General features: G+C 32.5%; 1 protein-coding gene and 1 long non-coding RNA gene across 3 annotated transcripts; both read right to left on the bottom strand.

Moving 5' to 3' along the window:
- Positions 1-15,658: 15,658 nt before the first annotated feature.
- Positions 15,659-57,778, bottom strand: LOC127709691 (uncharacterized). Of its 2 annotated transcripts, XM_052215321.1 has the most exons (6): positions 57,755-57,778; positions 27,090-27,168; positions 20,782-20,916; positions 20,161-20,283; positions 19,102-19,218; positions 15,659-16,247 (listed from the first exon to the last, which is right to left on the bottom strand). In XM_052215321.1, exons 1-6 carry the CDS (start codon positions 57,770-57,772, stop codon positions 16,162-16,164), a joined length of 558 nt encoding a protein of 185 aa, XP_052071281.1. In that variant the 5' UTR covers positions 57,773-57,778; the 3' UTR covers positions 15,659-16,161. The 2 variants fall into 2 exon arrangements, with proteins under 2 accessions (XP_052071281.1, XP_052071283.1); XM_052215323.1 differs by lacking the exon at positions 19,102-19,218.
- Positions 50,769-53,713, bottom strand: LOC127709692 (uncharacterized). Its single transcript, XR_007985713.1, has 3 exons — positions 53,304-53,713; positions 51,744-51,904; positions 50,769-50,890 (listed from the first exon to the last, which is right to left on the bottom strand). It is a non-coding gene; the product is annotated as an uncharacterized LOC127709692 (long non-coding RNA).
- Positions 57,779-72,089: the final 14,311 nt, after the last annotated feature.

The raw sequence follows: 72,089 nt of genomic DNA, 5'->3' as shown, positions 1-72,089 counted from the left end.
AAGAACACATTTCTAACGTTTCACAATGACGAATAAAAAATGCAATGGTAAACACACACATTTTCGATTTAATTGTATAACATTTATTTAGTAGTCGATAATTTTTCCAGAAGTACTTGTTGAACAAATATTATTAACTGACACTGTACGAAAAAAATAGTTGCACGTTTTTCTTAAGCGTCAATCATTTTAATTATCCTTGGTCGGTGTGTTTAATCCGAAACCACTAACTTAAACACTATTATATGATCTAAAGAAGTCTCAGGTATTATATTAGAATGAAATTGTTTATTTCTCGAGCAGATGAGTAAAAGTGTATAGTTTTACACGTATGAATTTAGTTATGACGTAATAGTTATACACCGAGGGATAGGTGTGTCTGGATAAGAAACCCCGACGGCCGGAGGCCGGAGGGGTTTCTTATCCAGACACGCCGTATCCCGAGGTGTATAACTAACTTACACCCGATGCTAAACCCTATATTTGTTAACATTGATTATTAAATGAAAAAGAACGGATAGCATATTTATTGACAATATCAAACCATGATTTATAAGAAAAAAATTGTTTTTTTTAGATGAAGCCCTACTAGAACCCTTACTTTGACTATCTTCTTTCAAACTTTGAAAAGTGAGTAGATTTCACAAATGTCAAAGTTGCTGCTTTGCATATTCCCGTTAAATCCATTTGCTAATATGGATCAGCAGGTCAAGGTTGACCGTTTCGTGTATTCTTATTACAAAAAAAAAACATCATGCTCCTTGTATGCAGTTGTCAATATGGACGGGTATAAGACGGACGACATTTTGGGCCAAGCGTTGTATTTGGTAGAAGAGACTAAAGATAAAGGCAATATTATAATCCAAAGAACTTACCTGTTTCAGTTTAATGAAGGTAATCATAAATATATTTCATATGTTACGGTTTTATAAAAAAAAAGACCCCTCCTCTTCTCAAGAATAAACAAACATTCATATTCGGACATACTGATGGATAAGTGTGTCTGGATTAGAAACCCGACGACCGGACACGCTCAACATACAAAAATACAGATTGAATATTAAGAACTCCCTTTGTGGGGGCAATCCAGGGGGAGTGGGAGGGTCCGGGAGTTAGAATCGTTTTTTTAAAAGGGGTTCCAACCAAGAATAAAAGGGGGGGGGGGGTTCCAACTATATGTCCCCATTCAAATGCATTGATCGTCCAAAAAAGGGAGGTTCTAAACCACTGACCCCCCCCCCCCTTTTGGATCCGCCACTGTATGACTGGGATCAAAAATTTTAGCTTCAAGCAAAGGAGTATTTGAAGGGGTTCTTTTTTTTTTATTCAAAACAGATGCTTAATATTTTTTTCGCAATTGGAATGTCCTATAATATGTTTTTTTAATATTTCTTGAAACAACTTGTAGTGAACCCTATTAGTAATTTCTTATGTTCATGCTATTTAAAAATAATCAATTTCTATTGTTATGAATAACAATGGACTGTGTTTTCGGGATGTAGAAGTAGGGGTTTCCAGAAACCCCGCTCGTCACACCCTGTGGTCAAAAATCCATTGTTATTCGTAACAATAGATCTATTCAATTTACACTTGTTTCAGAAATAGAAACTATGAAGTATAACAATAGAACTGGGGTGTTATAGCATATCACTGTCGGACTCGAGACAAACAGGTATTCTAGTACGTGGCGTATTTAACTGTTTAAGCTAAACGAAATTTTAATTTTCCAGGTAAATTAAACAAACGAAAAAAGGTAATGTGAATTTTTAAAAGTTCGAGACGGAATTGGTTCAATTAAATTTGCTTAACGTACCGTGGCAAATATTTCATGCATATTCTCGACGAAATTACATTTTTGATAGGACGATTCCTTTGTATAAATTAATGTGTGCGTACAATATCCAGTGGCATTTATCAAGCATGTTCAGTTCGCCGAAAAAATCAAACAAAAAATTTGGTTCGTATGTTAATTTAGTTCGGTTTAAGTGTCGACAAAGATGGTGGGTTAAACATTTAACTGATACTTAACAAAGAGGTTTGCAGGCCTGTTTGGAAAAAAGGATTGCATGCAACTTGTACGACATTCCCCAAACCAAATTCTTATAATCGAGCTTCAATTTTAAAAGTTCCATATTAATATTTAAAGCCTTTTCCCATGTTAACAACTTTTTGCACCGGTAATAAATATAACAACTTTAACAGTATGGGTTTACTAATTGTTGGAAGCCTAACGGTAACCTTCAGTTGTTAAAGTATATGATGGAGAGTTGTCTCATTGGCAATCATACCTCGTCCTCTTATTTTCATATTTAACAGATCTAACTTTCAACAAGTATAAACTGATGACGGAATAAGCTCTAGAATTTTAACATTTTCACGATCGTTTTTTTTTTATTTAATAAAAACATTGTTTTTTTTTTAGATAAATACTGTTTCATTAGTCGGTAATTGTAAAAATGTTTTCAATCTAAAAGATAAGATATATCGATTGCAATAATGTAAATAATGAATACTTTCTGTTCCTTTTGACATTGGTCCCTTTATTGGCTATTAAATAACTACCAGCTTTCTCGCTTTATTAATAGCAAAATAACTTAGATGAAGCTCGTTTTCATATCACAGTCACTTTTTTGTTTTATCTCTAGAGCTACTGCATGTGTACAAATAAAAAAAAATATTACTAATTAAAAACCAATTGTTCAGAGAACAATTGAAGGTCTTTCCACAAAAAAAACATGTATTGTAATATGAAAATAGTAAAATTCGTTTTAAAATGTCATTTCCAGCTTCAAATGATAGCTTATTGTACACTGATTCCAAAAAAGTATGGTTTCTATACAATACTTTTCAAATAAGGGAGATATTTTGTTACTTCCGGTTTGAAAATGTTACTTCCGGTATTATTCAAACGTTGAGTTGACACTGATACCAAAAATATCTGGTTCTATAAACTTTTACATTAATTAAGAACAAAAAAAAGCTACTTCCGGTTTACACAAGGTCACTTCCGGTTGGCTTTTCTAAGGTTAAATGGCTTGAAACCTAATGCAAAAAATCCCATGGATTTATCATGTATACATATGAGGTAAAAGCAAAGGTCAAAATCTAGAACGTCAATTTAACCTATAACCTTGAGCTCAATTTCAAGGTCATCAACCAAGGACCTAAAATCAAAATAACCTAGGACTTAATTATATTTGGTTCATGAGTTATATCACCATATGCATATTTTCAAATAAAAGAGGGGAGAAAACTCTAATTACATGTAAGCGTACCCTTTAAACCGATATGTATGTGTTACGACATGTCGCAACTAACAATAAAGTAAAAATATGTTGTCGATATCTTATATCGTGTTTGAAAAGAGGTGAAAATAAGCCAAAATCCAAGTTTAAAAATGACCTTGACCTTTGACCTTGACCCTATTATCTTTTTTTTGGACCAAGGACCTCAAATCAAAAGACCCTAGGTCCCTATCACTTATGGTTTACCAATAACAATTACATTTTACTTATTTTAAATACAGAAGGGGAAATAACTCTCATATGGAGTTTCAGGACCGCTTTGGTCAAAATTATTCTTAAGATCCTGAGGATATAACGAACAAATTGGAGACATAAATTTGCCATAATCTTTTACGGTTGCGAAGGAGATGCGTACACAAGAAAAACAGTGTTTGGGGAGATAACTCTTACAATAAAAAATATTCGGCTAAATAGGGTCAGTTTCAAAATCGCAATAACTGTTCGATATCATACACAAAAAATCTAAGCGACATCTTGCGAAACAAAAAAGCACCGTCAGAAAAAAGTGGCGGAAGAAGAAAAAAAAAATAATAATTAAAAACCAATTGTTCAGAAACCAATTGTTCAGAGAACAATTGAAGGTCTTTCCACAAAAAACATGTATTTTAATATGAAAATAGTAAAATTCGTTTTAGAATGTCATTTTCAGCTTCAAATGATAGCTTATTGTACGCTGATTCCAAAAATATATGGTTTCTATATAATATTTTTTAAATAAGGGAGATAATTTGTTACTTCCGGTTTGAAAAATGTTACTTCCAGTATTATTCAAACGTTTAATTGACACTGATACCAAAAATATCTGGTTCTATAAACTTTTACATTAATTAAGTACAAAAAAAGCTACTTTCGGTTTACACAAGGTCACTTCCGGTTGGCTTTTCTAAGGTTAAATGGCTTGAAACCTAATGCAAAAAGTCCCATGGATTTATCATGTATACATATGAGGTAAAAGCAAAGGTCAAAATCTAGAACGTCAATTTAACCAATGACCTTGAGCTCAATTTCAAGGTCATCAACCAAGGACCTAAAATCAAAAGACCCTAGATCTTTATTATATTTGGTTCATGAGTTATATCACCATATGCATATTTTTAAATAAAAGAGGGGAGAAAACTCTAATTTGATGTAAGCGTACCCTTTAAACCAAAATGTATGTGTTATGACATGTCGCAACTAACAATTAAGTAAAAATATGTTGTCGATATCTTATAATGTGTTTGAAAAGAGGTGAAAATAAACCAAAATCCAAGTTTAGAAATGACCTTGACCTTTGACCTTGACCCTATTTTCTTTTTTTTTTGGACCAAGGACCTCAAATCAAAAGACCCTAGGTCCATATCACTTATGATTTACCAATTACAATTACATTTTACTTATTTTAAACACAGAAGGGGAAATAACTCTCATATGGAGTTTCTGGACCGCTTCGGTCAAATTGTTCTTAAGATCCTGAGGATATCACGAGCAAATTGGTGAAATAATGCCATTTCCAGGGTCAAATGATATCTTATTGTATGCTGATTTCAAAAATATATGGTTTTTATACACTTTTGTTTGACATAAGGGATATAATTTGTTACTTCCGGTTAAAAAATGTCACTTCCGGTATTTTTTGATAGTTTACTTGACACTGATTCCAAAAAATATATGGTTCTATATACTTTTACATTAAAAAAGTACAAAAAATAGCTACTTCCGGTTTACACAAGGTCATTTCCAGTTGGATTGTTCAAGGTCATATGGCTTGCAAGCTAATTCAAAAACTCCTATGGCTTTAGCATGTATAAATATGAATTTTAGGCAAAGGTCAAAATCTAGAACATCAAATTCAACTTTTACCTTGACCTCAAAATCAAGGTCACAAACCAAGGACCTCAAATCAAAATACCTTAGGTCTTAATTTGATATGGTTAACGAGTTATATCACCATACACATAATTTTACATATAAAATGGGAAATAACTGCCATTTTATGTCTACGTACACTTTCAACTAAAATATATGTGTTACGACATGTCGCAACTAACAATTTAGTAAAGATATGTTGTCGTTATCTTATAAGGTTTTTGAAAAGAAGTGAAAATAAGCCATAATCAAAATTAAGAATGTGACCTTGACCTTTGACCTTGACCTAATTTTCTTTTTTTTTGGATCAAGGACCTCAAATCAAAATACCCTAGGGCTCTATCACTTATGGTTTACCAGTTAGAAATGCATATCACTTAAATCAAATGCATAAGGGGAAATAACTCTGATATGGAGTCTCCGGAACGCTTTGGTGAAAACCAAACTCAACATCCTGAAGATATAGCGAGCAATTTGGTAAAACAAATTTGTCGTAATTTTTTACGGTTGCGAAGAAGAAGCAAACACAAGAAAAACAGTGTTCGGGGAGATAGCTCTTACAAAGAAAAGTATTCGGTTAAGCAGGGTCAGTTTTGAAAGCGCATAAACTGTTCAATATCATATACCAAATATCAAATTGACATCTTGCGAAACAACCAAACAGTGAAAGAAAGAAAAATTAGGCGGAAGAAAAAAAAAAATTAAAAACTAATTGTTCAGAGAACAATTGAAGGTCTTTACACCCATAAAGATCTTTTTTGATATGAAAATATTAAAATTTGGTTTAAAATGTCATTTCCAGCGTCAAATGATAGCTTATTATACGCGGATTCCAAGAATATATGGTTTCTATACATTTTTTTTTAAATATGGGAGACATTTGTCACTTCCGGTTTGAAAAATGTTACTTCCGGTATAATTTGAATGTTTACTTGACACTGATTCCCAAAATATATGGTTCTATATACTTTTATATTAAATAAGTACAAAAAATAGCTACTTCCGGTTTACACAAGGTCACTTCCGTTGGATTTTCCAAGGTCAAACGGCTTGCAACCTAATGCAAAAAGTCCCATGGCTTTATCATGTATACATATGAGGTAAAAGCAAAGGTCAAAATCTAGAACGTCAAATTTACCTATGACCTTGAGCTCAATTTCAAGGTCAATAACCAAGGACCTCAAATCAAAAGACCCTAGGTCTTAATTATATATGGTTAATGAGCTATATCACCATACCCGTATTTTTAAATACAAGAGGGGAGAAAACTCTAATTTAATGTCAGCGCACCCTTTAAACCAAAATGTATGTGTTACGACATGTCGCAACTAACAATTTAGTAATAATATGTTGTCGATATCTTATACGGTTTTTGAAAAGTAGTGAAAATAAGCTAAAATCAAAATTTAGAATATGACCTTGACCTTTGACCTTGAACTAATTTTCTTTTTTTTTGGACCAAGGACCTCAAATAAAAAGACCCTAAGTCTCTATCACTTATGATTTACCAGTTAGAAATGCATATCACTTATATCAAATGCATAAGGGGAAATAACTCTCATATGGAGTCTCCGGACTGCTTCGGTGAAAACCAAACTCAATATCCTGAAGATATAACGAGCAATTTGTCGTAATCTTTTACGATTGCGAAGAAGTAGCAAACACAAGAAAAACAGTGTTCGGGGAGATAACTCTTACAAAGAAAAGTATTCGGTTAAGCAGGGTCAGATTTGAAAGCTCATAAACTGTTCAATATCATATACCAAATATCAAATCGACATCTTGTGAAATAACCAAACAGCGAAAGAAAAAAAAATTAGGCGGAAGAAAAAAAATTAAAAATATAAATCAATTGTTTTAAAAACAATTGTTAGACAGTCTTTCCCCTCCAAAACATGAATAATTGATTTTTTGATTGATTGATTGGTTGGTTGGTTGGTTGGTTAATATACTAATTAAACCCATTAATTGGTTGGTTGGCTGATATACTAATTAAACCCATGGGATAGGGTCTCTTTAAACAAGCGAAAAAGAAAACAAATGCGATCTTGGACCCCGTATTAAACAGATTTAATGATTAGTTGATTGGTTGGTTGATTGATTGGTTGATTGATTGATTGATTGATTGATTGATTGATTGATTGATTGATTGAAAGTCTGCATGGCACTCTCCCTCTCTTAGCGAGGCCTAGAACTTAAAGTCGATATTCTGACCGACGACGTGGCTGCGTACTTATACATCTTGCACTCCCAAACAGACAGCCTAAGGATATCCTAAAGAATAAAAGTCCTGACATCTTCTTTTATTTAAAATTTACTCTTATTTTCTATTGGAACTCGTACTTCGTGGTTTCTTTTACGTGCTGTGTTTGCATTTTGTTTGAACTTGTATGAAAAAACTGAGTAACATTTTGTCTTGGAAGTTTCACATTCTATATTTGGATATGGCATGTTTTATTCTAATTTTAGGTCCGCGCGCGCGAGGGTGTTTTGAAGTCGCGTGACGTTCAAATATATATGTCTGGAGTTTCTTTTCAGGGGAGACCGTTGAACAGAGCACATGTGTATTGATCGGAGAAACACGATCACTATTGGTTTTATTATTTACAGGTCATTGATGACGGATCATGCATGCATCTTACGTACACATGTTTACGGGAGCACAGATTTGTATTTTAATGCATGATTAAAAAAATTGATTGTAGGATCTCAGCAATATTTACGATTTTTCTACGTCATGGAATTTTATTTCTCAATCAAGCGGACCGCGTCTAACGGGAACATGAATTGGAGCCAATTTTTGCAGGAATGAATTTCTATTTAAGAAGTTTGTACATCAGAAGGATTGCATTTTTACAATAAAATGTACAGGACTAAACTTCAAGGCGAAATGAGATTCCTCAAAGTAGAAAAAAAAAGGGGTTGGGGGGTTGGAGAATGGTGGAACTTGGTTGATAAATTAAGATAAGATGCATGTATACATCATGATAGCTGCAAAGTTTGAGGCTATAATTAGTTCATTTTGTTCATTTTACTATTTCAGTGGCATGGAACACCTAAAACAATGACGCGTACCATTTTGACAAAAACTTTCCAGTTATATCATGTCGCGACTAACATTTTGGTCAAATTTTTTTTATACGGCTTACGGTTTACGTGTTACAAAAACATAACGACACATTTATTTGGTAAAGGCAGATAACTCCTTTAAGATCCCACTGTATCGCTTCGATCCAAATTAGGCAAAAATTCCTGAGGATGTAACAAACAATTTAGAAAAAGAATTTTGTCGATATTTTTTTTTGTTACGAAGGAGATGCACACAGATCATAAACAGTGAATAGGGAGATAACTCTTGCAAAGAAAATGGTTCGGCTTAGCAGGGTGAAATTTAAAAGCACATAAACTATACGATACAATATGAGAAATATCTAAGCGACATATTGCGAAATTTGAACAATTGAAGGTCTTTCCACATCAATTTTCTAAATAATTGATAGGAAGCTACTTCTGGTTTACTCTAAGTTATTAATAGCGTCAAAGTATAGATTTCTTCATACTGATTCAATAAATAAATGGTTTCTATATACTTTTGCCTGCAATAAGGGAGATAATTGCCAACTTCCGTTTTAGAAAATGTCACTTCCGGTCTCATATGATGGCTTTATTCACACTGATTCCAAAAATATATAGTTTGTATATACTTATGCCTGTAATGAGGAAAATAATTTGCTACTTCTGGTTTAGAAAATGTCACTTCCGGTCTCATATGATAGCTTTATTCACACTGATTCCAAAAATATATAGTTTGTATATACTTATGCCTGTAATAAGGAAGATAATATGCTACTTCCGGTTTATAAAATGTTACTTCCGGTCTCAAAAGATAGGTTAACCTATGGTCATTCAAAAAATATATGGTTTCTAGGTACTTTTCCATGAAATAAGTGCAAAAAATACTACTTCCGGTTCACTCAAGGTCACTTCCGGTTGACATTTTTCAATGTCATAGGTCAACCAACAGTTTGCAAAAGACCCTATGGCTTTATCATGTAACAAGTTGGAGTAATAATCAATTAACCTTAAATTGAATCATTTCAGGGACAATAACTCCTATAAGATGTCATTGGATTGTTTCAGACCAAATGTATCATATCTTAATCACAATTAGGCAAACATTTTGCACTTGTTCTTTAATTTGTATCTTTAAAAGTGACAGAGGAGATCAAATAACAAGGAAAAGTCAAAATTTAGAATATGACCTTGACCTTTGACCTTGGCCTCAATTTCATTTAAATGGACCAAGGAACTCAAATCAATATACCTTAGGTCTCTATCACTTACCATTCATGCTATACATTTATATATCCCTTATGTCAAATACAGAAGGGGAAATAACTCTCATATGGAGTTTACGTACCGCCTCGGTCAAAATTGGACAAAACATCCTGAGGATATAACGAGCAATTTGGTAAAATAAATTTGTCGCTTTCTTTTACGGTTACGGAGGAGATGCAGTAACAAGGAAAACAGTGTTCGGGGAGATAACTCCTACAAAGAAAATTGTTCGGCTTAGAATGGGTGAAAATAAAAAGCGCATAAACTGTATGATATTATATAAGAAATATCTGATTGACATCTTGCGAAACAAAAATTTTAAGTGAGAACAAAATTAGGCGGAAGAAAATAATAATAATATTAATAATAATAATAATAATAATAATAATAATAATAATCAGAACAAATACAATAGGTCTTTCCACAGAAAAGTGGAGAGACCTAATAATAATAATAATAATCAGAACAAATACAATAGGTCTTTCCACAGAAAAGTGGAAAGACCTAATAATCAGAACAAAATCAATAGGTCTTTCCACGGAAAAGTGGAATGACCTAATAATCAGAACAAAATCAATAGGTCTTTCACGGAAAAGTGGAAAGACCTAATAATCAGAAGAAAAACAATAGGTCTTTCCACAGAAAAGTAGAAAGACCTAATAATCAGAAGAAAACCAATAGGTCTTTCCACAGAAAAGTGGAAAGACCTAATAATCAGAAGAAAACCAATAGGTCTTTCCACAGAAAAGTGGAAAGACCTAATAATCAGAAGAAAACCATTAGGTCTTTCCACAGAAAAGTGGAAAGACCTAATAATAATCAGAAGAAAACCAATAGGTCTTTCCACAGAAATTACTTTTTCGCTGCATTTAAAAAATATGGCATCATAAACTATAAATTACTTAGTTTACACATGTATTTTTCATTATTGCCTTTTAATTGTGAATATTTGTTAGAGGTACAGTACTTATCTGACTCAAATCGATAACGCTCGGAACGGATTAACGATAGATAAACGGGGATGCCGTTCTGCTTGAGTGATTTACCTTACAAAAAGGCGGACACTCTAAAGTTTAAAAGGACTTAACATCATTTTGATTTCGTTTAACGGGGGCGTGGCTACTTAGTTTGACGCAGCTTAACCACATCTTAAACTAACTTGAATGACCGCAACATGCGCAAGGGAATCTATTTGACTGGTATTAAAATACTTTGATATGGATTGAAATGCATTGAAAATAATTTTTAATTTTTGTCAATCTTTAATGTTCAATAATCTTTTTTAGATACCGTTAATACCTTTTTGGCCGATCAAGCTAAATTCGGGTTACTAGTGATTATTGTGATGATGTATTCAATGCAAAAAATGCCACAGTATCAGGTTTGCAATAAAACAAAGTCACATTGATAATTTCAGTAGTAATATTCCTTCACAAAAGTTTTGCAATCGCATTAATTCGATCTTGCCCTTTTACCAGTAATCAGTAATTTTAAATAATAAATGAACGTATTCATTTCTGAATTGCAACCTAAACATCGTATAGGTCAACCAATTCGTGATGGTGACCGTAAACGTATGTGGTGTCGATTTCAGTAGTTCTTCCTCATAACTATGTTTGAGCAGTTTTTGTACGCGTACACACATGTTAATGAATTTTGTATAAAGATCTGAAGTGATACCATATGCTCTTGAAGAATAAGCATATTGTTTGAGTTTTTTTTTCTCGTGTCAAAATCAATCATGATCATGAAAAAGTAAACCTTCTGTGCTGTGTATGCAGCATTCGGAAGTGATGCAAATACTTTGCCTCTCATGAAAATCATTACTCAAGGACTAAAATCGTCAAATTATGAATGTTTTTTTTTTATATATATGAAGTGAGTTCTTATACCTAAGTTCACAAATCATGCACAAGATATTGTTCCTGTAGGGTCTTTTTTTTTCTGATTTTAATTAATTTACTACTAGTATTACGAGAAAGAAGATCATCGGGTATATATGGCTAGCTTAAACTTACGATTGGGCTGATTAAACCTGTTTATATTATTATATTTTCCAAAAGGAACGGAAGGGAAATCAAATGAAAACAGTCGACGTGTGCACCACTAATTTTTTCAGCACATGAAATACATAGCAACATCATTGTTTAAATCAAAGTGGTATTATAGTAATATGTTAATACTTATCAATGACCGAGTGTTTAAAAGACTAAACGATTATGAGTACTGTCTGCTTTCAATAGCTAGAACAAATTTATCTTATTTTAGGTCCTCAATGCTCTTCAACTTTATACTTGTTTGTCTTTCTAACTATTTTGATCTGTGCGTCACTGATGAGTCTTATGTAGACAAAACGCGCGTATGGCGTATCAAATTATAAGCCTAGTACCTTTCATAACTATTCAGCATAATCTCTATTACGTTCTGTAAATATGGTGTTAAAATAACCAAGCTAGTAAGTATACCTTTTCTGCTACTGTAAACAGAAAAATTCCACATTTGCTAAACGGCAAGATACTACTTCTAGACCATATGCAATTGTTTTTTTCCAGATATTCTCATTTAAGACTCATTTTGAAATTAAATTACAACTTTCCAAATAGTATTTCAATTTAATGAGTACCGTTCAATCTATTCATGGAAGGAAACTAATACAAAGAGATCAGAAAGTTTTGTAAGACTTTCAACGTTGAAAGAGGTAAGAGCTAACAGCATATGGTCCAAGCATCCTGGCGTGATACAGGCACACACTATGGTGAAGTTAGACTAGCTTGGCGTGCAATTCATCCTCCCACACATACATTATCACCACTTATGGCTTACTAGACCAGTAGTCGGAAAACTAAAACATGCAATTTAAAACATGCACAGTGCAGCTACCAATAGGATGACCACCAACTTGAGCAATGTAATGAAAAACGTAAGTGGGGGGAAAGGGGGGGGGGGGGGGGGGGGTGGGTGGTTGGAAAGTTGTTTTTAAATGTGCTTTCTACACCAATAACCTAGTTTGTGAAGTTATAGGTATTAGTCAGAAACTGCAAAAAACCAAAAGATCTTGAACATTCCTTTTAACATTTTTCATGAGGTCTCATCCTAAAATTAAACTGAAATTTATAGTATTTGTGAGAGGCCAGTTTATATTTTGAAACCGTAAGAAAATCAGAAAAAGAATAAAATTTATCAATAAGTAAGAAAAGTGATTACATTACAATATCAGTTTGGTTGAGAAATACCTTCTTCCATCAGTTGAATGAAAAACAGTTATATTACAGAAAGATACTTTAATCGACCGACTGTAAAAACAAAATAATTTTTTTTTTGAAAATCAAGGAGCCTGTTACCTTGTTGCTTTTGTGTAAATGCAAGTTATGTTCAAAAGTCACCTTCGTCATTGTATTTGTCTTTTATGATTATTTTCCTCTGTAATTGTCCACTGATACATTACAGTGCTATCTCTCATTAATTCGGCAAATGCCTTACGATGGATCTTTATTGAAAGACCTGAAAGATGCTTTTCTTTTTCAATGTTACAGCAACCAAGGTACATAACGCCAAAGCCTGAACAATTTGAAGTCACAAAATAATTGTATACTTCAGAATATATTTGAACGGTACTAGTAAGACTCACTGTCAAACAATTCAAATTACGTCTGCAACAATTCTTATAATGACCCTTCCGTTTATGAAACATTCAGTCGAAATGAGGATGTTACATCCAATGATCCGTGTACGGGCGGTTACGCGCTATCTGGACGCTAACGTAACGATCCCTTGCTACAACATTTTGAAGAGTTAGTAGGTTACAAGTTGCATGGTAAAATTTTCCTTTACCAAAGTCCCCTCAATTTTTAGTTGAAAATCCAAATTCCCTGTCCTACATCTCGGACGAACTGCCCTTCAGACCCTACCTATTATATTAATTGTTGATTTGTTTCCATCCTAAAACTAAACGAAATAATTGCCTATGGATGTTTAGCGATCAACATTTGTTATACATCTTAATATGACATGGATTTAAAAAATTGTTCTCCTTAATATGCATGCAATACTTGTTGCTGGTCGTTCAACATCCATTATAATTATGATTTATCAACCTATTGTGTTTTTTCTAAATTCAACATATGCAATTAGAGGACTTAATACCACATATCGTGAGTCACAATTTGTAAGTTTTCAGAATGACATGATTGCTAAAATTTAATGAAACACTGAAATTCGTTACCTTTTGATTAAAAGAGATTGAGGTATGCGTCAATAATGAGACAGCAATACAATATAGTCTTGCTTTAGTAACATTGAGAATAAACAGCGAAGCCGGAGTAGCAATGTTGATCCCTTATTCTATACATGCATTTAACATGTTTAATGTGTCTTCCTTTTTTCTATATAAAAACGTAGACTCAATTTTATCCATTACAGTTGATAAGTGTTATAATTATAGCAAGTGACTAAATATCCAAGGCACAGCGGAGTGGAAAAACAAAAATGAAGTCTTATTCTATGTTTTCTCCTTTAAAATGGATATCCTTTACAGAAAGAATAAAATACTAACAATCAATTATAATGTATAAAATTGTAAATGGACTAACACCTGATTACTTAGCAATGTTAAATAATAATGATGTTCAACAATACAACTTACGATATGTCTCTCATAACGATTACTTGTTCCAAGACCATATACTAAATTTTTATAAAAAAATCTTTTCAACCAAGATCCTAATCATTTCGATTATCATGATTAAGTGAAAGTTTTGTAGAAAACTAATTTATAAATATGACGAAATCAATGATTATTCATGTCAACACAGAAGTGCTGACTACTTGACTGGTGATGAAGTTGGCTCATTATCACTACTTTCCATGCAATATTGTTTAATAACACCATGGAGAGGATCCTTTTGTATATAATAATTGGAGGAACAAAAAGAGAGATGTGACTTTTTTTATTTTTCATTTTAACTACATCATATAGAAAAAGACGAAGCTTTTTGTTTTGTTAGTTGCAATGAACTCATGCCTTGTTGCCTTTTTAATTTCTGTTACAAGAGGTCCACTGTCACATTAAAAAAGGCTTACGGGTGGGGATGTTGGAATTGCAATAATGTGTTCATTTGTGTCTCCTAAACTATATGGGCTTGGTGTTTCACATTACGTACAACATAAGGATTGTTTCAGATAACTATAATTTAAAACATTATGTAATTCAAACAGAATGCCTTACGTGTTAAAGCATCCAACACCTTAGTGTTTTTTTCTGTATATTTTTGTTTTAACGCTAAGTTAAGACTTGTTTTAGCACACCAAAACAATATGACTTATGATCATTTTTTTGTTTAATAATTTAAAGGTTCATATTTTATAGTTGGCAATAATCATAACAATCAATATTTGAGAACAAAACTGTTTATTATATGATTAAGTTACGTTAACTGATGTATTTATCAAGTCGAACTACAGTTTCAACCTTCATTAAAATGTGTTGCGTAACTTAGTCAAGTTGAATACAGTTTCAACTGTCCCTCAATTTGTGAAAATATGGCAGTACCTACCAACTCATCATTATTTAGAATTACGAATAAATATCAAATTAATACGCAAAAAAAACAAGATAACAAAACATTAATCTATTAATCATTAAGATAAATTCATTTGTTATTTCCTGCATTAAAATGTATATTCTATGAATGATTCGTAACATGAGTTATAGAGCGTTCCTGGTGAAGCTAAACCCAGGCACTTCGGAAGCAACAAATTGATGTTATATAGTGTAATAATAAAATGACAAAGTGATAATTTCAAAGGAGTAAGCCCGGTAAGACCCCTTTTTGGTCCCAAAATATAAAATTTTAAAAAATTTGCTAAAATGTAAACTTTTACCTTTTTATTGGAAAGACGAATACTTTTATTACATAAATATGGGCTGTTTTTTACACTACACATGCATCAGGTACTAACATCATTAATTCATTCAAAATTACTGAACTCTTCAAAATTTTAGAATTCGTGTCAATTTTAGACGTTTTTTGTTTAAAATGGAAGTGGCCGCATTTGTGCTCAGTCTTAATATTTAGATATATATTGTGTTTGATGATGATACTTAACATATATAAAGATTGAGACTGAACACGAATGCGGCCACTTCCATTTTAGACAAATCCATCTGAAAAGTGACGTTTTGTGTCATATTTGAAGGAATTTAGGTGTCTTTAATGACCAAATCTGTTCAAATCTTTTACATCAACTAATTGAATTGACTGAAGAAGACATTTAAGTGTTTGAAAAATGTCAAAAATCTTTCATCAGATAAACTTCAAATTTTAGGCCAAAATACGCCCTTATCGGACCTTCTTTCATCTTTCTGGTCTCTCCCAAATTGATAAAATGGCAATTGGTCTCCTGTTGTTCTCTTGCTCTTTTTGATGGCAGAAACCAATTTTTATGTTTCTAAACTTGATTGAATTTTAATGGTGACCGGTATATTATGTCATTTTAATTATATTTATGAAGATGCTGCAGCTTACCTTTGTTTGACCGAATGTTATATTTGTTTTACATATATGTACCGTATTCGTTTTTCAGTTAAAAATGAATCATCCTATGAGTCTTAACACATGTAAAAAAACTAATTATAAGTGTTCACACAGGTTGTGTTATTCAGGACTAAAAACTATTTTAAAACTTCGAAGTACGCCAGCATAAAGCACATTATGATGGTTGACATCTCCGCTATAGCCATGGTTACTGCAGCATTACCTGATAATATAAAATGGGATATACAACAAAATGCATATATGAGAAACGTTTTTGTTACTTCACTTTTTGACCGCATAGAAATAAAATGCAACCATATCTACCTAACAATGAATTTTAAACTGTATTTATATTTTCTTTAATTGAGCTTTTGATACATTGAAACAATACTCCAGTGAAATTAGAAAAACACTCACTAGTTGTATTTGCATATACAATGCTAATCAATTTAATGTAAAACACATTTATTACATTTGAAGCACATTTAATGCTTAAATTAGATAATTTAACCAAAGTACTGACGCACTGTATACTCGAAGGATTGAGAGCAATCATGGCTAAAGTATTATCATAATTTAGATTATCATCTCATCGTACAATTTCTATAAGTAACTTTCAGTGTAAATTTTCTTAGGTCCAGTGTCAAATATTTCGTGCATATTTACGATTTAAGCTAGGTTCTTTTGGCACAATGGATCTACAAAGATCTCTGAAAGGTAAGGCGTAACATTTTACCTTGCAACATGACACTCAATGGCAAAAAAAATTATAACATGGGTTTCTTAACATGGAAAATTCCAAATATATGACATTGAACTTTATGTATGTCACCAAATTTGGTATACCTGGATTTTGACGTGCAGATGGGTATATTTCAATACTTAAATCATCCTTGCTGGCGTCTCCCTATGCTTTGGTTCTTTAGTTGAGAGGAAATATAACGAACGAAGAAAGAGGTCAAATTCGTCAATGATATGTTAAAAGTTGAAAATTAAATATTGGGAATTCAATTGATACTTGCCACATAAGAATAGAAAACTGGGTAACTTTTAAAAATTTCAAGAACCATACACAGAACCAAAGTAGTTTATAGGTGGGCAATAAAATATAAGAGTTAGGACGACAGCATTTCTACAAAGTGTAAGTAATTATATCGTGTCTTTACAAGAAAACAAAATGTTAGCATTGTGTCAGTTGTTATCTATTCGTTTGATGTGTTTGAGCTTTTGATTTTGCCATTTGCTTCGGGACTTTCCGTTTAGAATTTTCCTTGGAGTTCGGTATTTTTGTTATTTTACTTTTTTCACTTCCAATGACCGTAACTAACTCTGAAAACAGAAATAGCTTTTAACAAGTGTGTTATACAAAATAAGGCTTAATGCAAAACAACCATTCGACGAAGTTTGAGATATTATTTCATATCGTTTGCAAGAACATTTGGCAAATCTTTGTATCGTGAAGGGCAAAACAGTACCAGAATAGTTGGGATCCTAAAATTTGAGGAAGACAAATCTGTGGCTTATGATGATAATTTCACTTCCAAGCTTAAAAAAATTGCTTAATTCTATTAAATTGAAACAAATTGTAAAATTTTGTATTTTCAACTTGAGAACAATTAATTGTTTAGGACCCTCAAATTAAACTATGAGAATTACGGCAATAAATCATCACAGTAAAGTTAAATAAGTTGTTTTGTTTCATTCAAAGAATGATCAGAAACAGAGTTAGTTACGGTCATTGGAAGTGAAAAAAGTAAAATAACAAAAATACCGAACTCCAAGGAAAATTCTAAACGGAAAGTCCCGAAGCAAAATCAAAACATATTTTATATGATGTACGGAATGTTACTCAATATTTTGCCACTATGATAGCATTTGGTGGATATGAAACTTTGTTAAAAAAAAATTTAGGGTTTATATTGAAAATCTGATGAGTGACTCTGTATTAGATGTAAGACTAACGTTTCTACGTAATTATACATGATTGACTATCATTTTGTGATTGGTTTTCATTTATTGTTTTGGTTTGAGCGTTCCTGAAAAAGACAAATCCAGAACATTGGTTGTCATTAAATGCTGTCTATCATAATTGTTTTTAGTTTATGTTACAGCATTAATAAAGTTTTTTTTTGTCACCATGGAGCCTTTAATCACATGATATAGTTTACGATTTTGGTTTTGCTCATCGTTCATAATTGTATGGTGAACTGTGATTGATCACATCTTTGTCCTTTTGGTAATTTTTTGGGTAGTTGTCCCTCTGGCAATCATCCAAATATTGTGTAGTAATATATTCTACAGTTTTACAGTTATCTATTTCCTGAAGCAAAAGATTTAAACACTAGTCGTTTGGAATCTCCTGTGTGCCTTCATAGATTAATTTACAACGGGTATTGTACAGTAACATTATTGTTCTCAAATCTTTAACTGGGTTAAAAGTATTCGCCGACTAACATTTTAAATTTATTAAAGAGTTATCTTTTTTTCTTTTCTGACTTTTTAATTGGTCCATTTCTGTCTTATTCACATGTGTACTATGTTAATTCGTATTAATTCTTCTCGAACTCTGAATGAAATTAAAAGTGTTATCATACGACACTGAATGGCCAACACAGCGATTAAAAAAAAATGTTTTTATTATAATTTCCTGCCAGATCAATTTGGGAAATGATATATTTATGGTTGTCTTTCTTAAATTCATATTATCTCAGCGACCTGAGCTGATTATTCGATAGGGCATCAACATATTGATGAAGGGTTATTTTGCCTTTATGATTTCAACTGTCTTAACTTGTAGTGTTTCAGTCTATTTGCCATTTACTCCAACATGCAATTATATTTTCTAGTGGAAAGGTTGCAATATGTACTAAACACATGAAAACAATTCTCATTCCATTACATCAGGAAGATTATAGCCATATTGTATGGGAATTGCAAATTATATGTCGTAGTATTTAAATGCAATCCTATATAAAATTTCATTTGTGTTTAAAACATATTTTTCCTCGTTTGCATTGTTGTCACTGATATTATATACAGAGAGATCTGTACTTGATATAGACATAAAGTTTACTTACATCCTGTTTTCGTGGTCTTGAATCCTTTATAACAAGCGCATGTGGTTACATTACAAAATGCATGAGCTACACACGAAGTATTCTTTGGATTACCGCATGCATTGTTTGGGGCAATTCCTATAATGGAATTTAAGAAAACATAGTTTCATTGAGTTAACTCAATTATATAGTATTTAAAATCATATTTAAAAAGTAACCTTTTTTTTTTTTTAAAGTTATTCATTTTAAAGTATCATATCATGTAATATATTATATTACTTTCATTGTCATGTTTTGATGGACAGTTATTCGATTTCATGTTCCGCTATTTTCCCTTTTCCCACAAAGTGCTCTATCAGGATCGAGTAATTATATTCTACTGAACAGACGGTCAATAGTATGAAGATGCCTGTGATAATTGTAAATATTGAGACAACCCTTTTCCTAAAATGTTACATATCGTCCTAGGTATACGTTTTTCCGAACAAGTCGTATACCCGCATGGTTACAAGTCTTTCAGAAATCCGGTGTTTTTGTACACATATCTGAACAAGAGATATTCTTATTGATCACGAACCGTGTTGTTGTCATAAAATTAATTAAAATGTAATGATGTCTGAACCATTTTTTGTTGATTTTATTCCTGACCGTGTGCGATTTAAAAATAAATCTCCAAATGTGAAAACACTGAAATAGAGGAAAATGTTTTCCACGGAGCTGTGCAAAAATTTACTAATTCATAAGCGAATTAATTACAACGATAACATGGCAAAAATCATATTATTTTACACTTTACACTTCTTTCAATTGAGTGGCCAGAAGATGACAGTAAAAATATTGTATGTTTTTGAGACTTGTTGGATTTGCTAATTGTTGAAAATTGTACGGTGACCTATAGCTGTTAACAACTTTGTCCTTTTTGTCTCTGGTAGAAAGTTGTCTCATTGTCAATATAACCACATCTCCTTATTTTTGTTATATATTAGTGCTGATTCTATTATATTTAAAGAGTCATTTGTCAAATTTCAACTAAAGCAGTGTTTTGATTCAACTTTGGTAAGATGTGAAATTTACACCTACGTGGTTTACAGCTGTTGGTGCTGTCCTTGTAATGGGAAGTTTTGCATTTACAAGTACTGGTGCATGTAGCGTTAACATCACTGAACTCCTCATTTTCCGTACATTGGACACCCAGAGCTTTTTCTGTAACAAATTATGGAAAGCAATTTATATCACAAGTATCTATAATTAGTCAGTGATCCGAGCTGTGATCTAAAGCATGTTAGTATTGCACATTATGAGTTTGTATGTTTTTAAGGATGAACAATGTTGTCTTATGAATTTTTATTAATTGTGCTACTTATTGTTTGTGTAATTCTCTCTATTCAATATGTATATAAACATTTTTTTAAAACCTCACCTCAAAGATGATTTAACTTTTATTTATTATTGTCCCTAGCTGTTGTGGTTGAAAAAAATGCCTAACGGTTGAACACAAAACTTCATTTTGGTTCCCAGGCGGATATCTTCTGATACTTGTTTGTTATTGCAGCAAAAACACTGTTTCATCACTAATTTTCCCAGGTGAACATTTATTACATGTAGCGTATTACATGTAGCGTATTAATTAAATGTGTTAATCATTGTTTAACTGTTAGTCTAATAAACTTTTAAAAGTATTTTATGCTTGCATATACTTACTTGCTTGGCATGTATTATTTTCAGTTTGTGGGTAGAATGTCGATACGCACTGACATGTCTTATTCTTGCATTCTGAATTTGTAACATTTGTTGTACAGTTGGTGTTAATAGTACATGCTCCTCCTAAACGAACTCCTATTTGAAATACACAAATGAATACATTCATTAACTAGAACAGCGTTTACATGCAAAAATTTACACTTGTTTGCTTATATGTATGTAGAATAACATGTAATTGTAAAAAGTACATATGTGAACGCAAATTCACACGCATGTAAATTTACAATAAGGGTAAAATTACAAACCGGAACCATTAATGCTAAATTCTACGTGTACATTTGCCAATTGTTTGTGCATATGTACGCAAGATATATATATATATATATATAAATAAAACTGGCTTGATTTATATCCAAGCTAAAAGGAGCGCCGTGCGTCTATCCGTCTGTGAATCATCGTGGATTCCGGCCAAATAATCAAATATCTTTATCGGATTGCAACCTTTCATGTATACATATACAATGCATGTATATAATCATGAGAACATACTAAAGGAAAGTGTCTATTGCGGTTGACGAATGAGATCAAAGTAACTTAGATATAATGCAATCAATTCATGAAAGGAATTACCGGACTACAACTCTTGAATTGTACTTGGGTTTTAAAACCAAACTTCACTTATTGAAGAGAAATTGAATGTCGAAATACGCATCTAGTGCAGTAAATTTGGTACTGTTAATGTTATTAAATATATGATCAGTGGACGATCTTTATCCATTTTGAGATTACAGTGTTTGCTAGCAGGGTCATAATTGGGAGACAATAATACAAGGTGGATCAGGAGGATGTTTTACAAATTGTATATTCATTTTCATCTGATGCTACGCATTATTTCCAAAAATATCCTCTACCACCCCCCCTCCTTTCCCTCGAAAAACCCCCCCCCCCCCCCCCACCCCCCACGCTTTACCCTTGAGAAATTAAATGGTTTGGCCATCAAGTCATTTTATTTATATGAATAGCTTTAATTCAATAATTATGTAAAGTTACACATACAAATACGTAAATAAGATGTTTAAGTGTACTATATCAAGTTGACTGGTTTTCCTTCTGTTTGATGAATGTTATTTTTCCCGTCACTTTTTCATACTTGTTTCATTATATGATAAATCTCAAATATTTTTCAACTCAAATTATTCAAGGGAAAATCAATTTACTTTTTAACAAGGGCGGAATGATCAGAAATTGACCATATATGAAGGTTTAGGACAAACTAGCCGACAAGTCCTTGAACAGACTTGTATGGTGATACTAGCCGACAAGTCCTTGAACAGACTTGTATGGTGATTTTGGTTTGATCTGAAATACAACTATCTTGTCATATAATATTACAATCAAGCGAGTTATTCTTAAAATTATTTGATTCCAGTATTTTTATAGACATTTAGCAGAGTAATTTAATAAAGTATGGAGCACAAATTTGAGGTGTTAGCATCAAAATCAGGAAAATAAGTAATAGTAAAAGTTCAATGATAAGTTAATATTGACATTAAAAAGTAAAATAACAAAAATACCGAACTCCGAGAAAAATTCAAATCGGAAAGTCCATAATCAAAAGGCAAAATCAAAAGCTCAAAACACATCAGACGAATGGATAACAACCGTCATATTCCTGACTTGGTACAGGCATTTTCTAATATAGAAAATGATGGATTAAACCTGGTTATATAGCTAGCTAAACCTCTCAGTTGTATGACAGTCGCTTAAAATTCCATTATATTGACAACAAGATGTGAACAAAACAAACAGACATAATAGGTTAAAATGTCAAAAATAGGGGTGTAGCAGTCAATATTGTGTTATAATCTTAATCACTTTAAAAATAAACAAATATGTCAACAAAGAAAAACAAAAAGGCATATAGACGAAGCACATTAGCAAAAACGAAAGACAAGAATACAAAACATTACGATAGCACAATAACACAATGACGGGATGTATAAGTACCTAGCCACGTCAAATGGATATTACCAAAAATATACTAAACAGTAAAAGTAATGATTTACAAAGACAAATAAAAGAACACTATAACACGTAATTAAGATGATAAACAACGTCAGTACCTAGAATCTCTACTTTAAGACCATCGAGTATTATTTGTGAAGTTGATACGGAATATTTATCAACACGGTCTTGGTATCTTCCCGTGAACTTTTTTTTAGAAAAAGGACGAGACGTTCTTTGACATTACCCATCAACTTTCTGCTCAGACAGTGATGACGTTTTACAAAGTCTGAGTAGCAGCTGCAAGCTCTTGAACACCGAATGAGTTGGGAAATGTATATCCCATATGCAGTTGAGGTTGGCATATTGCTACTAAGGTAAGAGGGAAATTGATAATTTCAAAATTAAAATCGTCAAGTTTGTTATAGATTATGGTACTGAAATGACCGCTTATGGCAAATTCGAGGTATAAGTTTAAAAATGAGGCTGAGGAAGCCGTGTCTGCTGTTTCTATAATTTCTAGTTCTGGAGGATATATAATGGAACCCAATCAGAAAAGTTTGGATTTTTAATGGAAAGAACATCATCAATATATCTGATTGTGAAATTAAATGATCTGGCTTCTTTGATTTCTTGCTTTTGACCAGTGTCTGAAGGAACTCCGACTCATATGAAAATAAAAAGAGGTCGGCAAGGAGAGGTGCACAGTTCGTTCCCATAGGAATGCCGACAATTTGTTGAAAAAGTTTACGTCCAAATTCAACAAATTTGTTGTCAATACGGAACTCAAGTATACTGATCACTTGTTTCTCTTTGCAGCATGATTTACCTTTTTGTATACTGTTAACAAAATATGCCGTATGGTATCCCAAAGTAATAGATTTATAGCGGATGCTAACATTTTTATGTTGAAAAGCATTGTTGATTATTTCTTTTAGACGATTTGTCTTTTTTTTCCAAATTATGCAGAAGTTCATTTTTAGAATCCACATATGGTTAATACCACTATTTATTGCGAGTAAACTATTTCACAGTACTTCTGAAGTTCCTCTTTCACTGCGGACCGAATTTTTGTCAATCCAATAGTCAATTCCTTCGTCGAACTCGCAGATGAGCCGGCAATGTACCGTTGTTTGTACGGAATTTTGTGAAGCTTAGGTATCCAATACATACAAGGTAAGTCCTCCGATTTGCTTTCAATTTAATGTTCATTAAAGCCAGGAACGACTTATAGTTTGACAAAATCTCATCCTTGTCAAATGATATGTTTTTGTATGTCGGATTACCTGAGTGCTAATTTATTCCTAATTCTTTTACAAGACACTCGAAGTACATGTAGTACGATTTACATACACAGATAATATTATTTAAAGCTTTGTCCGCAGGAACAAAAACACACTTCCTATGTTATGAATGGTAGCAAAAAAAATATACTGTAAGGTTGAGAAATAAAGATGAAATATATATTATAAGTAACTGATTAAATTAAGCGTTTCTAAAATTAATCAGATTTCGATATTTCTCACAGATGCAATTAAAACCATAGATGGAAATATATAACATAATTAAGTGTCAAATGTATTTTCTCTCCAAGAAATAACGTCATCACTATAGCTACAGATGTATTTTTGTCATAAAATATATGATAGTGTATGTTTTTCGGTTATTCAAAATATGTCAAAAGGGTGGGGTACTGGATGTCTCAGCTGCTGATCTCTACCAAAAAAATGATTTAGAAGTTTTATTGGTTCACTAAACCTGTATGGACGATACTTTGGCAAGATTGGTCATTATTCTTAAATACATTGATTTACATAAGAAAAATACTTCTATGTTAGTCATACATTGTACGTCGTTCGCTTTCCAAGTCTTAACTTAGCGAACACTTTCTAAAAAAAATAATCTTTCCTTTCTTAGTTTTTATTATTGCTCGACATAATCGCAATAGACTGAAATAAGATAATAGGGAAAAACCATAGTAAAAATGTTATAAATAACGCTGAATTAGCTCCTTACACGAGGCGGTTTCGATCTTGATACATTTGCATTTAATGAGGTATCTGTCTATTATAAAAGACTTATGTTGACTCTAAATATCTTGATTGTTCTGTATTGTTAGTTTGCTGTTTGATAAAAATATAACTCAATTCAAATCCCCAAGAGTTTTCTAGGGTCATGAAGATTTTTTCATCCCTGGACCTTTCTAATATACGATTTTTTCCATTGGCAGTCATGCACATTTACCCATCATTCAACCAATCTTTTTACATCTGACTATTCTACCACACCCAGTACTCTGACATATAGGCCAAAGTGAGCGGTGTTTGCCTGGTGTGTATATATTTTGTCAAAAACGTTTAAACAATCTCTTTTTGTTTTTGTACTTTGCTATTTCGTCTCTACACTTGTTCTTCGTTTTTCTTTTCATAAAATTTTGAATATATCATTAGTACTTTGGGATGACCTTGGCAATAAAAAAAAAAATTGCGGAAAGTTTTAGGAGAAGGGTCTGTTTCAATTCGGATTGGTAGTCGAATCCTCTTATTGTGATCGTAAATCGGTATTTATATAGAAGTCAAATAAATTGCCCTCCTTCGACGATTTTTTGTTCACGGATTTACCCGCTTCATCTGGCTTCAATGTATTCACATTATTTTTAAATGGGTTTTACGGTAAACGTCATACTAGGTGCACGTAGTACTGCAATATTCCGACAACACTGTTAACAGATATTGAGGTCAATATACGTGCTTAGTATATAGTAAGGGTAAATTTGTATATTTTAAATGAGTCACAAAACATTTATCTACCTCATTAAAATGTTGAGTTGAGTATTTTTGATGGCTTATGTTGAACATTTCTGCTTAATGTTTAAAGCAAAGTATAATTTGAAATTCCACAGTTCACATACTAAAAGAATGACGTGTTTTTTTTAACTTTTGACCACCCTTATATAGATCCAAATTAAATCTTCTCGCTTGTAAGACCATTGTTCTCGATATCCAATGACAATCGCGACTGCATCAACCAAAGATAAGTGCAGGACGTAATTTACTATCGTCCTCTGATCTGGTATGATCATCAACATATATATTTTATGATGGTATGATACTAAACCCCTAACGGGAGGGATTGTACTTGATTTTCATATGATGAAGACATAATCTTTCAATCAGTTTAATTGAGGACTGGTGCTGGCATGTCAGTAACTGCTAGTAGTCCTTTGTTCATTTATGTATCATTGTCATTGTTGCTTAGTTTCCTTTGTTACCTATTCTGACATCGGACTCTGACTTCTTTTAAACTGAGTTTTACTGTGCGTATTGCTATGTGTTTCCTTATTCTACATTGGCTAAAGGTATAGGGGGAGAGTTGAGATCTCACAAAACATGTTTAACCCCGCCGCATTTTTGCGCCTGTCCCAAGTCAGGAGCCTCTGGCCTTTGTTGGTCTAGTATGTTTTTAAATTTTAGTTCATTTATATGTTTTGGAGTTTAGTGTGACGTCCATTTTCACTGAACTAGCACGCAATTTTATTTAGGGGCCAGCTGAGGACCACCTCCGGGTGCTGGATTTTTTCGCTGCATTGAATACCCATTGGTGGCCTTCGGCTGTTGTCTGCTCTTTGGTCTGGTTGTTGTCTCTTTGACATATTCCCCATTTCCATTCTCAATTTTATATCTAGTTACATGGATTCCCTTGGATCACCTTTTTGTTATTGATATTTTCTTTGTTTATTTAGCTAGGAATAGAGGGGCGTCATATATCAACTGCTCCGAATGTGAATGGTATCAGTAATTTTATGAACACATTTAATAAAGAAAAATAAGCTATAGTTGCTTAAATCCACGTCATTTGGACTCTGTTGGATAGTTGCCTCATAGGAAATCATACCACATCTCCTTAATTCATTTGAAGTAGTAAAGAATATTACGAAAATACCAGTAGCAAAATGGGGAGCCATGCCTCTAATTAAGGGCCTGAGTTCCTTATTTTAAAGATCTTATTCAGCAATCGACAATTATTGAGCTTTCTCAAATATTTTAGAATGACAAGAAAAAATTAATATATTTGATTTTTCATGAAAAAACTACTTTCATTGTTAGTAAGTATTTCAGTTATCGTAATAATGTTTTTGTGTTTGTATTACAGAGTCAAGAGTTCAAGTATAGCACTACCATTTATATGGATAAAAACTCAAGGAACCCCTACAGATGGAATGTATAAAGAATGTAATGCTTACATTTCAAATTCAGGTTGTGTTATGTATTATTTTACAAAATGAATTATGCAAAAAATCCTACCTCCTTGAACTGCAACTGTATTTGCACAGTAAAATGAAACCAGCGGAAACAAAAGTAAAACTATAGTTGACAGAGAGGCCTGAAAAATACATAAACAATTGTTTCAACGTTGTTTCTAGCATTATTTCACAGTTTCAAGAGTGATTTGATGCAAACATTTATTAGACGGCAATTAAGAGTAATATAATGCTGTTCAAATAAATGTCTACGCGCTGCATTTGTTCGCACCTGTCCTAATTCAGGAACCTGATGTTCAGTGGTTGTCGTTTGTTGATGTGGTTCATAAGTGTTTCTTGTTTCTCGTTTTTTTATATAGATTAGACCGTTGGTTTTCCTGTTTGAATGGTTTTACACTAGTCATTTTTGGGGCCCTTTATAGTTTGCTGTTCGGTGTGAGCCATGGCTCCGTGTTGAAGGCAGTACTTTGACCTTTAATGGTTTACTTTTACAAATTGTGACTTGGATGGAGAGTTGTCTCATTGGCACTCATACCACATCTTCTTATATCTGTCTACACCTACAGTAACAGTTGACAACGACACCGAAAGCTAGGTAACATTTAAGAAGTTGTCTTAATATAGTAATGATCGTATATGAGTATTATTAGTTGTTTACTGGCTTGAACAAAATGTTTGCCTGTATGTATGTTGTACTCACCATAGCGATATTTTGCTTGTTTATGTTCTTACGCATTTTATTAAAGTTTACCTGTATTTTTGTATCTAGTTTGAAGAAAAAGAAGGACCCTTAATATTTGATTGCATCTTTTTAGAAGATTAGCTTTTAGATTCAATGATAAAATTGGGAAAAAGAAAACAAAAACCGTATATTTGCTGTATAAATGCTCAATAAAACACGATTTACGTCTTTTGACAAAGGTAGATAATGTCTCTACAATGGCTGTTCATTTTTTATTCGGATGCCTCAATAATATGCTCATAACTTTTTCGTATTGATATTCACTAGTTTGAAGCTTAGTTTTTGACACTACGCTTCTATTTTTCCGGATAACGGTTGATCTGAGGTGGCGTAAAAAACAAACTAACCCTACCAAAAAATGGGGTGATCTCAGCTGGTGCCCCGGAAGGGTGAGCAGATCCTGCTCCTCTAGAATCATCTGTTATGTTGTTCATAAGTGCAATTTCTGTGATGTCTGATTCGATGAAGGGAGGACGGGATAGAGGTGACGACAGTGATGACATGTCTGAGGTCATCTTTGAGACATATATTTCATAAAGATCAACCAACGCGTTCTGGCGTCCGTACAAAACCAGCACAGGGTACGTGCGATAGACACCAATCTTAATTGGCTAGAATTGCGTTCAACATAGACATACAACTTTTAATTATTTAGTGAAAGGACATCTATCTTCATAACAGAACGTGAAGTGAAAGTATAATTCTAACTTCTTTTCATTCGTTCTGGGAAGTCGCAAATGCACTCTGCCTCATATAAATAAATGGAAATGTCGACAAGAGGAGGGGCACAGTTGTTTCCAATAGGAATACATATTTTTTGTTGAAAAACATGTCCTCCATACGTGACTTATATGTTGGCAATCACCAAATAAGGCACATTGATGATGTCAGTCCCAGAGAATATTTCGGTTCAGTAACACCAAATACTAAATTACATGACCAATCCTCAAAAAACATTGTTTTATTGAACAAAAGAAAAGCAATCGTGAACCCTAAAACGCTGTAATATTTTGAAAATAAATTTGCGGTACAGTTCTGCTACTTAATCATTTATATATATGGACGATATTTATCTAAACGCACGCAAGAACACTTGTATCGTTTTAAAAGACCCAATCAATTCAAAAGTATCATTTATCAACATTGTAAAAAGCACAATCATCCTATTAAATATTTAACAGTTCAACCTTTAGAAGTAGTAAATAAGCAGCCTGGTGAATCTCATTCAAAGTTTGTACGATCACGGAAAATAATTGAATTAAATTGGATTAAAAAATTACAGACAGTCTACCCTCTCGGTCTTAATGATAATATTATGGGAATTGGTAATATATCAAGAACCGATTCTGTTAACATTTTGGATATAGTTTCTTAAACTGTTCGTAAAAACCGTTCTCATGGGCGTAGAAAAAATCGCAATCAAAGAAAATTTCGGACTTACCATACAAATATTTCGGACCTAATTTCTATTTCAAAAAAACAACGGCACCCATTATCTATTAACCAAGCTCTGCTCTTTACCTATAAATAAATTAGATAAAATTTTAGAGGATTGCAACACAATTTCATATTGCAGTCCTAAGTATGAAGTCGTTCAAATTATAATGGCATATTGTTATTCTAAACTGTTTCCCAAAATTTCTCGCCCTGAAGATCATAAAAACATTTTTATTAAAATAAAGTATGTCAATAAAGGTTTTGATTTTGTAAATATTGCCGGTATTTTTAACGACCATTCTGTTAAAGAACAAATTCCTGGATATTTTGATAATACTGAACTCCCTCTTATTTGTTATATTTACAAGAAATCTACCCGGAAATTTGTGTTTAATTATAGCCAAGTCTGTAAAGATGTAAATATCAGTGAAAATACACCTACGTCATGTAATTGTAGTAATTCAGAATACACTTTTGGCCCCATTTCCCATGTTATAACAGGAGACCTTAACATCGTTCGTGACCGAGAGTTAAAATCATTTCTTCAGTAAAGGACCTAAATATCGTCCCCCGTCAATTATTAATTGGAATGAGTGTCGTAATATCATCAACGAATCACTTCGTGCTTATTGTTTGAAATGGATAAAACGGGAAAAAGCTGACAAAAAATCTTTGGACTCTTTTTTTAATTCAGTAATGAAGATAGTTGATATACGTATACAACATTTTAAAGAACATTTTACTCTTAACAACAACCATAAAAATCCTATTTCTCGTATCAAAAATAAACTAAAAGAACTAGCCAAGGAATTTGTTTTTGTCCCGGCTGATAAAGCTGCTAATAATATTATTATAGTTTGACGTAAATTTTACATTGAGTTTCTGCAAAAGGAAATCACTAATTCACCAACATTCCAACTGACTTCATTTTCAGAAAACGATATCTGTAACAAACATAAACTATTAGCTACATCTTTACAAGCAGAACCAAATACAATGAAAGTCCCAACTATGTACTGGCTTCCTAAGCTACACAAATCACCTTACAAATATAGATTTATTTCGTCTTCAAGTCATTGTTCCACTACTAAATTGTCTATTCTATTTACTAGTACACTTGGTACAATCAAAAACCTGATAATAAATTGTTCAAATAAGGCCTTTGAATAAGTGGAATTAATTACTTTGGGAGTGTCAAAAACTCGTTGGAAGTACTTGATAAATTGCATGCATATATTGGTGATTTTGAATCGGTTCAAATTTTTGAATTTTTTGAAAAGTCGGAATGCGAATACATTTGTTCAAACTCTTTTAGGTAATTTTTTAGTAGCAACAAACAAAAGACATGCTTTGATATCTGCCCTTGAATTTTTACTTGATAACGTTTTTGTTTACTTTGGAGATTCCGTATATTGTCAAGTTATCGGAATTTCAATGGGGACTAACTGTGCACCACTTATTGCGGACCTGTTTTTGTATTGTTATGAGTTACAATTTATGACTAAAATCAGGAAAGACCCATCGAAACAACATCTGATACAAAAATTTAACAATACTTTTAGATATTTGGATGATATATTGGCTCTTAATAATGACGACTTCAGTATGTATACTAAAGAAATTTATCCTGTTAAACTTACTTTAAATAAAGGTAATACTAACAATGACCACTGTCCTTTCCTCGATCTTGATATCTATGTCATTAACGGGAAGCTTAATATGATAAAAGAGATGATTTTTCATTTCCTATCGTTAATTATCCATTTTTAGATGGTGACTTTCCCTTGTCACCATCTTATGGTGTTTATATATCTCAACTTGTACGATTCGCTCGTGTATGTAACAACGTATTAGATTTTAGCGAGAGAAATTTATGTATTACTGAAAAATTATTACACCAGGGTTTTCGATATCATAAACTAGTCAAAACATTTACTAAATTTTATCATCGGTATAAGGACATCATTCGTAAATATAACTCAACATGCAGTTATCTTATACGTTCGGGTATTTCACACCCAATCTTTTATGGTAATATTCTTTACAAAGCACAAAAATGTCAGTATTCACCTCAAAAGCTAACAAAACCTTTAAACAGACTTATTTATAAGGGATATAGTTATGATACTGTTTTCAGGTCATTAAAGATTGCATATTTTGGCTTTAATATTAATTTTACTTATAGGGTCTTTGCATCGTAATTAAACACATTTATTCTAAAACCAGTTGTTGGCATGACACGGGTTATGTTCTTCTCATATATTTTATGACGGTATAATACTAAACCCCTAACAGGAGGGATTGTGCCTGATACTCATATGATGAAGACATAATCTTGTAATCAGTTTAATTGAGGTCTGGAGCTTGCATGTCAGTAACTGCTCGTAGTCTGTTGTTATTTATGTATTATTGTCATTTTGTTTATTTTTTTTTGTTTCCTATTCTGACATCGGACTCGGACTTCTCTTATATTGAGTTTTACTGTACGTACTGTTGTGCGTTTGTTTTTTCTACATTGGCTAGAGGTATAGGGGGAGGGTTGAGATCTCAAAAAACATGTTTAACCCCGCCGCATTTTTGCGCCTGTTCTAAGTCAGGAGCCTCTGGCCTTTGTTAATCTTGTATCATTTTTAATTTTAGTTTCCTGTGTATAATTTGGAGTTTATTATGACGTCCATTATCACTGAACTAGTATAAATATTTGTTTAGGGGCCAGCTGAACGACGCCTTCGGGTGCGGGAGTTTCTCGCTGCATTGAAGACCCATTGGTGGCCTTCGGCTGTTGTCTGCTCTATGGTCGGGTTGTTGTCTCTTTGACACATTCCCCATTTCCATTCTCAATTTTATATTATTCAGGTTGATATATTTGCTTAGACTTTTGTTATGTAATACTCAAAGAAACAATGGGAGATGACCAAAAACTAAGTAAACAGCAGTTGGTGTAGGAACTGAAAACAGAGGTTTATTCTTATCTTCAGAATTGTATTTTTATATTATGCATATTGCTATTTGGTGTATTTCACAGGTTATATCTACAATCTATTGGTTCTTTGGTTGTGAGAAAGAATTTTTTTTTCATCATAAAATAATGAACATACAACAGCCAGGTTTTTTTCTTTCTACTGCGATGAAGGTCGCGTAAGTGAGATATCTATATGGCAATGGTTTTCGTTGAAGGGTTAAATTATTTTTGTGTTTTAGCTTAGTTGATATGGAATATGCATCCAATTCTGATAATAAGGGAATCAAATAATATTATATATAAAAATCTGTGTTTTTTTTTAATATATATATGAAATATTAAGTGAGAACATTATATTAACGTTATATATAATAATTAAATGTGTATCAAAATAAATATTTCCTGATGCGTTTATATCATTCAAAATGAAAATGAAAAAAACAAAACAATATACAATGTAAGTTCATTTACATACATACAGCTTAACGAAAAGACCACGCATAATTTAATTATGAAAGCAACATGATTATAATGTAATAAATATTAGAACACTCGAAGAATTTGGAAAACGTTATGGAGGAAGTAGATACTTTTTATCCAATACACAATGTCATTTAAACTGTTGAAAAGCAGAAACAAGTTGTGATGTTTTTGTTTGTTTTGTAGCCTTATGTAGATACGTGCGTCTGACGTATATCTTTGATAAACGGGGTTTGTTAACTGATAATACTTCATTCTATATAACAGAGGTACCTCAAGTGTTATTGTTTTTCTTGTACTATCAAAGATTTTGAATACGAAATCCTATAAAAAAATTAAAAGAAGAAAAAAAATGGCAAAAAGCAGAATTGATTAAGCAGAGACTAATTACAAAAATCACGTAGACTTTTTTATCATCCTAATCCAACAGCATTGGATAAAAAAAGGTTTTACAAGCTGCTAGAGGAGTGACGGAAGAAAATTAACCCGTTCAGTTTCTAACCATATTCTGAAATGCACCAGATCGCGAAACAGGTCATTGACGAAGCATCATATAGGAAGATGATATGTGCAAGCTATGGAGAACGCATAAACGGTTAAAAAGTTACATATACGGATATTTTTGGGGAAAATAATGAAAAAAAGATCATTTAGGAAATATTGAAAAAAATATTTGTAGTGTGACATTTGTTAGGTACAGATGGGTGCAGTTCTAACCTGTACAGCTAGTTAACTTAATAAGCAGACTTTATGACTGGTTAAAATTAACTTAGGATCGGTTTTATGACTGCTGTGACCGGTCCTAGGACAGAATTTGTGTTAACTTAAAAAGCAGACTTGGTCCTTGGACTGTTTAATGATTGCCCGAAAAGTTAACTTCAGGACAGGTCCATGTCCAGAATTGAAGTTAACTTTGGACGAAGTTAACTTTGCCACAAGCAGTCCTACACATAAGTTAACTTATGACCAGACCTGTTCTTATAAAAGTTAACTTTGGATTGGTCCATGATAAAGTTAACATGATCCAAAGTTAACTTTGGTCTGGTTTGCTCCTCTAAGATAAAGTTAATTTTTTTTAAGTTAACTTTGGTCTGGTCTGCTCTTCCAAGATAAAGTTAACATGATCCAAAGTTAACTTGTAAACAGGGCTGCTTTTATTGTTTGTATCAACGTGGTAAAGAATATTCATAGGACCGATTTAAAAGCAGACCTGTCCCCATGATTGACAGGACTGCTCTGTTAAATACTAAACTTGTCCACAGGTCTGGTCTGGTCAAGCAGACCTTTCCACAGGTCTGGTCTGGTCAAGCAGACCTGTCCATTGGTCTGGCCTGTTCAAGCAGACCTGTCCACTGGTCTGGTCTGGTCAAGCAGACCTGTCCTCAGGTCTGGTCTGGTCAAGCAGACCTGTCCTCAGGTCTGGTCTGGTCAAGCAGACCTGTCCACAGGTCTGGTCTGGTCCGGTCAAGCAGACCTGTCCTCAGGTCTGGTCTGGTCAAACAGACCTGACCACAGGTCTGGTCTTGTCGAGCTGATCTGTCCTGGAAACAGGTCTGCTCTAGCTAACTTGTCCTTAGGTCTGGTCTGCAGCAGTCCTAAAAAAGCAGACATGAGGTCTGGTCTGCTAGGGATAAAGTTAACTCACAGGTCTGCTAAAATTTTCCCCAGTTAACCTATAGAGCAGTCGTAAGGACTGCTTTAAGTTAACTTGTGTACAGGTTAGGACCGCACCCATCTGTACATGTGCACGAAAGGAAATGATTATTTCTTAATACAGTTTAAACATTTTAGAAAAATTCGACTGTTATCAAAATATTACATTTACACTAACAATATAAGATTGTTTTGCGCAAATAAAAATGATTTTGAATTGTGTACTTTTCTTTTCAAAATTCGAAAATTACTTCCTTTTTGTCTCGCCTTGACGGAGTCAAAAAGCGAGACATAGGTATGCTGTTTTCGATGTCGGCGGCGTCGGCGGCGTCGTCAACAATGTATTAGTTTGTGATAAGGTCTAGTTTATGGTGAACCACAAGTGGTTGATCAATCATATATGGTATGCAGTTGTATTAGCATTGGCACATCTCATTTCCGTGGAGATTATTTGGCCCTGCCCCCTCAGTCATGGTCTATTGACTTTGAAACTTTTGCTTATTTTTCATGTATTAGTTTGTGATTAGGTCAGTTTATGGGGAACCACTAGTGGTAGGTCAATGATAATTGATATGCAGTTGTATAAGCATAAGCACATCTCATAACCATGGAGAATATTTTGCCCCGCCCCCTCAGTCATGGTCTATCGACTAAGACACTTTTGCTTAGTTTACATCTATTAGTTTGTGATTAGATCAGTTTAAGATGAACTGCTAAATAAATGTTAAGTCAATGATATTTGGTATGCAAATTTATTGGCATTTGCAAGTATCGTTTCCATAGAGAGTATGTAGCCCCACCCCTTCTTCATGGTTCATTGACTTTGAAACTTTGAATGAGTTTACCAAAAAAGGCATTATAACCATTTCAGAACATTAACAGTTTAATTCCCTTTGACAATTCTAAATTCAGTTTAAAATTTCTATAAACAGTTAATTTCTTACAATCATTTAATGATGTTGAACAATTTTGCAGATGCTGATCTTTAATGTGTGTTTACGTCAAACGATAAAGAAATACAATTCTGATCAATCCAGATTTTGTTCATTCCAAGATTAAATAACAAATCACGTATATTAGATGCGCAATATTTTGTTTACCTTGATATGCATCTTCATTCAAAATTAAATCTACATTATAAGCAAAAGGTAAGCTTACTCATAACAGTACGTAACCAATATTAAAGAAAATATTTGTTTTTAAGACATATATCACAGGTAAATGTCCAACGACACAATCACATTCCTACTTTTAGAACATATCTATAGAAAACGGTTATAGATATTCTTGATAGCGTTGGCATGGTGAAAATTCTATATTTCGGACGAATAGTACAGTACGGATCCAACCATAATGTTGTAAAGAAATACACTGTTGATCTGTAGTAATTTAATTGTTTCCAAGCAGTTTGAAAAAGATGAGAGACATCTCGGTCCTTGATGGGACCAACGTTTCTGTATGTGTACGTTCTTCCCGTTAAAATGTAACGATATAAATTATAAAATTCATCAAAAAATACTAATTGAATTTATAAAATTCAATAAAGATTATTTTCACGAAGTCTGTAGCAACTCTTCATAATAACCTTTTTGAAGATTTCATAATTTTGGTATTAACTCTTTTGAATGACATAATTGTATTATGACACAGAACTAAACCAGATGATATGCTTATTTTGTAGTGCAAACAATCTAATTAAAATTAAATCTCCGCACTTGCTCCTCGTTGTTTATATGTCGCGCGTGGGAGATCTAACAACAGCCGCTTGAGGGTCATGTCTAGGGTCAAATTTGCTGTAGCCAATCAGCGAAGGTGCTACAAAGTGTTAGGGTATTGGACTGGCATAGGAGTCTTAGTAGCGTCTAGAGGTCTTCCGAATGTATATAAACAAAAATGACAGCCCCCATGCGAAAAACGTTTTGTAACATACAACTGTAATAATAGTTTGTATTATTGCCTTCCGAGGTTAAAATGGCATCAAGTGAAGCATGCACCCCAAGGAAAATATCAGTATGAACAAACATTTGTGTTTTATGCGGTTTTTCTTTCATCCAGATAGAAATCTCCTCAACGGGAGAACGTGTTGAAAAAAAAACTGTTCAAACTGAAACTTCAGCAGAACTCAGAGAGAATCGCAATAATTTCTAGTGTTGTTACTGGTTTTGAAGTAAAGACAGTAAACGCCGAAGTAGACAATGACATTGGCGTCTGTATTAAATGTTTTAGAAAAGTCCAACAGTCAATCAAATTAAAGAAAGATGCATTAAAAATTCAAGAAGAACTAAGTGACTAACTTCGGGTGTCTTACCACCTGACCAATCAGAAAGATTAATTGCTAATAGATTTGTTAATCTGCAAGGTGGAACAAACAATAATATAAGCTTAGATGAATATTTGAGAGATGTTGAACAAGGATACAAAAGTAACATGTTCAGGACATCAGACAAAGGAAAGTATCCTTCAACACTCTTCAAGAATAATAACAATTAAGTGCAAGGAGCTAAAAAAAGACAAAAACCCATTTGACAGTGCATTTATAGGACTTCGTACATTGATTCATCGCCGTGACATCAACCAACAGTCCCCTTCCATCGCCTTCAAATCCACATATTTGAAAAATATTGCTTGGAATTAAACATGTGAATAAAGTGTGCAGGTTTAATTTTCTCTTAAGTCATAACCTTAATTAGCTGGTACTTTTTTAGTAGTTTGTTGCTGATATTAAAGTGTCACAAGTCAATGAGACATCAACCCAACAAACAAAGTAATGAAATACTTTCAGTTTAGTTGCAGAATATCATGGTCATTTTGATTAGGCAGCATAACTACCTACAAAAACATGTTTATAAAAATGTGGCATGATTTCTAATGAGACAACTATTCAAAAGGGACCAACTTATTTTTCTGTATTAAAGTTCACAGTTCCACCTCTGACTTTGAGTAAAACCTATAGCAAGCTGTACAAAGACCCGAAATGACTTTATGAAAACATCAAGCACGTTTGTACAAAACAACAATGAGATAAAAACCAAACTTTTACAGATTTGTTCACAAGGCGACCAGCATGCAGATATTTACCCTATATGTACATGTAAAGAGCTGTTGATAAAACTTATACAAGGTGGTGTTGGTTAAATGTGCTTTCCTGAGTGATGAAGTTATTAGTGCACATTATTTGGTTCAATTTCTATCTTAGTCAAATTAAACACAGTAACTTAATATAATAAAATGCTCTGCTGGGCCCAGCTTGATAAGACTGCAGAGGTCGAACCCTGAACAGTTGGGGCAAGTATGGACACAACAGTCAAGCTTGATACAGCACTGAATTTGGATTGTGATTAAATATTTGACACAGCATAGGTTTCTGACACAGAATAAATGTGGTCTAAGAACTTTTAAATTTTTAATTTACCTATTCAAACACAAGTTATTGACTGGAAACTAGAAAAATGCTTGTTTTTTGGCCCCTTTTTGGTTCAAAATTCCTAAACATATAGGATAATTATCCCCAAACTCAAACCTAGCTTTCCCTTTGTGATATGGAACCTTGTAGTACAATTTCAGAAAGATCCATACACTTACACACAAGTTATTGTCATGAAACTAGAAAAATACTTGTTTTTTGGCCCTTAATTACTAAAATTTTGAGGCAATTACCCCCAAAATCAATCCCAGCCTTCCCTTTGTGATATGGAACCTTGTGGTACAATGTCAGAGAGATCCATACACTAACACACAAGTAATGTCTGGTCCGGGTACACAGTTATCGTCCTTTGATTTTCGTTGTCCACAAATATAGTCCCTAGTGTGGACAGTGTGTTACTTGTCGATTTTTTTTATACCCCTTCCGAATTTATTTCTCCATGTTTTATGACTCAAATAGTAAGTAGGGGGGTGAAATGACACTGTAAAAAAATTTGGGTCATGAATTTTAAAGTAAAGTAGTGATTTGGTCCAGCTGAAAAATGTTAAAAATTAGCACTTCGGAGGCTGTCAAAAGATTTGAAGACCCCCTTAGCATGAAATTGTCCATATTTTGAGTTAGAGCCGATGAAGTTTTCTATAATTTTGATATAATTTGTCCCAAAAGTAGTACAACACACTGTAAAAATATTATTGAGAAAGCGCAGGTGGGATTTTTTTAATTTTCATTTATTGTCTAAAAGAAATGCACTACGAAATAACTGTGTACTCGGACCTAAGAGGTGAAATCTGGAAATATAGAATCTGTACTTTGGCAACTTCCCTGAATGATTTGATGGTGTCAATTTATCAAATAGCATAAAACTAAAGGATTTAAACTTTTATTTGATAGAATTTCTGCAAAAATGACCAATTTTGGCATTTTATGGTCAAAATAAGCATTTCATAGCTTTTTCAATTTTGATGCATAAGTGGCATTCTGACTTTCTATCTGACAGTTTTTATGTGTCAATATTTGTGTTTCTATGCTTCAATCCAGTTGTATTACTCATTTGTGAACTCTGAATCTACAGAAAAGAAGATTATCTCAGACAATATGTGCAAAATGTGTTGTATATATGGTCCTCGTCTAACGCCCTGTTTGGATCAAGTTAAATGTGAGGAGCTTGGAACATAAAAGTTGAAGTCCATTATAAAGATCTCACTAAATTTGTATAAAAAGCACTTAACAATGTCTTTTGTGCCTGTTTTATGTCACATAATATCTTTCTTTTCTTCTGTAGGATAGCAAGTGGTTCAAATATAAGCCTGTTGAGACTAAAATTGCATGCATGTTTTTCACTAAAAAGTGAAAAATCTTTGTATCAGACCATACTGTGTGCAAAAAAAGTTGAATGCAAGAGTCTTTTTGTGCTCAGATTTATTGTATCATGTCACCTGAGTATAGAAATGATAGAAAAGACACAAAATTTTATTTCATATAGCTTCAATATGCATTTTTAAATGTAAATATGTGATACGGCCTAAATTGACCCTAAATTATTTTCAGTCTTACTTGGCCTAAGACCCTTTTAAACTAATGTGATATGTTATTTGTAAGTTTTCTTTCCATTTAAAGTACATTAAATACATATGTTAGGATTATTTATAACCAAAAAGCTTTACAAATTTAAAATTGCTGGAAAATATTACATCTTCATGTAAGGCCCCCCTTCATTGGAAAACCTCCATTTTTAGCCACAGGCTCATATAAATTTGACTTTTTAATAATTATAATAAGTCTGATAAATCAAATGAGTACTCTATTGCTTTTAATACATAATATATTATATATTAAGGCATTTCAAAAGTATTTTTTTGCAATATTTTAATTTTTTAAGCCCCAAATGTTGATAGTTGAAAATTTTCAATTTTAACGTCTAAATTTAACACTCAAAGTTGAATATAGAATTAGTCATATTGTCTATAATATATATTCTATTGCCATGAAACTTTGTAAGCAGTCTTATAATTTAATAAGCTTTGGTCATACCAAGTTTCATTAAGATTGGTCAACTTTTTCTACCCTATTAGGTCCGGGTACACAGTTATCGTCCTTTGATTTTCGTTGTCCACAAATATAGTCCCTAGTGTGGACAGTGTGTTACTTGTCGATTTTTTTTATACCCCTTCCGAATTTATTTCTCCATGTTTTATGACTCAAATAGTAAGTAGGGGGTGAAATGACACTGTAAAAAAATTTGGGTCATGAATTTTAAAGTAAAGTAGTGATTTGGTCCAGCTGAAAAATGTTAAAAATTAGCACTTCGGAGGCTGTCAAAAGATTTGAAGACCCCCTTAGCATGAAATTGTCCATATTTTGAGTTAGAGCCGATGAAGTTTTCTATAATTTTGATATAATTTGTCCCAAAAGTAGTACAACACACTGTAAAAATATTATTGAGAAAGCGCAGGTGGGATTTTTTTAATTTTCATTTATTGTCTAAAAGAAATGCACTACGAAATAACTGTGTACTCGGACCTAAGAGGTGAAATCTGGAAATATAGAATCTGTACTTTGGCAACTTCCCTGAATGATTTGATGGTGTCAATTTATCAAATAGCATAAAACTAAAGGATTTAAACTTTTATTTGATAGAATTTCTGCAAAAATGACCAATTTTGGCATTTTATGGTCAAAATAAGCATTTCATAGCTTTTTCAATTTTGATGCATAAGTGGCATTCTGACTTTCTATCTGACAGTTTTTATGTGTCAATATTTGTGTTTCTATGCTTCAATCCAGTTGTATTACTCATTTGTGAACTCTGAATCTACAGAAAAGAAGATTATCTCAGACAATATGTGCAAAATGTGTTGTACAGTCCTTGGATGGTGTAAACTTCCCACTCACACCATACACCATTACACCATTCACCATACACCATTACACCATACACCTTGTGCCATTACACCATACACGTTACACCTTTGCACCATACACCTTACACATTACACCATACACCATTCCCCATTCTATCTACACGATCCGAAATTACCCATAATGCAATTAAATTTTAAAGAAGGCGTGCGACTACAAAATTATTTATTTGATTTAAAAAACGAATTTTGATCACAATATTGTAAATTAATGTATAAAATTAAAATCTCCGTGGTAATGCCTATGATGGTTATATAAACAATACAGATTAAATATATATACATGTATTTGTAAATAAAGTACGCATAAAACTTTGCGTGTAATGCAAATTTATCCGCGATCTGCCTATCTATAAATTTAAAACGATATTGGTTACAATGCTATTATTATCGGTTTTAACATGTATCGTAAATCTTATAAACTTGGTTTTCAGATAAAATCGACAAACAATGCCAAAAATGAATACTTCAGGATGACTGGTACACATACAACATGTACAACAAAATTATTTTAAGCATCAACCAAAACTGACCATATTTGCACTTATAATTATAAAATTGAGAATGGAAATGGGGAGTGTGTCAATCTGTTAATTTATATAGGGTTAAAAAATTTGGAAATATTTTTGCCCTCCTTTTATTAAAAATATTGTCTCGCTACAAAATTTCAGTAATTTTGATACCTCAGGCTGACTCATATAACAAAATTATTTAACTCATCAACCAAAACTGACCATAATATTTTCACTTTATTATATAGATCTATATAGCCGCATAGTAAATCAGCAATATTTTGATGTCAGGGTGGATTGTATAATACAAATGACAGCAACATTGCAAAACAACATGTACAATGTAAAATTTGTCCCCATCAATCTAGATTGCCAGCATGTCCTCTTTTTATTCAATATATTGTCTCGCAACAAAATTTCAGTAGTTTTGATACCTCAGGTTGACTCGTATAACAAAATTATTTTAACGCATCAACAAAAACTGACCATATTTGCACTTTATTATGTATATCTATAAAGCCACATAGTAAATCAGCAATATCTTGTTGTCAGGATGGATTGTATAACACAAATGACAGCAACAGTGCAATACAATGACAACAAAAATTTGTCCTGATCAATCTAGATAGCCAGCATGACCTCTTTTATTCAAAATATTGTCTCACAACAAAATTTCAGTAGTTTTGATACCTCAGGCTGACTCGTATAACAAAATTATTTCAAAGCATCAACCAAAACTGACCATATTTGCACTTTATCATGTAAATCTATATAGCCGCATAGTAAATCAGCAATATTTTGATGTCAGAATGGATTGTATAATACAAATGACAGCAACATTGCAACACAATGACGACAAAAAATATACCCATCAATTTAGATAGCCAGCATGCCCTCTTTTTAATTAAAATATGGTCTCGCAACAATTTTTCAGTAATTTTGATACCTAAGGCTGACTAGTATAACAAAATTATTTAAACGCATCAACAAAAACTGACCATATTTGCACTTTATTATGTATATCTATATAGCCGCATAGTAAATCAGCAATATTTTGATGTCAGGATGGATTGTATAATACAAATGACAGCAACATTGCAATACAATGGCAACAAAAATTTGTCCCCATCAATCTAGATAGCCAGCATGTCCTCTTTTTATTCAAAATATTGTCTCGTAAGAAAATTTCAGTAGTTTTGATACTTCAGGCTGACTCGTATAACAAAATTATTTTAAAGCATCAACCAAAACTGACCATATTTGCACTTTTAATATTATGTATATCTATATAGCCACATAGTAAAGCAGCTATATTTTATTGTCAGAATGGGTTGCATTATACAAATGACAGCAACATTGCAACACAATAACAACAAAAATTATCCCCATCAATTAAGATTGCCAGCATGTCCTCTTTTTATTCAAAATATTGTCTCGCAACAAAATTTCAGTAATTTTGATACCTAAGGCTGACTAGTATAACAAAATTATTTAATCGCATCAACAAAAACTGACCATATTTGCACATTATTATGTATATCTATATAGCCACATAGTAAATCAGCAATATTTTGATGTCAGGATGGATTGTATAATACAAATGACAGCAACATTGCAATACAATGACAACAAAAATTTATTCCCATCAATCTAGATAGCCAGCATGTCCTCTTTTTATTCAAAATATTGTCACGCAACAAGATTTCAGTAGTTTTGATACCTCAGGCTGACTCGTATAACAAATTTATTTAAACGAATCAACCAAAACTGACCATATTTGCATTTTATTATTATGTAAATCTATATAGCCGCATAGTAAATCAGCAATATTTTGTTGTCAGAATGGATTGCATTATACAAATGACAGCAACATTGCAACACAATGACAACAAAAATTTGTCCCCATCAATCTAGATTGCCAGCATGTCCTCTTTTTATTCAAAATATTGTGTCACAAGAAAATTTCAGTAGTTTTGATACCTCAGGCTGACTCATATAACAAAACTATTTTAAAGTATCAACCAAAACTGACCATATTTGCACTTTATTATGTAAATCTATATAGCCGCATAGTAAATCAGCAATATTTTGATGTCAGGATGGATTGTATAATACAAATGACAGCAACATTGCAATACAATGACAACAAAAATTTGTCCCCATCAATCTAGATAGCCAGCATGTCCTCTTTTTATTCAAAATATTGTCTTGTAAGAAAATTTCAGTAGTTTTGATACCTCAGGCTGACTTGTATAACAAAATTATTTTACAGTATCAACCAAAACTGACCACATTTGCACTTTTAATATTATGTATATCTATATAGCCACATAGTAAAGCAGCTATATTTTATTGTCAGAATGGATTGTATAATACAAATGACAGCAACATTGCAACACAATGACATCAAAAATTATCCCCATCAATTTAGATTGCCAGCATGTCCTCTTTTTATTCAAAATATTGTCTCGCAACAAAATTTCAGTAATTTTGATACCTAAGGCTGACTAGTATAACAAAATTATTGAAATGATCAACAAAAACTGACCATATTTGCACATTATTATGTATATCTATATAGCCACATAGTAAATCAGCAATATTTTGATGTCAGGATGGATTGTATAATACAAATGACAGCAACATTGCAATACAATGACAACAAAAATTTATTCCCATCAATCTAGATAGCCAGCATGTCCTCTTTTTATTCAAAATATTGTCACGCAACAAAATTTCAGTAGTTTTGATACCTCAGGCTGACTCGTATAACAAAATTATTTAAACAAATCAACCAAAACTGACCATATTTGCATTTTATTATGTAAATCTATATAGCCGCATAGTAAATCAGCAATATTTTGTTGTCAGAATGGATTGCATAATACAAATGACAGCAACATTGCAACACAATGACAACAAAAATTTGTCCCCATCAATCTAGATTGCCAGCATGTCCTCTTTTTATTCAAAATATTGTGTCGCAAGAAAATTTCAGTAGTTTTGATACCTCAGGCTGACTCATATAACAAAACTATTTTAAAGTATCAACCAAAACTGACCATATTTGCACTTTATTATGTAAATCTATATAGCCGCATAGTAAATCAGCAATATTTTGATGTCAGGATGGATTGTATAATACAAATGACAGCAACATTGCAATACAATGACAACAAAAATTTGTCCCCATCAATCTAGATAGCCAGCATGTCCTCTTTTTATTCAAAATATTGTCTCTTAAGAAAATTTCAGTAGATTTGATACCTCAGGCTGACTTGTAGAACAAAATTATTTTACAGCATCAACCAAAACTGACCATATTTGCACTTTTAATATTATGTATATCTATATAGCCACATAGTAAAGCAGCTATATTTTATTATCAGAATGGATTGTATAATACAAATGACAGCAACATTGCAACACAATGACAACAAAAATTATCCCCATCAATTTAGATTGCCAGCATGTCCTCTTTTTATTCAAAATATTGTCTCGCAACAAAATTTCAGTAATTTTAATACCTAAGGCTGACTAGTATAACAAAATTATTTAAACGCATCAACAAAAACTGACCATATTTGCACATTATTATGTATATCTATATAGCCACATAGTAAATCAGCAATATTTTGATGTCAGGATGGATTGTATAATACAAATGACAGCAACATTGCAATACAATGACAACAACAATTTGTTCCCATCAATCTAGATAGCCAGCATGTCCTCTTTTTATTCAAAATATTGTCTCGCAACAAAATTTCAGTAGTTTTGATACCTCAGGCTGACTCGTATAACAAAATTATTTAAACGAATCAACCAAAACTGACCATATTTGCACTTTATCATGTAAATCTATATAGCCGCATAGTAAACAACAATATTTTGATGTCAGAATGGATTGCATTATACAAATTAAATGACAGCAACATTGCAACACAATGACAACAAAAATTTGTCCCCATCAATCTACATGTAGATAGCCAGCATGTCCTCTTTTTATTCAAAATATTGTCTCGCATGAAAATTTTAGTAGTTTTGATACCTCAGGCTGACTTGTATAACAAAATTATTTTAAAGCATCAGCCAAAACTGATCATATTAGCACTTTATTATGTCATGTATGTAAATCTATATAGCCGCATAGTAAATCAGCATATAGCCGCAAAGTAAATCAGCAATATTTTGATGTGAGGATGGATTGTATAATACAAATGACAGCAACATTGCAATACAATGACAACAAAAATTTGTCCCCATCAATCTAGATAGCCAGCATGTCCTCTTTTTATTCAAAATATTGTCTCGCAAGAAAATTTCAGTAGTTTTGATACCTCAGGCTGACTCGTATAACAAAACTATTTTAAAGTATCAAACAAAACTGACCATATTTGCACTTTATTATGTAGATCTATATAGCGGCAGCCGCATAGTAAATCAGCAATATTTTGATGTCAGGATGGATTGTATAATACAAATGACAGCAACATTGCAATACAATGATAACAAAATCTTGTCCGCTTCAATTTAGAGTGCCAGCATTTCATCTTTGTATTCGTTATATAAAACTGTCACTAAAGTCCGTATCAGTATCTGTATTTCCCACTTCCATGACTTCTGAATATGGACGGGTACATCACAGATTCCTTTTGGGCTATTGTGTGATGGGTTGGTCTGCGCATAAATTAGTCGTGCTTGCTGAGGTGTGATGATTTAAACTCAGTAGTTCAGGATGGTTTGTATAATAAAACTATTCCACCTCATCATCCAACAGTGTGACTGACATGACAGATTTCATTTGTACTTTATAATGAAAAGTATGAGAAGTTCTCTTCTAGGAAAAGTATACTGTTAGTATATTATGTCGGTTGGTTGATTTTGTTGGTGGCTAAATATCAAGTGGCAAATATTTCATTCCGTTTCACATAAGTATATTTTTTCGGACGTTCAAGATATCATTTATAATCCGTAAAGACAAATCTAACGAAATTGACGAGATTGTTCATAATTATACAACATCTTATGTGCAATAACACTGTACAATTTTCCTTTGAACATTTTTTGGAAAACAGAATCGTAAATCCAAGGCAAACATAGGTGAATGACGATAAGATATTTATAAAGAGAGACTGTCAAAAGTGGGGAACGAAGCAACTTTAAAAATGATGTTGATAACCCGTGATATAAAAATACTGTTCCGATGCATGGATAACCTTTCTATCCGCCTTCTAGTTTAAATAAAATCCTTTCTTTTATGATAACTGCATGTGATCACAAGTGTGTAATTTTAAAGCCATTGTTTAATGTAAATAAGAATATGAAAAAAAAAGATTTTTTAATATGTGTATATTAAATATATATGACATAGAGTCTAACGAGTAAAGTAATTTGCTTTACTGGGAAAAAAGAACAATAGGATTATTATTATTGTTTATGTTTACAATCCGAAAAATTAAAATAAAATGAACTTCGGTTTCAACCAATGAAATGTCGTACACCATTCATTCACACCATTCCCGATCGCACGTTACACAATCACACCATTCCTCATACACCATTACACCATTCCCCTTACACCATACACCATAGCACCATACACCTTCTACCATTGCACCATATGCCATACACCATTACACCATACACGTTATTTTGGGAAGTTTACACCATCCAAGGGCTGTATATATGGTCCTCGTCTAACGCCCTGTTTGGATCAAGTTAAATGTGAGGAGCTTGGAACATAAAAGTTGAAGTCCATTATAAAGATCTCACTAAATTTGTATAAAAAGCACTTAACAATGTCTTTTGTGCCTGTTTTATGTCACATAATATCTTTCTTTTCTTCTGTAGGATAGCAAGTGGTTCAAATATAAGCCTGTTGAGACTAAAATTGCATGCATGTTTTTCACTAAAAAGTGAAAAATCTTTGTATCAGACCATACTGTGTGCAAAAAAAGTTGAATGCAAGAGTCTTTTTGTGCTCAGATTTATTGTATCATGTCACCTGAGTATAGAAATGATAGAAAAGACACAAAATTTTATTTCATATAGCTTCAATATGCATTTTTAAATGTAAATATGTGATACGGCCTAAATTGACCCTAAATTATTTTCAGTCTTACTTGGCCTAAGACCCTTTTAAACTAATGTGATATGTTATTTGTAAGTTTTCTTTCCATTTAAAGTACATTAAATACATATGTTAGGATTATTTATAACCAAAAAGCTTTACAAATTTAAAATTGCTGGAAAATATTACATCTTCATGTAAGGCCCCCCTTCATTGGAAAACCTCCATTTTTAGCCACAGGCTCATATAAATTTGACTTTTTAATAATTATAATAAGTCTGATAAATCAAATGAGTACTCTATTGCTTTTAATACATAATATATTATATATTAAGGCATTTCAAAAGTATTTTTTTGCAATATTTTAATTTTTTAAGCCCCAAATGTTGATAGTTGAAAATTTTCAATTTTAACGTCTAAATTTAACACTCAAAGTTGAATATAGAATTAGTCATATTGTCTATAATATATATTCTATTGCCATGAAACTTTGTAAGCAGTCTTATAATTTAATAAGCTTTGGTCATACCAAGTTTCATTAAGATTGGTCAACTTTTTCTACCCTATTAGGTCCGGGTACACAGTTATCGTCCTTTGATTTTCGTTGTCCACAAATATAGTCCCTAGTGTGGACAGTGTGTTACTTGTCGATTTTTTTTATACCCCTTCCGAATTTATTTCTCCATGTTTTATGACTCAAATAGTAAGTAGGGGGGTGAAATGACACTGTAAAAAAATTTGGGTCATGAATTTTAAAGTAAAGTAGTGATTTGGTCCAGCTGAAAAATGTTAAAAATTAGCACTTCGGAGGCTGTCAAAAGATTTGAAGACCCCCTTAGCATGAAATTGTCCATATTTTGAGTTAGAGCCGATGAAGTTTTCTATAATTTTGATATAATTTGTCCCAAAAGTAGTACAACACACTGTAAAAATATTATTGAGAAAGCGCAGGTGGGATTTTTTTAATTTTCATTTATTGTCTAAAAGAAATGCACTACGAAATAACTGTGTACTCGGACCGTCTGGAAGTTACAAAAATGCTTATTTTTGGCCCCTAATTCCTGAACTGTTGGTACCATAACCCCCAAAATCAATCCCCACCTTACTTTTGTGGTATTGAACCTTATGGTAAAATTTCATGGAGATCCATTTACTTAAACTAAAGTAAGAGTGCGAAAACCAATGTGTTTTCGGACAACAACGTCATACCAATATACGACCGCAAAAATATTTTGTGGTCGTATAAAAAAGAAGATGTGGTATTAAGTCTATATTTGACTGTTTTCTTGATGAACACATTGGTCTTGAACAAAGTTGTAAGTAAGATATAGTCCCACTTCATGTTATTGTCTTGAATATGCATGAAATATTTGCCACTGAAACCCAAGCGAAGAAATCAATAATCAATCAACCTATCAATGTTCATTTTGAGCAAAAATAATCATCCTCTATGTATACTGTTGATTACACCAAGTTAAATACAATGAGTTTGCTATATAGAACAAATATAACATCATCAAGTACAATGAACAAAAAGGTCAAAGTCATACATGTCAAATGAACCATGCCAAAACTTAGCACAAAAGGACATACATCAATAGCAATAATTCTATACACCAAAGATAGTTGACTTGTTGATCAATAAACGTCAAAATGAAAAGTCAAGGTCAGAAACCAACCAGAGTGATTTTTATAGTTCGTTCCTGTGTTGTACTGTACATGTTACACCACTATCCCAGGTTAGGATCCTGCTAACATGTTTAACCCCGCCACATTCTGTATGTATATGCCTGTCCTAAATCAGGAGCCTTAGGTAATTCAGTGGTTGTCGTTTGTTTATGTGTTACATATTTGTTTTTCGTTCATTTTTTGTACATAAATTAGGCCGTTAGTTTTCTTGTTTGAATTGTTTTACATTTGTCATGTCAGGGCCTTTTATAGCTGACTATGCGGTATCGGCTTTGCTCATTGTTGAAGGCCGTACAGTGACGTATAGTTGTTACTTTCTGTGTCATTTGGTCTCTTGTGGAGAGTTGTCTAATCATGCTCATTGGCTATCATTCCACATCTTCTTTTTTATATATCATGTACATCTTACAATAATTCCACACCAAATATATTTTTCTGTTTGTTTATCATGTTTATAGTAATCGAGATGCAGACTTGACCCCGAATATATGCTTGTTTCATGAAATGAGGTCAAGATTAGGCGAATCTGCAACCATATCTGACAGACATGGCAGACATGGTTTTCTCTTTTGAATTTTTTCATATTTTTCTGGTCGGGGCCTTTTGTAGCCGACTAAAGGCATGGGTTTTTCTCGTTGTACTACAATTGCTTATAACAAGTTATTGAAAAGTCTGGAGGGTAGTTGTCTGATTGGCAATCATACCGCATCTCTTTATTTTTAAGATGAAAACAAGTAAAATATCTTATGATGTGTGTCAATCAGTTACTGTCTCATTTGTTTTTATACGCTACATCTCTTTTTAGTCACATTGACAGCTGCAGGCATGACATGAACCCAGATCTAGAGTGGCAATACAGCAATTGTAAGGGGGTTAAAAGTAAAAAAAAATTGAAGAGTCTAAAGTTGAATAAGTTACAGAAACCAGATACTGAAAAATTAAATAAATAAATATCAACTGTTTTAATCATCTTGTATTTCTAATAAAGCCATATCAAGATCTTCGAAGTATTCATAGGCCGACAAATTGTAGTCTTCAGTATCGCTATCTGAAACAGCAGAATCTTCTTGCTCCTCGAGCTCCTCAACAACTTGTTCTGACAGAAATAACTTTTCAAGAGGTAACATATCACAGGATTCACAATTACAAGACTTAGTACACAAGTCACAGCATGAATGTTTCCTGCTTTCTTTCTTCATCAAATCATCCAAGTCTGAATTTCTGAGGAAATTACACATCAGATCCTTTCTCCTACAATCTTTAGCTTTAAGAATTGCCTTAACTTCCCGTTTCAACTTCTGCAAGTGGTATCCATTGTATAGGATAATGGCAACTGATGGATTTCCATCCCTCCCCACTCGCCCTATTTCTTGCAGCAAATCTACCAGATTATTTGGAGGTCCAAATAATACCACTCCACTACACTTTTTTTACATCTAAACCCATTCCCAGGGCACTGGTTGACAAAATAAGTCTCAAAACACTACTTTCCTCCTTCAATGCATTAATTATGATGTTTTTGTTAACATCTGGAGTTTCAGAATGGAACATCTCAATATACTTGGCACAATGTGGCAATTCTGTTACAATGTATTTATAAAGTTTGGAAGTGTCATTTATCGATGAACAATACAAAAGTGTACGTGGGAAGTCCTGACTTTTTTCCTCTAATGCATCTACTAACCATGTCATTCCCATTTCAATTAAATTTTTAATTTTAGAAGATACATGTACTAGTTTAATATTAGACTTGTTTGGTGATAAATTAATTTCTGTTGTGTCCTCCGCTAGCTGCAATATTTTCATGACTTTTTTCCTAAAGCTTACAGTGCAAGTTGCACTTAAAGCCAATACTGTAGCATCGGAAAAGAGGGATCTTATATATATAATTAGTTCACCTACATTTGAAAACCATTTTCGAAAAGCCTTTTTTCTGTCTCCTTCATCTTGGCCCCTGAAAGAAAAATAGAAATAAGTACTTCTATAAAAACTTTTATAAAAGGTAAATATCAGCACCTCTTGCCTAGATTGTTAATTCTTATGGCAGAACAAAATTAAATACATGTATGTGCTTGTCCATATTGTTAAGTAACAGCCTATCATTCAGTGGTTGTTGTTGGTTGCTGTCTATCACATTTGTTTAGGGTTTTATTTTTCATACATTCTTATAATTACATTGTAATGGTTCATCATTTTGCAAGTAGTGGTCTTAAAAGAGCTTACTTTTTAGTATTAGGTTATCTCGTTCTTGAAAGCTGTACAGTTCTGTACCAGTGGTCTTAATTTTTTACTTCTATATTTTTGAAAATCTTAAATTCATAAAAATGGGAAGGGAGTTCACATCAATATATAGAAACAATTCATCAAAGTTTCATGCAAATTAGTTGAATAGTTTTTAAGTTACTGTCTGACAGGTTGACGATTGACAGACAGTCACAGGTTAGGGGAGGGTTGGGATCCCGCTTTATATATAATACATGTTTAATTAACCCTGCCTCATTCTGTATAATGCCTGTCCCAAGTCAGGAGCCTGTAAATTAGGCCTTTTGTTTTCTCGTTTGAATTGTTTTACATTGTCATTTCGGGGCCTTTGATAGCTGACTATGCGATATGGGCTTTGCTCATTGTTGAAGGCCGTACAGTGACCTATAGTTGTTTATTTCTGTGTCATTTGGTCACTTGTGGAGAGTTGTCTCATTGGCAATCCTACCACTATTCTTTTTTATATAGACAACGGTATACCATAATACGTCCTGTAAATGTGCAAATAGAAATGAACATGGGGAATAAACATTGTATCCACTTACCAAATTGCTATTGTGTGAAACTCATCAATTACAACCAACTTAATGTTCAACTTCTTTAAATAAGTTCTCCAATAGGGATCACCAACCAATGTTTCTGGAGATGCAAAAATGACATCTATCAACCCCTCTTTGATTTGATCGTCACTCTGGGGAAGATGATCCTAAAATGCAAAAAAACATGTAGGTGGACAGTCTCCAAAAAGACATATTTCTATGATAACTTCTATAATTTAAATGTACACTGTACAAAAAAAATACTACAAATACCCTTTCTCCATTTCACTGCGTTTGATTAAAGATTGAAATCCAATGAAATAATTCTTATTGTTGTAAAGTCCAATACAGAAATGAATATAGCTGAGATTTCAATGAATGCATGGCATATTTTCTTGATTTTGAGATGTTTCTGCCAATGTATCTGTTTGGCCATCCAACAAGGTCTTTTAGACTGCACTTTTTCATATTTTTTTTTTATTTTTTCATTGTTTAACACAAACATGACAAATAACAATCTAATTTAAAAATTAAGTTTCCCGCACGTTTCTGAGCCATGTAAAGCTGATTATGCTGTATGATTTTGCTCATTGTTGAAGGTCAGATGGTGACCTATAGTTGTAAACTTTGTCATTTGTTGTCTGGTGGAGAGTTGAGTTGGCAATTTTACTTCAAGTCTTGTACATGTACGACATCTTCTTATTCTTATATGCATGTATATTTGTTTTGAGATAGATTATTAGTACATGTAATTAACAACATTTCCCTTGGACTCTGGTGCTTCATTAATACAACATGTAGTATATATCTTTATACAAAGTATGAAGAACTAGCATTATGGCCAAAACGACTGTAAAATACTGGCAATATGACCGATACAATCTGTTCTCGGTGAAATGAGACAAATGTATGTGCTACCATGGCTATGATCAACTGCTTCTGCAGTTTTTTTTTAACTTTGCTCATGTATATCTAAGTTTCATATTACTGCTTTGTTACTGTTAGTCATGTGTATGTTTTGATATACTGAAGTTTAAATGTATGTTCCTGCAAATAAATTTTATTTTATTTGATTAGGCATACATGTACATCTTTGCCTGGTCAGATGCGGATCCAGGACTATGGAAAAGGGGGCCCTGCATCTAGACACCATAAGGTGTGGGAATAACGTCTTAATACATTTTTGTAAGATAGAGGCATTGCATTAATTATATAAGTAGCTCCAACAGCATAGGCGGATCCAGGAGGGCCTGGGCCCCCCTTTTGTGGAAAAAATTTAGTTGATTATATAGGGAATCACTGAAGCATGACTGGAGCGGGCCCCCTCTTAGGTCAGTCAGTGGGCCCCCTTACAAAAAGTTCTGGATCCGCCACTGTACAGGGGGATAACATGTCACCCCCTAACTGATTTCTCATGTGTTATAAACATCTTTATTATACAACACTGCCAACATAATAATTATAATATATATATAAATTAGGTGTTTAATGGCATTAAATACTATAGTATAGCATATTCCATTTATTGAAGCCTTACTACCACTGCATGCTTAAAGTTATACTAACCTTTGTATGCAGCAGTAATATTTCCAATGTGCGAGAGTTTTTCCATCTGGTCCTGCATCAGAGCTACTAAGGGACAACAGACTAAAACTTTTCAGTCAGAACTGTTTTCAATAACCTCCCGGACAACTGGAAGGTACAGTTGAAACGGCAGTGACTTGTCAAAACCAGTCTGTAGTACAGCCACGCACTTCTTCTTGTTAACTTAACACTCTAAAATTTCCTTTTGCTCCTTCTTTATATCATTTATACCAAATTTTGGCAAAACTTTTGTCAAAACGTTGTCCAAACTGGGCGCATCCATGTTTTTTAACGATCCGATAATGGTATACAAGCCCGTCGCTGATTGGTTAATCGAAATTGATTTTCTGCACGCTGATTGGTCGGTCAAAGTTCACCAAATTTGACCCTAGACATGAACCTCAAGCGGCTGTTGTTAGATCTCCCACGCGCGACATATAAACAACGAGGAGCAAGTGAGGAGATTTAATTTTAATTAGATTGTAGTGCAAATGTACATTTTTTGTTCATAAATTTTTTTTTTTGTTGTAGAATAATATTCGAGTTACTGAATTTTGTAAACCAAATTTGACTGAAACGGTCATTTTTATCTGAACAGTTCTTACAAGACTGAACATTAAATTAATAAGTCATTTTCAGGCTTTCAGTCGATTTTCATACTTTTACACTGTGTTCATTTCAGTGCTATTCAAATAGTTCACTTACTGTCAATTAAGATCTGATCGTCTATATACAGACTTTTCAGTAGCTGTTATTTACCTGTACACAACAACAACAAACTTAATTGTCAGAAAAGCTATATATAACAGTATTCAATTTATAAGAGGAAAATATCTGAAAATTAACTTAAACTCTTGAAAATACTTTACGTTTTAAGTTTCAGGATTTTCAGATGTTGTCGGGATCACATTGATCGTTTAAGCCTAAAATTTATTTACTAGTGGACGTGAGCCCCTACGGGTATTCACGGAAAAAACATGTTTAACACGTCGACACTCTGTACGTGTTTGTCCCACATCTGGAGCCTGCAATTCAGTGGTTGTCATTTGTTACTGTATATCATATTTGTTTTTCGTTTATTGTTTTGTACATAAATAAAGGCTGTTAGTTTTCTCGTTTAAATTGTTTTAAATTTGTCATATCCGGGCCTTTTATAGCGTGCGGTGCAGTATGGGTTTTGTTCATTGTTGAAAGCAGTACGATGACCTACAGTTGCTACTTTCAACGTCATGTGTCTGGTGGTGTCTTGTCTCATTGGCGATCATACCTCATGATAAGCTCACCTGGCCCAAAAGCCAGGTGAGCTTATGCCATCACTTGGCGTCCGTCGTATTACGTCGTCTGTCGTCTTCTGTCGTCTGTCGTCGTCTGTCGTCGGTCGTCATCGTCGTCGTCGTAAACAATTTCAAGAATCTTCTCCTCTGAAACTACCTTTAAACTTTAACTGAATGTTCCTTAGGGTATCTAGTTTTTAAATTGTATCCGATGTGTTGATCCATCAACAAATATGGCCGCCATGGCTAAAAAAAGAACATAGGGGTCGAATGCAGTGTTTGGCTTATATCTCATTAAGAGCAAATCTGAAAGGGGTAAACATGTTCAATAGGTCAAGATCTATCAGCCCTGAAATTTTCAGACGAACCGAACGACCCATTGTTGGGTTGCTGCCACTAAATTGATAATTTAGGGAAATTTGCAGTTTTTGGTTATTATCTTGAATATTGTTGAAGATAACGATAAACTGTAAACAGCAAAAATGTTCAGCAAAGTAAGATCTACAAAAAAGTTAAATAACCAATATTATCAATTGACTCCTTAAGGAGTTATTTTCCTTTAAAGACAATTTTACCCAATTTGTTCATCATGTTTGCTAACATTTAAAAATCTTCTCCTCTGAAACAACTGGGCCTAATACTTCTAACCTTTAACTGAATGGTTCTTAGGATAACTGGTTTATAAATTGTGTACGAAGTTTTGATCCATTAACAAACATGGCTGCCATGGCTAAAAATAGAACATAGGGGTCAAATGCAGTTTTTGGCTTATATCGCAAAAACTATAGCAGTTAGTGCAAAAGTGAAAAAGAGTTAAAGTGATGAATAAGTCAAGATCTATCTGCTCTGAAATTTTCAGACCAATTAGACCACCGATGGTAGGGTTACTGTCCGAAATAGATTATTTTTATGAAATTTTACTTTTTTTGGTTATTATCTTTGATATCATATAATAGATAGAGAGAAAGTGTAAATGGCAAAAATGTTCAGCAAAGTAGGATCTACAAATAAGTCAAATGATCAAAATAGTCAATTGACTCCTTAAGGAGTTATTGCCCTTGAAACGATATATTTGGTTTACAGTTTGATTCAGAAGAAACACCGACATAGCTAGATAATACAATTAATTATCTAATTACTACCACAATTTGATATTAATAAGTATTGTAATTTTCATTGTTATTATAAATGTAATGTCAGTATTACAAATCTAATCTTGAATCAATCCTAATCCTATCTTATTTTTGGGAAATATTTTTACAAATTCAAATGTGACGTCACTTTGTGTGTTTTTTTTAGAATTTCAAATGTGACGTCACTTTGTGCGTTGAGGCTTTGGCTAACTCGGCTGTGTATTTTTATGTGTTGGATTAAGTTGTTTTATGTAATGTATCCGTTTTTATTCTGTAGTTAGTCCCCACTTCGGTTTTATCATGTATGTCTATTATTTAGTCATTTTATAAAATTTACTGTTCGCAAAATTATACTTTTGTTAGATATTAATCGTGTGTTTCTTTGTCTTATAGGTTTTCCCATTAATTTGTATTGTGGTCCTGTCATGTGATGTTGTCGTTTTGGTGTTGTGTTTGACGTTGCCATAAAAGCGGGAGGTTTGGCATGCCACAAAACCAGGTTCAACCCACCATTTTTTTTCGTAAAATGTCCTGTACCAAGTCAGGAAAATGGCCATTGTTATATAATAGTTCGTTTCTGTGTGTGTTACATTTTAATGTTGTGTTTTTGTTGTGTCGTTGTTCTCCGCTTATATTTGATGCGTTTCCCTCAGTTTTAGTTTGTAACCCGGATTTGTTTTTATCTCTATCGATTTATGAGTTTCGAACAGCGGTATACTACTGTTGCCTTTATTTATTTCTTACATTTTCATGGGTCTATTACTTTTTCAAAAATCTTCTTCTCTGAAACTACTGGGCCAAATACTTCCAAACTTAAATGAATGTTCCTTAGGGTATCTAGTTTATAAATTGTCTACGAAGTTTTGATCCATCAACAAACATGGCCGCCATGGTTAAAAAAAGAACATAGGGGACAAAAGCAGTTTTTGGCTTATATCTCAAGAACTACAGCAGTTAGATAAAAAAAGAACGAGAGTTAAAGTGATAAATGGGTCATGATCTATCTGTTATGAAAATTTCAGAACAGTTCGACAACCCATTGTTGGGTTACTGTTGAAAATAGGTTATTTTTATTAAATTTTACTGTTTTTGGTTATTTTCTTTAATATTATAATAGATAGAGAAAGAATAAATGGCAATACATGTTCAGCTAAGTAAGATCTACAAATAAGTCAACATGATCAAAATAGTCAATTAACCTCTAAAGGAGTTATTGCTTTTAAAACGTTTTTTTTTTTACATTTTTTGTGAAAATCTAATTACTTTTTCAATAATCTTCTTCTCTGAAACTACTGGGCCAAATACTTAAAAACTTCATTGACTGGTCCTTATGGTAACTAATGCTATATATTGTATTCAGGGATTTGATCCATTCAAAAACATGGCGGCAGTTTTTAAAAATAGAACATAGGGGTCAAATGCCGTTTTTGGCTTTCATCTAAAAAACTAAAGCAGTAAGAGCAAAACTGACATAGGTGAAAGTGTTAAGCAGGTTTAGATCTACCTATCAAGCAATCTTCAGACCAATAGGACAACTTATTGTTGGGTTACTGTCCAGAAATAGTTAATTTTCAGGAAATTTTACAGTTTTGGGTTATGTGTTATCTTTAATATTATTGTTCAGCAAAGTAAGATCTACAAATAAGTCAAATGCCTGAAACTGAAATTACAGGTGAGCGATATCAGGCTCTCATGAACCTCATGTCTTTATTTTTATATTTCTATTTCATAATCAAAAAGATGAGTAAAACCATTCATTTAAGTGTCCATTAGATTTTAGATTTTGAAATTATAATGCAATCAATATTAAAATGCTCCAAAAAGTTAGACTAGCAGTACAAGTGCCACGGAAGCGTTTATAAATATATGGAATCAAAGAGGAGTTTTAACCATGTAACAATTTAAAAACTATGAGGACAGGAATATTTCATAAACTTCTATTAAAAAGTAAAGAAAAACCTAATCACAAAATGTTAACAGTTATGATAATAATTATTGTGAAAATAATGCAAAACAATGTGCTTACCATTGTGCAGTTGGTCATACAGTTTTTCAATCTGTGACTGTTAAATAATATTTTAGTATTTATATGATAATTTGATCTTACCCTTATTAACAGAACAAAGCAGTCGACATTGTCTCCTAGGTAATAATATATTTATTTGTAAAGCTTTATGCTTTGACATAAAGTTCAATAAGTACTGTATCATTTGTTTAACAAATCTTGACATAATTTCAATTTCCGGCTCACGATAAGATACCCTTGCATTGTTGCATAAATGTTTAACATAGGAGGACGTGAAATAAATGATATGTTTTTCATTTTCCTTGAGCTCAGATTGCACACCAAATACGGAATATTTGTGAAACTAATGTGATTAGATAGAAGTACGTTGGTAGCACTGTCCTAACACAAACAAAACAATATCAATTATTAAAGCTAATGTATACTATTTTATTATCAATTTGTATTTAATCAGAATGTTGAACTGTTGTATTATTGTTGTCGTTGGATTGTCCTTATATGTTTGCGCTGACATTTTCAACGTTGAATGCTAAATGTTATAAATACCTGTATCTAAATATAACAACGTGTAATTGTTTTGAAATATTTCATACCATCTCCATTATCCGCCGCTCTTTCGAGACAGCAGTGAACCGCTTAAGACATCCCAATATGGCATACGCCAATCCTGAAATCATATGTAATAGTGCGGCTACGGTTGTCGGCCACTCAAACAACCAGTTCAACACCAACAACACAGCTCAGAAAAAGCTCAAAATGTGTTAAAGATGATGAATTTTAATTTTAGTTTTTTACATTGTTAATATTTTATAATGCTATGACATGCACGATTTTTTGAAAATTTTAAATCTAATTGAAAATATCATTGGTTTGATGGGAAGAATAGCAAAATATATTCAGTATCGGGAACACATTTATTGCTTGCTATTTCATTTTGGACAAGTTGCAGAGTGGGCATCTCATTCTTTATCTAATGATTATGAAAATAACAAATTTGATTTGCAAAAAAAAAAAAAAAAAAAATAACCATGTTACCTAGTTTATAAATGAACCAATCTTATTCTAGATTCGAATATCTTGAATTGATCAGTTAAACAGGTGACAATCAGGTATAATTTAAAAGATTGACAAGTTGTGCAATATTTTCTGAAAAAATACTATCCCTAAATTTATAATCTCGATATAAATTAAGGTTATTTTCATTTTGTTCACTACAGTACTATTCATATTGAGATTTTCATGAATAAGAAAACAATTCATTTTAACGTTTTGGATTTTGGATTTTAACGTTTCATCACATGACCAAAAAAAATGCTAAAAACACACTGACTGATGAGAGTATCAAATTCAAATAAGAAACAATTTTAAGTCAAATGAACATAAAATAATCTAATTTTATTTTAAATTTTAAGGGGGCTCGCGGGTTTAAATTTTCGCGCCTACTGCGCAGGATGTTGCGCAATGATATCTTAAGTCATACCTGTTGACGTAATTGGCAATAACAATTAATTTTGATTATTATAAATAATCTATTTTATTTGAATATATTAACAAAAGTGTTCTAATTGAAAACTGTAATTTTAAAATTTTATAACATTTATTATTGCAATTTTCATTGTTGCAAATGCACTTCCGTTTTGGGGAAAATGGCATGTTTTTGCCGGTGAGAGGAGACAAAGACAAGATAATTCATAATAATCGAACACGTGGGCTGCTTTTCATGAATACTGAAACGCAGATCGAAAATGATAGAACACGATCTTTATTTTAGTAGCTTATGAAGCAGTTTTACTTGTTTTACATTAGAAAAGGACCAGAAAATGTGCGTAAAATGTAGCTAATATTTTGTAAACAAGGGAAATATACTGTAATGTAAGTATTTCTTCTGTAAGTTTCTAGCGATCATTCATTTATTTTATGATTATTCGCCGGATATTTTACATCGTCTGGAAATGAGCACAAAAGTGATTCATGACCATAAAATCATTTGAAAGCGTAAAATTACCGGAAATGATTTTCAGCTAAAAATAAGTGTGTATTATAAATTATATAAAATTGAGAATGGAAACGGGAAATGTGTCAAGACAATAACCAGACCAAATAGCAGAAAACAGCCCAAGGCCACGAATGGGTCTTCAACAGAGCGAGAAAATCCCGCACCCAGAAGGATCCGGCAAGCCCCTAAACAATAATGTATACTAGTTCAGCGAAAACGGACGTCACACTTAACTCCGAAACATATAAATGAACCAAAATTTAAAACAAACATACAAGACTAGCAAAGGCCAGAGGTTCCTGACTTGGGACAGGCACAAAAAAATTTGCGGCGGGGTAAAACATGTTTTGTGAGATCTTAACCCTCCCCTATACCTCTAGCCAATATGGAATAAGAAAACACACAGTAATACACACAGTAAAATACATGTAGTTCATGGTACAATGTACTTGTGATGAATATTTTGACAAATTATTTACAGACCTTAGGGTCCAGGTGTGTTGACTACATCACCATTCATTTGCGGACCTTAGAGTCAAGCCTGGCAGAGGTTTTGACTACATCAGACATTATAAGAAATGACCAATTGATTTTCGCAAACATAATGTTTATTCACTCTGTTGTAAGTCTAGTTTATTTTCAAGAATATGAGTCTTTTTGCTCTGATTCCTGTTGTCAAATACTCGTTTTCCTCCTAGGTATTTCTCACTTATTCCTGTTTGTACTGCTACTACTGGGTAATCTCGCTGGGATTTTTTTTTAATAAAACTTAAGAAATTGGTAAAGAATACATGATAACATGAACTCTTTATTTATGTACATTTTTTGGTTATGCACTGTTTAACAGGAAAAACTTTGATTTCCAATCCCCAAAAAACTAATAACTTTGCTAGGCTGTATATATTCAATTATTGGGGAGTAATATGAGCCTGTGCCTGAAAAAAGAGATTTTCAAATGAAGGTGGCTTTACATACAAATGTATTTTTTTCTACCAATTTAAAATTTTAAACCAACGGTGACCTATATATTTCAGCTGAACATGTAAAACTATGCTTGTGCTTGTTGTAAAACCAATTTAAACAAAATCGTATATAATTTGTATCCGTTATTAAAATCTAAGTATCTAACAGCAAAAAAACCTCCTTATATCGTTGGCCTATAAAACGCTTACATGAACGGTGACCCCCTATTTTTTTTTCATTATTTCGATCCACTTTCTTTAATGGATACAATATTAAGTTTTCAGGAATTTCTTATATAAAACGTTTATAGCCTCGAGCCTCCTTAAATCTACTGAGTTTATCATGCTATACAGTTTTGTTATAGAATAAAAGGAGATATTTGCTAAGTCAACAAACCAGAGATACAATAAATTAAAAAAATATTCAGAGAGGACGATAGGAATATTTTACAGCGGGTTAAGATATGGGTTAGTGTTGCTCCATGACCCTTGCTTGTATCTTAATCTTTTTTATAGAGGTTTCCGTCCGTCCTGTTTATCTGTTAGATGTGAACGACATGATAATAATGAGAATTTAAACAAGGCATTAGAAGAAAAACACCTATCATATGAGTTCAGTGCACATTATACTTGTTTCTAGATTAATTGAAAATCAAACTTTTATTAATCAATCAACCATTGCGATGCTCGAGTCGTAATATTATGGCCTCTTCCCAAATACCCTTTTTTGGCTCTATTGGCTCTCCATACTTTTAGAGGTCAACCGTATGATATATATTTCGAACTTGTTACATGTTCCTTCGACCCAAGACTATTATTGTCATGTTTCTCATGTTTATGGTGCAATTAGTTACCCAAATACGAACTTTGAAAATTGAAATTTAATAAAAAAGGTTTTTTTTTCTGGAGTGGTGGGCTTATAATATATTAATATAAATATTTGAAAGGAATTATCAAAGATCTGCCACAACCATCGAACTCTCCAACAGGACATTTACAAAAGGTTAAATCTCGGTATTTCGTATTCGGTATGAATAAAATACAACAGGAAATGCGACACAACTAACCAAAACACATCTTTGTATATCTAGTTGTCGACAAACAGTCTTAGATTCAATCTTTAGGCTCATAGTCAACCGTATTCGGAACAGCTTTTACAGGAATAAAGTTCTGCCATTAACATCAAACTGTTTAACAGGACATTTACCAAAATCTCGGTATTTTCTATTCTGAAAAATAGCCCAACATATTTATACTTGCAGTGTTTTATTTCGATCAAACATTTTTAGGATTGATACTATCTGCGACAGGGTTTAAGTTTTGTCCTCTCATAAATCTTGAAAAGAAGTTAAAACTTAGGATGACAAGCGTTCAATGTTCAAAACTTTGAAAAAATAAAGAAGAGTTTACCTGCATTAATATTGCTAGGTATGATGATGTAAATGATTTGCCTCTTAACATACCGCATTATAATACGTATACGGTTTCCCATCTGTAAAACATGGCTTCGCCTTGAATTGGTCTGTATTGCATATGACTATAAAAACACAACAGATACCAACAAGTCAAAATTTTAAGAAATGACAGATGTCAACATGGCGTAACGAAAAAAGAGATACAGACAAACAATTGTCCACTCGTTATTACACGGAAAATTACTGATTTAAAGCTAATATTGAAAGTTGTCAGAAATAGTATAATACGTGCCGATCTGCATAATTCCATTATTGACTTGTAAAGGTAACAATGAATACTTTTTTCAGCTGTTTTTATATTTGCATTTGATACAAATAATGAAACCAAGATTGAAGAAAATGCGCCCAGTTTTATTATAGGAATCAATTGTAAATAATTAAACAATGATAAATGTTTTCTTTCAGATTTAGTACATGTAGAAAAAGTCTTGAGTACAATGTCATTTATAAATATTGCAATTGCACCAAATATATCAAACAATGACATTTCCTTTTTTCATGTATCGTCCTACACGATACACTTTAGGAATTTTACAGTTATCCAAAGCAATATATTAAATAACACTAATGTTATATTTACAAATGTAAATCATTAAAGATGAATTGATTGATTTGTGTTTAACGCCACTTTCAGCACTATTGCGCAACTTCGTGGCGGTCAGTTTTTATTGGTGGAGGAAGCCGGGGTGCCAGAAGAGAACCACCGACCTTCGGTACGAAAATAATCATTCAAGAGTAAACCGATAAATTCCATTAAAGGAATTGCTATAGATTTGCCTATCAATTGAATTATGAGCTAACAGGTTATGAGTACGGATTTGACATCGGTTGTACTCGGTTATTTTTTAGCAAAGTTTTTTATATTAGCATATCATTCCTACAAACAAATCGTATTGCAATGGGGGAAAAACAAGCAATGATACGTGTTAATTTTGAATTTTATTGCTGTCTAATGTTTGTTAGTGAAAAGACAAGTTTTTATCTATGTACAAGGCATATTATATTTCTGGGCTGAACAAAAAAAAAAAGATTAATACACAGTTATAAAACAGTAAAGGATGTTGCAAATGTTTGGAAACTATGAACATCATGTATCTCCAACTATATCGTACACAAATGTACGGTATGATATAAACTACATTAGTAAGATAGATGGATTGTCAACTTCTAATATTATTTTTACAATTATTTAGAATATAGCAAGATATTATTGTGATATGAATATGAACCCTGCTTTGTTCTAGGTCTCCACGTTGAGAGAGATTTATACGTGGTATTAAACAAAATCAAATGAAAACATTACTTTATATATTTTATGCGTCCGAAGCGCTTTTCGTTATTTACATTAATCAGGAACGCGCAAAGCCGAATTTTGAAAGCAAAGGATGTTTTATCAGAACCAACAGTTGAAGAGCTATATGACAAAAAGGACATAGAAATTAAAGGCAATCAATCTTAGGTCGACTTTGTGACCTACCAGATTAGACTTATTACCGGGTTTGTAATAACATGAGCAACACGACGGGTGCCACATGTGGAGCAGGATCTGCTTACCATTCCAGAGCACCTGAGATCACTGCCAGTTTTTGGTGGGGTTCGTGTTGCTCAATCTTTAGTTTTCTATGTTGTGTTTTGTGTAGTATTGTTTTTCTGTTGGTCTTTTTCTTTTATAGCCATGGAGTTGTTTGCGTATTTTCGACATATGAGTTTGAATGTCCCTCTGGTATCTTTCGCTCCTCTGTTGCATGAAAGAGTCAAAACGTTAATTTCTGAATTGATAAACGGACAATTTAAGAAGGGTTTGTTATTAATCATGCCAGTACTTACTACTGAGGTTATGATACTCTCGGGGACTGATCTACTAAAAAGATTGTGTGACCTCGATAAAATATCTGAGTTATCTTATTACATAATTATATAAAAATACGCTGGTTCATTATGTTTTATAGAAACACAAAGTTAAAATGCATGAACATAAAACATTGTAAAATGTGTTAAAGAATTAGGGTTTCGTTTTTCAGCAACCCGAAATTTATAGTCTCGATCAAACCGTTTTTAAACAAGTAAAAAAAAAAAGAAATAATTTTATTATATGTATTAACTTCATATTGTCACTTATGTTATTGTTGGACTTCACTCTTACTATGGTTACTATCGAAACCATGATATAGACACGTACATCTTCGTACAGATCCATTAAGTTTAACCATTTGTAACTGATTCTTACAGTTTTTTCTTGTATTGTGCAGTTACAACACTGTCCTCGGTTGAGGAAGGATTGATCAGTGATAAACATGTTTAATGTCGCCACAATCTTTATGTGCCTGTCACTATTCATGATCCTGTATTTCATTAAATAATGTGTGTCATATTTGTTTTTCGTAAATTGTATTGTTAAACATTAGAGCGTTACTCTTTTCGTTTGAATTGTTTCAAATTGTTTATGTTGGAGGCTTCAATAGCTCACTACACGGTATTGGTTTTTGCCATTGTTGAACGATGACCTGTAAGTGCCTATATCTTCGTCATTTGAGCTCTAGTAGACAGTTGTCTAATTGGCTATCATAAGAACTCTTTTTATTTTTAATTTAATGTCTTTGTGTACAATTTTATAATATTGAACCTGGGGATTATTGTCACATTGAGTGTGTGCCCACCACTGTCTATTATCTACAATATAATGCTCTTTCATAATAAAAGCTGGCTCCGCTACACAGCTGTTCAAGGTTAAGGAGACAGTTGAGCGCTTAAAAACAAATCAATCCTCGACACATTCTTTAAATGCCTCTCCCAAGCAATGAACATATAATCCAGTGGCTGCGGTTGGTTGCTGTCTACCATATGTGTTTGTTCATTTTTTTGTATTCAACGTTAGAATTTAGTTCACCAGACGCGCGTTTCGTCTACAAAAGTTAGTTACAATAAAACAAAAAATTTAAAAGGCCCAATAAAGACATTCCGAAAGGTTTTCCCAAATACTGCTAACGTTATCTGTTCTTGGGGTTAAGTATTTCGAAAAATTCTAAGTTTTGTAAACAGTTAATTTATAACTTTGAACATATCAATGATAATTCATGTCAACTCAGAAGTGATGACTACTGGGCTGTTGATACCCTCGAGGAGGAAACCTTCACCAGCTGTAGCATCGACCCAGTTGTTGTAAAAAAACCTCATCATAGAAACAAGGCAATTTTGTACGCCAGACGTGCGTTTCGTCTACAAAAGGCTCATTAGTGTCGCTCGAAACAAAAGTTAAAAAGGCCAGATAAAGTACGAAAAAAAGTGAAATGATTGATACATTGGCTATTTGATTCATGGAATGGTGGATTCAATCATTCATTGTTGGTTGCAAGTCTTTTTATCGGGAAAAAGATCAGGTGTTCTAATTGATATTCGTTTATTTCTGAATGTTCAGTGGCAACTAGTTCATGCATATTAAGATAATCACGACTACTACTGAACATTTGTATTGTACTCCCTCTAGTAGCGAAAAAAAAAAAAACCAAACCAACTAGATACGTCTTACCATTAGTTGGACAAGTGTTTTTTTTTACCAAGAAGCACTTAATTTTTCTTTTCACAGTAACATTAATACATCTATGTTATGTTCAATAAATAAAACAAACTATCATTTGTGTGTAGGGTTGTTAACGTTTTAAGTTGCGACTTTTTATGTTCAATTTAAAATTAACTTTAAACAACTTTAAATCTTATTTGGAATCAGCAGTGATAAAATAATTACATCTCATAGTGATGTGCATCGTTTAATGTGTAAATTTTGAAATCATTGGTCTTCAATAAAGATATCAACAAAAGCATATAATTTTCGTAATGGATTGTAATAAATTATTTTAAATTACATGATAACTGTGTTATACAACTGATGAACCGTTTGATCTTTTTCACCGTACTCCCCATACATAGCTCGACTATTTCTTCAATTTGATCTCAACTTGTTATGCTGTTTATATTTTACGAAATGTTGTAATCGTGAAATAAATGTTTAACAAATAGGTTCAATAAAACATATTCACCTGTCTGAAGAAGATCTGTAGTTCCAAAATTCAATTAGTAAGGTGGTCATATATTGACATGTTTTTGTTGGGTATTTTTTTTTTATTGTTTTGCATTTACACAGGCGACAATTCATTTTAATAAGAGAAGATGATGTACACGAGGTGCATATCCTGTCAATCTTGTCAACACATCTGATTTCGACTTATTTTGAATCACGGGATTTTCATTTATTTCAGACCTAAGTATTTATGTAAAACGAAGGTACCATGTGGGCAATTTAAAAACCATTAGTCGAAAACAAATGGACAAATCCATAACAGAAAAGAAAAACGAAAAAAAATCATTGAAATGTCAGTTTATATATGTCAGTAGTTTCTATAAAGATTTTCACGCAGTCTCAGATTCCGCTTTTTCAATGTCGTTCATCTGCTAAGGTTACCAATTTTGTGACATATTTTTATTGCTTTATTCTTGTTTTATAAATAATGGTATCTTCCAAATCTTGATCCTAAATTCAATGTACAACTTTTGATAAAATTCCTAAAGGTGCAGTCATATTCCGACAATATGTCTCTGTATTTGTGAGAAAATTTAGTATAATTTTAACAAATTTGTGAATTTTATTTTCTTGCTGTAAAGATTGCTTAGTCGTGTTAAATATCACGATGGTTGATATGCGAACTGTACTTGACATAAGGAGGAGCCAATGGGACATTACTATCAAGGAGAGTAAAATTTTACAACTTTAATATATATAAAGATAACTTATAACAAGGTCTAAAAAGGACACCAGTCACTAGTAATAGTTCAAACTAACTTAGTAGAAATGAGTGGTATAATAAGTCTCCTTCAGAATACCGTGGCCAAACACCTGGTGCATACTTTACATCCAAAACCAAGGTAAATATTACCAAACCAAAACCCAATGCCTTTAATCATTACTTTGTATTTCCAATCTATGTATTTGTGTTATGTAAGTTAGTGGGTTGTACGTTGATTATGAGTAATTGGATGCAGTTAGTAATCCATTTTACCTGGAGTCTTTTGTCTGGCTTTTAATACTCACTGAACATAACTTAAAATTATTTAACATAGTATATTTATCAAATCATACATCAAATATCAGCTCAATATCGGTAAAGACAATTCATAATGGGAGCAACAACAAATCTTAATATAGGGGCAATTCTGTTCAAGGCCAGTCAACTAGAACAAAACTCATGTGTAATCTGTCAATATTCATATCATGCTTAGATTTTAAAATTATTAAACATTCACAACACTAGGGGTAAAAAGGTACCATATTGATTGGCTTACATGTATGTTTTGTTAAATGGTCTATGCAATGGTGGATATGCTGTGTTGGTTGATTGGTGGTAAAAGATTATTTTTACTACGGTAGCTAAACTGATCCCTTCGATAACCTTAAACTTAAACTGATTTTTACTACTGTAAATTCAGAAATTATTGCGTGCATTTAAAATTGCGATTTTGTCATTTTAGACCAAAATACGATTATAATTTTTGCGATACTGAGAAAAAAAACCTGCTTCATTTAAATGAAAAAATCCAAAATGCGATTTTAAATTATTGCGATTACAACCCTGTCGCATTTTTTGCAATAATAAAAACATCACATTACGTTTTTCTTAACTAAACGCATTCTTCACCGGTATAAAATTTAAGTTGTTTATACCATCAATAGAATAAAAACATAATATGTTTCTGTGACATTGATTTGATACATTCAATACATGCTCAATGTTTTTCATCTTCCTTAATTTCAGTTTCGCGTTTCTTTTTATTATACTGAAAGCTTTAAGATTAACAGGGAAAATTATCATCAATAATATGACTAAAACCATTTATTGGCCCAATGTAGAAGATGTTTCTTAAATAACAAATTTAAACAATTTTATCGTATTTCTGTGTATCCTTAAATGACGGTTTTGACCTGTTCAAATTACTAGTACTCTTTTAACATATTATTCACATTTAATTTAATCTATTATAAATTTTCCAACATTCCTAAAGTTGTGTACCCTCTAGCAGCTCTTTTTCTATACCAAATTGATATATGTAGTTTAGAAAAGATTATTTAGTTCATACGTATATTCACCGACTTTTGTATGAATTTGTTCATTTCCCCCTATTTTTTTTACATATATACTATTTTATGGACATAAATTACTTTCATTTCCGTGATATGATGATCCAACTAATTGTTTATTGTTAGTGCAACTACATGCCCTTTAATTTGGTTTATATTTTCTGTCTGTTTAAGTTTTAAAATAACAGATTGTGTCTGTAACGTAATTTATCTTAAGTCATATTAAGAATTTAATATCATGCATAGATCAAACTTAGTAATAATCTACACACTTGTTCAGTGGCACATATCAAAGAGTTTTTTTTTCGATATTTTGACGACCGGATTTATCTTTAGAGTATCTCTCAATTGAAAAGTCATGTAGCCTAAAGTAATAAAACTCCTGTCTTAACAGCTGCTGGTGATTTCATACAAGTGTGGACACATATCAGTGTGGATAGTAGTAGTTTGGTTTGATTCATGGTACTTTGTGACTTTCATACTGAAATTTGCACGATATGCACAATACAAATAGTAAAATTATGGAGGTAGTACTAATTGTTTTACCTTTTTGTTTCTTTTAAAATTTGTTCGTTCTATCTTCTGTCCACTTTTTCACTTTTGCGTCCATGAAAGTTTTTCTGTTCGACCTTGCGCGATTGTCGACAATGGTTATGGTTAAAGTAATGGAATATGGAATAGCTATTGGCGAACTAGAGAACGGGAAGACAGTAACTCAAAATCAATACATTTCTGAAGATTTAGATCGGATTAAGATTAAAATAAAATCTATGTTAACATGTGTTATAGTAAAACTTAGACATGCATGTAAGTATATGAAAAATATACATCTGTATTATTAAATTTGAAGAATCATATGACTTGAAGTTTTCATAAAGTTAAGCGTGAGTTACACGACTGATGTCTTATATGATGCTAGATCAATTTACTTTTAACATATATATTCGTTCCCGGGTTATTGGTCTTTTGATTGCAATATTGTCAAATTTAATGACCAAACACACTGCATACACACTTCCTGTGAAGAAGCATTATATCTAAACGTTGTATTAATTGAACTGTATAAGCATGTTTACAAGGTTAATCATACACCATAATTCAAATTGAATATGAACATCAGTAAAACATGAAAAACAAAACAGTTCAACTACTAGCTATGTCAATTAAGTAATAAATCGAAACATCAATTTTTATGGTGTGATAGAACGTCTTTACCATGTGAGTAAATAGACAGTAGGTCTGCGGTTGTCTTGTATTCTTTGTTGAAGAATTCGGCCGCTGTTTCCTGTTTAGTATTTTTCATTAACCCTCTAGATGACGATATTTGCCGTCTTACTTTATAAAACAAACATTCAAATAAAACTGCCTTTTGTTTGATCATAATTCTTTCACTTTTCTAATTCGATGCATGTAACAGTTTTTACTAAACTATAGGAGTACGTACATATTGGAGTAACAAACAAGTATTGTCATTTAAGACTAAAAGCTATTCATGTCTGTGATGTATGTTTACACAGTTTTGGCTGCTGTATCCCAATTATTGTCACATTAACATATTATGTTGATTGAGTTTCTCACCCAATTTTGCCAATATATCGTATTTATTAACAACTGCTATACAAGTGAGAGGTTTAGCTAGCTATTCAAACAAGGTTTAACACACCATTTTCTCCGAAAAATGCTTGTACCAAGTCAGGAATATGACAGTTGTTTCCACTTGTTCCGCTGGTTGGTAACGTTTCATTTTTTTTATGGACTTTCCCTTTTAGACCTTACGTTGGATTTCGGTATTTTTGTTATGCTTCTTAGAACTTCTAGGTATGCAAGCATAAAGCACAGAAAAATGGTTGATATCTCCGCTACAGCCATGGTTACTATTGGTAATTTGGCTCTAGAGGAATCGATGATAAGTACAAAAAAAAGACAAATAAATTCGTGCTTGCCAGGAATATTCTGTTAAATCAAAATACAATGAGAGAACACTGACTTGTCCTTAGTGGAAATTTCACTTATCTGTAATGCATTCCTGAGTTCACTTGATATGTACTGATTCAGTTACGTTTAAATGTTAATTATTCTTATAAATGTCTGCAGTTTCTTTCGCACAGTGTTGCATTTCAATTTCCAAATAATTGTCATTAGCAACATCACGAGTGTCAGTATGGCAACAGAACTCACCGCTTGATTTTGGCTGTGCTCATGCGGAATTTTTAGTTTTCTGTGAATTGTTAAATTGACCAAGAAATCTTTAAAATGAAATATCATATTAAATAGAGACTATAAAGAGTCTGTGTCCCTCACCTGGATATATGTGCATTTTTAACAATGACCCCTCTCCAACATTATAGACTAGATTTATGACTAAAAAATCTGTTTGTTCTTCTTATACATGTATTGCTGATCAGTTCACTCTATCTTCTATTTTTTATTGCCTAAAACATAAACGTTCATTCAGGGGTATTCACTCCTATAAGAATAGGAATGACAGTTTGGGATTTGTTTACATATTTGTTGATTGGTCTTGCGGATCATTTTTACTGCTAACAGTTTCACACTATCTTCAAAGTATTTTCCCAACACGTTAAAAAGCGTAAAAATCGGCGATTTATGGCAATAACTCCTATATAAGGAGTTGTTTGACGATTTCAGCCATTTGACTTATTTGTCGATCTTGTCTTGTAAATCATTTTTGCAATAAAGAGTTTCTCTTTAACCATTATCGTTTTCAAGATAATAATCCAAAAAATGATATAAATAGTGAAATTCGTCATTTACATGTAAGGACAAAAACTTCTACAGAAATCATCTGACAGACGCAAATAGACAGAAAATAGACGTCAATATTTTTGTCGTCCTGTGTCGTTTTATTTTACTCGTAATTTTTATCATTATGAAAACATTCAGCAAAATATGTTATTTTCCTTCAAAATCAGGAAAGAGCTTTATCAAAATAATTCTGAAAGTAAACGAAACTCATCCGAACACTCCAATCCTTTGTGTTTCTAATGAGTATGTTGATTCCTACTAGTAGCATTTATAAATTTCTTGCATTTAAGACAATTCTTGAAAAGCCAGTTCGATAATATAATAGTATAAATAAAATAGTTTTTGAATAATCAAATTATAAACATAAATATATACTTTTGGCAATCATACCACATCTCCTTATTTCTAAAACTAAAGGTCTCATGTAGAACAAACATTTGTGCGCAATTCAGGACATATCTGTATATGAAATGATCCTCAAAGATATTAGATAAATATATCTTTCATTTAATAACTGGGCCAGTTTCAGTTATCTCGTACACAAATATATCGAATTAAATACAACTGCTTTCTTGTAAGTGATTTACTGTTTGCACTTTCTTCATTCCATTTTTTTTTAAACTCCTGTTTTGGAAACAATAATCAATGCAAGAAAGAAACAATTCAATTAGATCTCCTACCAAGTTTTATCTTGTCAGATAAAACTAAAGTGAATATTCACCTATCTTTGAACTGTCTTGTCAGTTTGAAACAGAAATGCATCTTCTCTTATATTGAAACTTTTGATCAGACAAAAAATCAACACTAGAATTTAAAATTGATACACTTTATGTCACTTATCTAATATTCTTACGATTTATTACTTTTAACGTCTTTCATATGACAAAAGAATTAATTGAGTGATCATTGACATGCCATAAATGCAACTATACAAACTGAGATTTCAAATCATAACACATTTATAATAACAAAACAGTTATTGTGTGTTTAACCTTCATTTATATACCTT

The sequence above is a fragment of the Mytilus californianus genome, unplaced genomic scaffold (genome assembly GCF_021869535.1).
Source record: "Mytilus californianus isolate M0D057914Y unplaced genomic scaffold, xbMytCali1.0.p SCAF_7, whole genome shotgun sequence".
NCBI classification, from domain to species: domain Eukaryota; kingdom Metazoa; phylum Mollusca; class Bivalvia; order Mytilida; family Mytilidae; genus Mytilus; species Mytilus californianus.
This window is presented reverse-complemented; position numbering and strand designations above follow the sequence as displayed.

Bases quoted from the DNA above. Each gene is read 5' to 3' on its own strand.
- LOC127709691 (XM_052215321.1), bottom strand. The intron at 20,917-27,089 runs GTAGGATTTTTT...TATTTCAAATAG, and splicing joins TACAGTTGCAGTTCAAGGAG to GAGTTCGTTTAGGAGGAGCA. The intron at 20,284-20,781 runs GTAAGTATATGC...AATTTGTTACAG, and splicing joins AAATAATACATGCCAAGCAA to AAAAAGCTCTGGGTGTCCAA.